Consider the following 72,089-nt stretch of genomic DNA (forward strand, 5'->3'; position numbering starts at 1 on the left):
ACAAAAACTCTTAAAATTTCTATGGTGACACAAAAGACTCAGAATAGCCAAAGCAGTCCTGAGGGAAAAAAATGGAGCTGGAGGAATCAGACTCCCTGACTTCAGACTACACCACAAAGCTACAGTAATCAAGACAATATGGTACTGGCACAAAAACAGAAACATAGATCAATGGAATGGATAGAAAGCCCAGAGATAAACCCATGCACCTATGGTCAACTAATCTATGACAAAGGAGGCAAGGATATACAATGGAGAAAAGACAGTCTCTTCAATAAGTGGTGCTGGGAAAACTGGACAGATACATGTAAAAGAATGAAATTAGAACACTCCCTAACACCATACACAAAAATAAACTCAAAATGGATTACAGACCTAAATGTAAGACCGGACTCTATAGAACTGTTAGAGGAAAACATAGGAAGAACACTCTTTGACGTAAATCACAGCAAGATCTTTTTTGATCCACCTCCTAGAGTAATGGAAATAAAAACAAAAACAAACAAATGGGACCTGTTGAAACTTAAAAGCTTTTGCAAAGCAAAGGAAACTACAAACAAGACAAAAAGACAACCCTCAGAATGGGAGAAAATATTTGCTAACGAATCAACCAACAAAGGATTAATCTCCAAAATATATAACTAGCTCATGCAGCTCAATATTAAAAAAACAAACAACCCAATCAAAAATTAGGCAGAAGACCTAAACAGACATTTCTCCAAAGAAAACATACAGATGGCCAAGAAGCACGTGAAAAGATGCTCAACATCACTAATCATTAGAGAAATGCAAATCAAAACTACAATGATGTATCACCTCACACCAGTTAGAATGGGCATCATCAGAAAATCTGCAAACAACAAATGCTGGAGAGGGTGTGGAGAAAAGGGAACCCTCTTGCACTGTTGGTGGGAATGTAAATTGATACAGCCACTATGGGGAACAGTATGGAGGTTCCTTAAAAAACTAAAAATAGAATTACCATATGACCCAGCAATCCCACTACTGGGCATATACCCAGAGAAACCATAATTCAAAAAGACACATGCACCCCAATATTCATTGCAGCACTATTTACAATAGCCAGGTCATGGAAGCAACCTAAATGCCCATCAACAGATGAATGGATAAAGAAGATGTGGTACATATACACAATGGAATATTACTCAGCCATAAAAAGGTACAAAATTGGGTCATTTGTAGAGACATGGATGGATCTAGAGACTGTCATACAGAGTGAAGTAAGTCAGAAAGAGAAAAAAAATATTGTGTATTAACGCATATATGTGGAACCTAGAAAAATGGTACAGATGAACCAGGGCAGAAATAGAGACACAGATGTAGAGAACAAACATATGGACGCCAAGCGGGGAAAGCAGGGGTGGTGCTGGTGGTGTGATAAATTGGGAGATTGGGATTGACATATATACACTAATATGTATAAAATGGATAACTAACAAGAACCTGCTGTATAGAGAAAGAAATAAAATAAAATTCACACACAAAAAAAACACAACAGCTTTTGTCATTTGGTTCAAAGTCCCAGTGGCCCCTACACATGGGAGGAGAAGACAAAGACTCGGGGCTGCTTTCTGATGAATTGTCCTTATTCTTATATCTGTCCACCTAAAATCATTAGCTAGTTATCCTAAACCCAACAAAGCCTAGATTATTAAAATAGTTAGAATAAATGCAAACACAATCCAGTTGTGCTTCGTAAATTAGCCTTACCTAGAAATTCCTTGTTTCTGCATGGGTGTATTCTGCCACTCAATTCCAGGCCCTTGCTAGCACACTCCCTCTCCACCTAGTTCCCTTAAGAATTCTGTCTACTTTCTGTTCAACACGACTTCTCTCACCACCACTGCCATGTACAGGAGCTCGTGTAGTAGATCTCATTAGAACTCAGTTCTTTAACCTTTCCATTCAGTTAATATTTATTGAGCACCTATTAAGTGCCAGACACTCTGCTAGTGCTAAGATAAAGCAATGACAAAAAAAAAAAAGGTGCCTTCCCAGAGTCTAGATGGCTTTATTGTTTTCCCACTATGATTCTCTCAGTTCAGGGCAAGATCAGTTTCCAGCAGTCATGAGAGAAAACTGTTTGTTCTAACACTTCACTGACTGTTGACCACCTTAGGGCAATTCATACAGTATTCCTAAGCCTCAGTTTCTTTATTTATCAAATGTTGATATTATTAACATCTAGTCTCATCTATTTCAGGATCTTGCTGTAAATCTCAAGTGAAATCTCATTTGTGAATGCCAAGGGCTACAGAAATGAGACCACTATATTCTTATTCCACAAGGACTGTATTCCTTATGATTTAGAGATTATTTCTTTGATGCTTCTCAGATGAAGAAAGAATATCCCAAGTCCAGGCTACCATATTTGTGACCTTAAGCCTTCAATTTGTCCTTTTAGTCCAGCTCACCTATTAATCTTGACAGTCACAGAAGCAGTAACTTTCTCCTGATACCCAAATTTTCCTTACTTCTCTCTAATATCTCTCTTCTAGTAGAAGAAAATCAACCAGAGAACCATTAGTATAAACCTTTATTCTTAAATGTTGGTCAGGAGAGGTTCTGAAGGGGCCCTTTAATCTGGAGGAAAAGGGGAGATTCTTTTATAGGACTTTAGCAAGAGAGATGTGCTAAAGTTCCGCTAGTTTTTTGAGTAGTTGGTTAGGGATGGTTCTGGGAAGGGGGGCCTGTTCTTGTGCATTAGCATCAATTGTTTGGACAAGGTGAATTTTATCAAGATGGGATGGGGAAGAATAATTAGGGGCTAGGGTTATGTGCCAATGGGGTGGGAAGGAAAGGACAGATGAAGGTCCTAGTGGAACATTCTCAATCCTTCAATATCGCTCACATTCTCTTTCATTTTTCACCCTCCATTTCTCTTATGATCAAGATTCCTTAAGCCACCCTGCACCAAACACTTCTTAATAATTGATGGTACAAGGTAAAGGACTTTTTTGAGATACAAAAAAATTCCACATTGCTAGGTCATGATTTAGAGAAATAAGCCTGAGAATATTTAATTTAATGGCACTGACCTATCCTTAACGACTTCACACAAAACAGTTTTGCCTTGAGAAAATCTTCATTATAGTGTTTTGTACAGTCAGCAAACTCATGGAGAGGAGGCGTCATATTGTATCCTTGTTAATATCCCTGAAAGAATTCATCCCTCCCAATAGTCAATAAGTAGAAGTTCAAAGAGCAATGGAGGAATGAACAGTTTTCCACACCAGCACATCACGGGGCGCTGCTGTAATTTGTCAATGTCTGTTTGGGGTGTCATCAAGTGCTATCACAGCCAGAGTGACTAGATGTCTGCCTGAGACAGACAGTCCTGGTTTATGCCTGTTGTTACCACAGCATTACTAGGAGTGCCCCCACTCATTCACAAAAAGGGTCCTGATTCAAGTGATAATGGTTACTGTGCTGGACATGGGGTGTGCTGCTCAGATCCGTCTCATGAACAACTTGTCACTGCTTGTTGTGTGCAGATGACCTTCAGCTTTCTGCTCCTTCAGGGAATGCCCTCAGCTGCAGAGACCCACCACACTCAAAGTCACACTCCCTTCCAGGAGTAGCCCACATCCAGTGACTTTCAGGAATCATAATGGCTTGGCTGTCTCAGCCCATCTGAAAGACAACAGAGTTCTGGCTCTAGAATCCCCTGTGGGATTCTGTGGGGTCCTCTGAGAGCCTCTATTGCCCCTCACCTTCTCCCTCATCCCACTCCTGAGTCCTTCCACTCCCTTTCTCAGATACTGATCCCCAGTGCATTCCCAAGTAAACACCCAAACTGCATTTTAGAATCTGCTTCCTAGGGAACCTAACCCACAACAGCTGGTAAGAGAAGCAGGCTTTGGGAGCTGGGCCAATTTGTAGCAGTAAAAGAAATCAAGGATGGATGATCAAGAAGCTGATGGGAATCACTCCAATTAAAAGCTATGATCCGCTATCTGGTCTCCAAACTTGAGTCCCGTTTCTCACCAGGAAGCCCCCTACTGAAGAAGAGACTGGGACTGAAGGCCATTTGGTTGGATAACTATGAACTAGGGAGAAGGGAATGAATGCATCAACATCCAGAGGACTGTTGGACATAGAATGCAAATTGACAGTGATACCCAGAAATTCAAAGCATCATCTTAACACCCCCGTTACTTCAGGTGCATACAGAGGCCAGGTTAATGCATTCCTGGTGGAGCTGCAGGTCACAGTTGGTCCATTAAGTCTATGAAACCACCCAGTAGTCATCTCATTGATCTGTGCTTGTATACCTTAAATACACAGAAGTGGTAGCTTGTACAACCTTCTCATTTAGTTCTTGGACTGTGGAGTAAGAGCTGTCATGGAGGGAGGCCATGTGGTGGCTTCTAAAACAGCAGGCAACACAGAAGGGGTTGGGCATTGATGCTGAGAGTGCCAATACCCCAAATCTAGCACAATATTGCAGTAAGATGTCAAAATATTCCCTCCTCCATTCTGTCTTTTGCCACCAAACCCAGCAAAATGGAATTGGAAGAAACATACACAGGCTGAGCAGGTCAGCATGGCCGAGGGGATCTGCTTTGGGAAATGACTGATGTGCTCTTCCAGATATCGACTTATTGCTGAGAAACAACTATTTACTTTAGCAGAGCTACTTTTTATTAGAGTAAAACATCCTAGTCAGCTTCTTGGCCTCTACTTTTAATAGCTGTCCTCGAGGTAATCAATGACTTTTAACAGCTAGGCTCAGTAATCAATGTACAAGAGTAAGTTTATTGATTTGACAGATACTTTTCTTCACTGGACACCAATTACTGCAATCTGAATTGTGCCACATTAGGCTAGAAACACCATGTAATCTTGCTAGTTACTTAATCCATTCCGGTGATTGACTTCAAGAAGCTTTATAATCACACTGTTGATTTGTGAGTTAACAATACTTTAAATTCCACTGACAGCTAAGAAGCAGAGTCTCCTTATAAAAGGTTAATAGAATAAGACATTCAATCTATCTCATTTTTGTGAGGGTAAATGAATGGAAATTGTACAAGGGTATGCAAATCTTACACACATTTGGTGTTCTACTGAAAACTAGTGTATTTCTAAAATTTAAAAAAAATCACCCAGTTTTGATACCTGTAGCTCTATTTAAAATTCAGACTGATTTCATAAACACTCCTAAAATTAGAAATGATTAAAACTATTAAAAAGACATGTCTCCATTTCTGATTAAAAATGGAGAAAAATCAAGACGCAGAATGTCATTAATACTATTAACCCAGGAACTAACCTAGCTGCTTAAATGAAAAACAACAATATGAAAAAATGCAGTGAGGGCTCCAGCCAGCCAGAGCAGCCTCAGGCTGGGCAGAGTTTATATGAGGTCTGTGTAATGACATGTTCTTACGTCCCAGAATTTAGTCCCTGGAGACATTTGACATTCCCTTGTTCTGCTGTTTGTATGACAGACTCAGTATGAGTGCTACAATTAAGACCCACATTCTTTTAAGTCTGAATCTTTCTTCCTACCCCATTCATTAATTCTTTCTATCACTTATTCAACAAATAATTACTGTGTTCCTACAATGTGCCTTTCCACAAATCGGAACCCAGTGATTCAGTGCTGGATGATATAATGATGGAAAAGAAATTATTTCCTTCTTTTATCCAGTTCTATCATTCACAGTGTTTTTCAGACAAAATAACTTGATTGCTGTTACAGGGAAATGATTATGAATTCCAAGTGTACCTTGAGTATCAATAACAATGGATATTGGGGGCCAAATTCTTACAAGTTTTATTTTTTTAAACATCTTTATTGGAGTATAATTGCTTTACCATGGTGTGTTAGTTCCTGCTGTACAACAAAGTGGATCAGCTATACATATACATACATCCCCATATCTCCTCGCTCTTGTGTCTCCCTCCCACCTTCCCTATCCCACCCCACTAAGTGGATGCAAAGAACTGAACTGATCTCCCTGTGCTATGCGGCTGCTTTCCACTAGCTATCTACTTTACATCTGGTAGTGGATATAAGTCCATGCCACTCTCTCACTTCGTCCCAGCTTACACTTCCCCCTCCCCGTGTCCTCAAGTCCATTCTCTACATCTGCGTGTTTATTCCTGTTCTGTCCCTAGGTTCTTCAAAACCTTTTTTTTTTTATAAATTCCATATATATGTGTTAGCATACAGTATATGTTTTTCTCTTTCTGAGTTACTTCACTCTGTATAACAGGCTCTAGGTCCATCTACCTCACTACAAATAACTCAGTTTCATTTCTTTTCATGGCTGACTAATGTTCCATTGTATATATGTACCACATATTCTTTATCCATTCATCTGTCAATGGGGACTTAGGTTGCTTCCATGTCCTGGCTATTGTAAACAGTGCTGCAATGAATATTGTGGTACATGACTCTTTTTGAATTATGGTTCTCTCAGGGTATATGCCAGTAGTGGGACTGCTGGGTCATACGGTAGTTCTATTTTTAGTTTTTTAAGGAACCTCCATACTGTTCTCCATAGCGGCTGTATCAATTTACATTCCCACCAACAGTGCAAGAGGGTTCCCTTTCCTCCGCATCCTCTCCAGCATTTATTGTTTGTATATTTTTTGATGATGGCCATTCTAACTGGTGTGAGGTGATACCTCATTGTAGTTTTGATTTGCATTTCTCTAATGATTAGCAATGTTGAGCATCCTTCCGTGTGTTTGTTGGCAATCTGTATATCTTTGGAGAAGTGTCTATTTAGGTCTTCTGCCCATTTTTGGATTGAGTTGTTTGTTTTTTTGATATTGAGCTGCATGAGCTACTTGTTAATTTTGGAGATTAATCCTTTGTCACTTGCTTCATTTGCAAATATTTTCTCCCATTATAAGGGTTGTCTTTTCATCTTGTTTATGGTTTCCTATGCTGTGCAAAAGCTTTTATGTTTCATGAGGTCCCATTTGGTTACTTTTGTTTTTATTTTCATTTTACTCTAGGAGGTGGGTCAAAAAGGATTTTGCTGTGATTTATGTCATAGAGTGTTCTGCCTATGTTTTCCTCTAAGGGTTTTATAGTGTTTGGAATTACATATAGGTCTTTAATCCATTTTGAGTTTATTTTTCTGTATGGTGTTAGGGAGTGTTCTAATTTCATTCTTTTACATGTAGCTGTCCAGTTTTCCCAGCCCCACTTATTGAAGACACTGTCTTTCCTCCATTTTATATTCTTGCTTTCTTTATCAAAGATAAGGTGACCATATGTGTGTGGGTTTATCTCTGGGCTTTCTATCCTGTTGCATTGATCTATATTTATGTTTTTGTGCCAGTACCATACTGTCTTGATTACTGTAGCTATGTAGTATAGTCTGAAGTCTGGGAGCATGATTCCTCCAGCTCCGTTTTTCTTTCTCAAGATTGCTTTGGCTATTTGGGGTCTTTTTTGTTTCCATACAAATTGTGAAGTTTTTTGACCTAGTTCTCTGAAAAATGCCACTGGTGGTTTCATAGGGATTGCACTGAATCTGTAGATTGCTTTGGGTAGTATAGTCATTTTCACAATGTTGATTCTTCCTATCCAAGAACATGGTATATCTCTCCATCTGTTTGTATCATCTTTAATTTCTTTCATCACTTGCCAGTTTCATAGTTTTCTGCATACAGGTCTTTTGTCTCATTAGGTAGGTTTATTCCTAGGTATTTTATTCTTTTTGTTGCAATGGTAAATGGGAGTGTTTCCTTAATTTCTCTTTCAAATTTTTCTTCATTAGTGTATAGGAATGCAATAGATTTCTGTGCATTAATTTTTCATCCTGCTACTTTACCAAATCCATTGATTACCTCTAGTAGTTTTCTGGTAGCATATTTAGGGTTCTCTATGTATAGTGTCATGTTCTCTGCAAACAGTGAGAACTTTACTTCTTTATTTCTGATTTGGATTCCTTTTATTTCTTTTTCTTCTCTGAATGCTGTGGCTAAAATTTCCAAAACTATGTTGAATAATAATTGTGAGAGTGGGCAACCATGTCTTGTTCCTGATCTTAGTGGAAATGGTTTCAGTTTTTCACCATTCAGAATGATGTTGGCTGTGGGTTTGTCATATATGGACTTCATTATATTGAGGTAAGTTCCCTGTATGCCTATTTTCTGGAGGGTTTTTACCATAAATGGGGGCTGAATTTTGTTAAAAGCTTTTTCTGCATCTTTGAGATGATCATATGTTTTTTCTCCTTCAATTTGTTAATATGGTTTAACACACTGATTGATTTGCATATATTGAAGAATCCTTGCTTTCCTGGGATAAACCCCACTTGATCATAATGTATGATCCTTTTAATGTGCAGTTGGATTCTGTTTGCTAGTATTTTGTTGAGGATTTTTGCATCTATGTTCATCAGTAATATTGGCCTGTAGTTTTCTTTCTTTGTGACATCTTTGTCTGGTTTTGGTATCAGGGTGGTGGTGGCTTTGTAGAATGAGTTTGGGAGTGTTCCTTCTTCTGATCTATTTTGGAAGAGAGGTAGGTGTTACCTGTTCTCTATATTTGATAGAATTTGCCTGTGAAGCCATCTGGTCCTGGGCTTTTGTTTGTTGGAAGATTTTTAATCACAGTTTCAATTTCAATGCTTGTGATTGGTCTGTTTATATTTTCCTTTTCTTCCTGGTTCAGTCTCAGAAGGTTGTGCTTTTCTAAGAATTTGTCCATTTCTTCCAGGTTGTCCATTTTATTGGCATAGAGTTGCTTGTAGTAATGTCTCATGATCCTTTGTATTTCTGCAGTGTCAGTTGTTACTTCTCCTTTTTCATTTCTAATTCTATTGATTTGAGTCTTCTCCCTTTTTTTCTTGATGAGTCTGGCTAATGGTTTATCAATTTTGTTTATCTTCTCAAAGAACCAGCTTTTAGTTTTATTGATATTTGCTCTTGTTTCCTTCATTTCTTTTTCATTTATTTCTGATCTGATCTTTATGATTTCTTTCCTTCTGCTAACTTTGGGGTTTTTGTTCTCCTCTAATTGCTTTAGCTGTAAGGTTAGGTTGTTTATTTGAGATGTTTCTTGTTTCTGGAGGTAGGATTGTATTGCTATAAACTTCCCTCTTAGAACTGCTTTTGCTGCATCCCATAGGTTTTGGGTCGTCGTGTTTTCATTGTCATTTGTTTCTAGGTATCTTTCGATTTCCTCTTTGATTTCTTCAGTGATCTCTTGGTTATTTAGTAATATATTATTTAGCTTCCATGTGTTTGTATTTTTTACAGATTTTTTCGTGTAACTGATATCTAGTCTCACAGCGTTGTGGTCAGAAAAGATACTTGATATGATTTCAATTTTCTTAAATTTACCAAGGCTTGATCTGTGACCCACGATATGATCTATCCTGGAGAATGTTCCATGGGCACTTGAGAAGACAGTGTATTCTGTTGTTTTTGGATGGAATGTCCTATAAATATCAATTAAGTCCATGTTGTTTAATGTATCATTTAAAGCTTGTGTTTCCTTATTTATTTTCATTTTGGATGATCTGTCCATTGGTGAAAGTGGGGTGTTAAATTCCCCTACTATGATTGTGTTACTGTTGATTTCCCCTTTTATGGCTGTTAGCATTTGCCTTATGTATTGAGGTGCTCCTATGTTGGGTGCATAAATATCTCCAATTGTTATATCTTTTTCATGGATTGATCCCTTATTCATTATGTAGTGTCCTCTTTTGTCTCTTGTAATAGTCTTAATTTTAAAGTCTATTTTGTCTGATATGGGAATTGCTACTCCAGGTTTCTTTTGATTTCTATTTGCTTGGAATAAGTTTTTCCATCCCCTCACTTTCAGTCTGTATGTGGCCTTAGGTCTGAAGTGGCTCTCTTGTAGACAGCATATATATGGGTCTTTTTTTGGTATCCATTCAGCCAGTCTATGTCTTTTGGTTGGAGCATTTAATCCATTTACATTTAAGGTAGTTATTGATATGTATGTTCCTATTACCATTTTTTAAATTATTTTGGTTTTATTATTGTAGGTCTTTTCCTTCTCTTGTGTTTCCTGCCTAGAGAAGTTCTTTTAGCATTTGTTGTAAAGCTGGTTTGGTGGTGCTGGATTGTCTTAACTTTTTCTTATTTGTAAAGTTTTTAATTTCCCCGTCTAATCTTAGTGAGATCCTTGCTGGGTAGAGTAATCGTGGTTGTAGGTTTTTCCCTTTCATCACTTTAAATATGTCCTGCCAGTCCCTTCTGGCCTGCAGAGTTTCTGCTGAAAGATCAGCTGTTAACTTTATGGGGATTCCCTTGGATGTTATTTGTTGCTTTTCCTTTGCTTTTAATACTTTTTCCTTGTATTTGATTTTTGATAGTTTGATTCATATGTGTCTTGGCATGTTTCTCCTTGGATTTATCCTGTATGGGACTCTCTGCCCTTCTTGTAGTTGATTAACTATTTCCATTCCTATATTTGGGAAGTTTTCAATGATAATATGGCAAATTTTTTTTTAGTTCCTTTTTTTTTCTCTTCTTCTTCTGGGACCCCTATAATTTGAATGTTGGTGCGTTGAATGTTGTCCCAGAGGTCTCTGAGACTGTCCTCAATTCTTTTGATTCTTTTTTCTTCATTCTTCTCTGTGGTAGTTATTTCCACTATTTTATCTTCCAGGTCACTTACCCGTTCTTCTGCCTTAGTTATTCTGCTACTGATTCTTCTAGAGAATTTTTAATTTCATATATTGTGGTGTTCGTCATTGTTTGTTTGCTATTTAGCTCTTATACGTCCTTGTTAAATATTTCTCGTATTTTCTCCATTCTATTTCCAAGATTAGGGATCATTGGTACTATCATTACTCTGAATTCTTTTTCAGGTAGACTGCCTATTTCCTCTTCATTTGTTAGGTCTGGTGAGTTTTTACCTTGCCCCTTCATCTGCTGAATATTTCTCTGTCTTCCTTTCGCTTAACTTACTGTGTTTGGGGTCTACTTTTCCCAGGCTGCAGCTTCGTAGTTCCTGTTGTTTTTTGTGTCTGCCTCCACTGGGTAAGGTTGATTCAGTGGGTTGTGTAGGCTTTCTGGTGGAGGGGACTGGTGCCTGTGTTCTGGTGGATGAGGCTGGATCTTTTCTTTGTGGTGGGCAGGACCACATCTGGTGGTGTGTTTTGGGGTGTCTGTGAACTTAATATGATTTTAGACAGCCTCTCTGCTAATGGGTGTGGTTGTGTTCCTGTCTTTCTAGTTGTTTGGCATAGGGTGTCCAGCACTGTAGCTTGCTGGTCGTTGAGTGGAGCTGGGTCTTAGCATTGTGATAGAGATCTCTGGGAGAGCTTTAGCCGTTTGATATTATGTAGGGCCCGAAGGTCTCTGGTGGACCTATGTCCTAAACTTGGCTCTCCCACCTCAGAGGCTTACGCCTGACACCCAGCTGGAGCCCCAAGACCCTGTCAGCCACCCTGCTCAGAAGAAAATGGAAAGAAAGAAAGAAAGAAAGAAAGAAAGGAAGGAAGGAAGGAAGGAAGGAAGGAAGGAAGGAAGGAAGGAAGAAAGGAAGAAAGAAAGAAAGGAAGAAAGAAAGAAAGAGAAAGGAAGAAAGGAAGGAAGGAAGGAAGAAAGAAAGAAAGAGAAAAGAAAGAAAAGAAGGAAGAAAGATAAAATAAAGTTATTAGAATAAAATATTTTTTAAAATATTATTAAAAATAAATAAAGTAATAAAAAAAAGAAAGAAGAAGAGAGCAACCAAATCAAAACACAAATCCACCAATGATCACAAGCACTAAAAACTATACTAAAAAACAAAAAATCCAAAAAAATGGACAGAGAGAACCCTAGGAGAAATGGTAAAAGCACAGGTGTACAGACAAAATCACACGAAGAAGCATACACACACACACTCACAAAAAGAGAAAAAGGAAAAGATACACACACATATATATATATATTAAAAAAAGAAGAGAGCAATCAAATCAATAAATAAATCTACCAGTGATAACAACCTCTAAATACTAAACTAAGATAAACATAAAACCAGAAACAAATTAGATGCAGGAAGCAAACACCAAGTCTCCAGCTGCTCCCAACATCCACCGCCTCAGTTTTGGGCTGATTCACTGTCTATTCAGGTATTCCAGAGATGCAGGGTACATCAAGTTGATTGTAGAGATTTAATCCACTGCTCCTGAGGCTGCTGGGAGAGATTTCCCTTTCTCTTCTTTGTTCACACAGCTCCTGGGGTTCAGCTTTGGATTTGGCCCTGCCTCTGCATCTAGGTCACCTGAGGGCGTCTGCTCCCCGCTCAGACAGGAGGTGGTTAAAGCAGCAACTGATTAGGGGGCTCTGGCTGTGGGGAGGTAGTGGCATGCAATGTGGGGCAAACCTGTGCTGGCAGAGGCTGGCATGCTGTTGCAACAGCCTGAGGCATGACGTGTGTTCTCCTGGGGAAGTTGTCCCTGGATTATAGGACCCTGGCAGTGGCAGGCTGCACAGGCTCCAGGTAGGGGAGGTGTGGATAGTGACCTGTGCTTGCCTTAGCATTTCATGCCCGTCTCTGGGGTCCACTCTGATAGCCGCAGCTCGCGCCCGTCCAGGATCTCATTTAGGTGGTGGTGCTCTGAATCCCCTTTCCTCGCGCACCCCAAAACAATGGTCTCTTGCCTCTTGGGCAGGTCCAGACTTTACCCCGGACTCCTGGCTAGCTGTGGCGCACTAACCCCCTTCAGGCTGTGTTCATGCAGCCAACACCAGTCCTCTTCCTGGGATCCGACCCCTGAGGCCTGAGCCTCAGCTCCCAGCCCCGCCCGCCCCGGCGGGTGAGCAGACAAGCCTTTGGGGCTGGTGAGTGCTGGTCCGCACCGATCCTCTGTGTGGGAATCTCTCCACTTTGTCCTCCGCACCCCTGTTGCTGTGCTCTCCTCTGCAGCTCCGAAGCTTCCCCGCTCCGCCACCCGCAGTCTCCGCCCGTGAAGGGGCTTCCTAGTGTGTGGAAACCTTTCCTCCTTCACAGCTCCCTCCCACTGGTGCAGGTCCTGTCCCTATTCTTTTGTCTCTGTTTTTACTTTTTTCTTTTGCCCTACCCAGGTTCGTGGGGAGTTTCTTGCCTTTTGGGAGGTCTGAGGTCTTCTGCCAGCGTTCAGTAGGTGTTCTGTAGGAGTTGTTCCACATGTAGATGTATTTGTGGGGAGGAAAGTGATCTCCACGTCTTAGTCTTCTGCCATCTTGAAGGTCCCCTCTCTATTATTTTTTAAATCTTATTTGTCCAACTACTGAAATATTAGAATTTCACACCTGAATTAATAGTTAAATGACACTGTAAAGTTTAGGATGTTTGGAAAGAGAAATATTTAGTTAATATAACATTTTATCAGGAGAATATGCTTAGTTTTAGGGCACTAGGGTCTTCATTAAAATGTTAAGTAGCATATTGCCAGTCCGAAATCCACATGCAACAATATCTAGGTGACTTAATGAACTTGGGACTTTATGAGAATGAGAGAAGTATGGACTGTAAGTTACTGTTGCCAAACTATGGAATGTGGACTATACACATTTTATTATATTTCGTTTAGGTAAAAATCTATATAAAACTCCTTAAATAGACAGTGGGATTCTAATCCAAGTTATGGTTTCTTTTTATTAAGAAATCAACAAAAGCATTATTTGCTGATCTGTTCTGTGCAATAATCTCTGCTCTGGTTCCATCTGGATTCTTCTTCCAGGTTCTGTTGATGAAATATAGCTCATATTTCATCACATAACATCTCCACTGGGATAGGTCACCTCTTGCTATCAGAGCCCTTATTTATTTCTGTTTGCAGAAAAATCTGTTTTGCTTCTTCAAATGTTCAAAGTACATGGTGAATATCTTATCTTTGTTCATGGCTTTCTAAGGAGATCTACAAAGGGCTACCTGTCCACTCTACTTGCTAATCCTGAAAAGAGTTCTGTGGATCTGCTGGCTTCTGAGCACTTAGTCCTGCATCCATATTCTTTATTCTAATCACCATCTATGTTTTGTGGCTCTGGTAATACACCTGGAATTATTTTTAACAACTTTTACCTAGTGATTAGCTTTATGGAATATAGATGAATTACCAGATTCCCCACTTTTTCTCCTGGAAATATTTGTCATATAGGACAGAACTTGAACCACACAGTAATGTAAGAAAGTTTGTGTTAGTTAGGTTAGACTAAGCTATTTTAACAGTGGCAACAAGACAAATTTAAGAATATGTGATGGCTCAAGTACAATGAGACTCTATTCCTTGTAACCTAAAGGTCCAAAGCAGGTATTCCTAGTTGTTGATGTTGTTTGTCCCGTGGTTGTTCCACATGGTCCTGAAGGAGATGCAGAGTCACCACCCACAAAAGGAACACACAGGTCTGAACAAGGGGCACAAAGAGCAGCTTCCACATGACTAAGGACCTCTGACTTGTTCTAATTACACGGAAAGTGTGGCCCTTAAGGCTCCAGTACAACCCCAGCTCCTAAAACGTGACTGATACTGGACATTTTGCTAACCTTGGTGTGTGATGCCCAGAGCCCGATTTTGTTTGATTTAGAAAAACAAAGAAAACTTTGAGTTTTGTGGTCCAATCCCTGCTACACTTATATAAACCCTGGTTTATTCCATTGCTACAATATGAAGCTACCAATTCAGATTTTCTAAGTTTCTGTGAGCTCCCTTTTTGTCTCTAATGATACGTGGGTCTTTCTGAAGGATATTGGTGGTCTTGTAACACCTGCACACTCTCAGGGATACTGAAGAGTGGTCCTCTCCATTTCCCCTTTACCTGTTACAGGTGCAGTCACATGCCTCATCACGGGCCACTTCTACTATGGGCAACCCTGCACTATCTTCTCCCTCCTCACTCACTGCTCTACTCTTTGGTTCTGCCAAAATTCTCTCTTAGTAACTATGTCATTACCTATTGCCCTTTACCCACAGGGGGGAACTCCAACTTAGCCATTCACAGGCAATATTGTGCGGGCTTTCATAATATTATTGAACATTAGGGAGCTTCATGGTAAAGACTCATGAGGCAAACTTCAGGTCACAGAAACCAACAGCTCAAGACTTGTTTTCCTTCATGTATGGTGTGCTTTGGAGAAGAGCATACCATACATAAGCACTTTTATGTCTGTAATGGTCATTTGGAAAAGTCATTTCTTGATTTTTCTTTGAACTAGATCCAAGAAGTCTTTGCTCTATTATATTTTCCAGAAATAGTTTAATTTTACTATGTTCAGGCCAAAACATACATCACAGACAACAAGGTACTTTTCATGATAAGTATTTTTGACTTATCTTTGAACTTTATAAGAATTTCTGATTTTTCAGTCATAATCATTTAGTGTCTCACAAACAAAGGAACAAACGCCAACCCTGGGCAGGGGGACATAATAAATGCTCATAAAACTACCAGAACAATTCTATAAGAATACTGTTTTAAAAGAATCAGAGCTTGTATAAATGGTTGCTAGTAAAAACAGAGTATTTGTGATTTAATAGCAGCAGCTACTATTAATAGAGCATTTATGTATCAAGCCCTATATTCTACACATTATATGCATTATTTTATTCAAATCCCCACCAAAATTCTGTACAAATTAGCTCCAGTCTACAGATGGAGAAATTGTGGTTCACAGAGGTGAAATGACTTTCCCACCATCACACACCTAGGGAAGGCTAAGCTGGGATTCAACTCAAGGTCTTTTACTCAAAATGTTAGTGCTGCATCACTTCACCATTCCATGAACTTCATGTGACTACTGGTGACAGTCTACTCTTTTGCAGTTGCATGTTGGATATCTGTTCATGAGTAGTCTAATTTTATTAACTGCTTGGCTATTGTCTTCTCCCTCTGTACTATCTTTTCTAATTATTCATAGTGAGTGATTGGGGGATGGTGTATAAGCTTTAAATTTTTTTTTTAATTTAAAGAAATTAAAAGTAATTTTGAGGGTTTGTTTATCAAGATGGTAGAATAGGAGGGCGTGGAACTTGCGTCTCCTCATGAACACATCAAAAATATATCTACACGGGGAAGAATTCTCACTGAAAACTAAAGAGACTGGCAAAAAGACCCCGTACAGACAAGGCTGAAAGAAAGATCCACATAGAATCGGGTAGGAAGGGTAGAGAAGCAATCAGGTCAGGACCTGTGCCCCTGGGAGGGGACTCAGAGGAAAACGGAGATTACACCATTGGAGATCTTCCATGAGGAGTGAGTGGTCCGAGCCACATATTGGGTGCCCCAGCTCTGTGGTCCCAAACAGGGGAAATCAGCCCTCTTGGCTGGTTGGAGGGCTGGTGGGACTAACAGGAGTGTTGTGGGAAGCCTAGAGTCCACTTGTGAGGAGCATGTGCACTCTTGCTTGCTCCTGAAGCAGAGTGGAGAGGGTGGAATGAAAACTGCACAAGTGGCTGGTCAGTTTTCTACAACCACCACCACCGTGTGCACCCCAGCCTGAGTCAAGCAAATGTTCCAGCTCCACTTGGGAGCTTGGCTGTAAGACACAGATGTGGCTTAGACCCAACGTGGTGAAGTGGTGTCTGAGCAGGGTGGGGATAGCCAATATTGGCGCTTATAACAGGCAGCTTATCAGAAGCAACCCCACCTCTCTGGAGCCAGACTGCCACAGTCTGCATCCTAACACACACCGAGAGCCCACACAGGCCTCACCTGCCCTATGATGCAGCTCCATACGAGGCTGAGGGTGGCAGAGACCAACGGGACAGCCCAGCTGTGAGGGACAAATGAGGCTCAAACTTCAAGCAGCATGTGAACAGGGTGGGGGCAGCCATTACTTGTGCTTACACAGACAGTGCATCAGAAGCAGTACAGATCTCTGACCTTGGGCAGACAGCCAAAGCCGATGCCCTGACACATGCCGAGTGCCCACATCAGCCCCTATTTCTCCAGCACTGTTCCCCTCTGGGACGAGGGTGCCAGTGCTAGGAAGGGGGAGAGCACACACTTAAAGGGAACACAGTCAGCTCACAATGGAACCTCAGGGCTTCCGCTTCAGCAACTTGAGCCCCAACCCTGCATGTGATAGGGCAGTGACAGCCACTGAGAAGAGGGGAAGGCCTGGCTTTCACCTGACTCTGGCCCTAGCCCCACCATCTCCTACCAAGGTGAGAGCTGCCAGCACACCCTGGGGAAAGACATGAGTCGTGTTCATGTCAGAACCATCTCTCCCACTAAAGCCACTGGGCACGTGCTGACTATACTGGGATGCTCCCACACAAGGGCACCACTTGAAGACTGAAATAGGTAACTGTTTTACTTAAAATTCACAGAGACAGTTAAAGTTAAGCAAAGTGAGAAGACATAAGATTTTGCCTTAATTTAAAGAACAAGAGAAAATACCTGAAAAAACAACTAATGAGACAAACAATTGACCAGGTAAAGAATTCAAAGCACTAGCTGAACACCACAGAAATATAAAGGATCATAAGAGACTACTATAAGCAACTATACGCCAATAAAATGGACAACCTAGAAGAAATGGACAAATTCTTAGAAAGGCACAATCACCCAAGACTGAACCAGGAAGAAATAGAAAATATGAACAGACCAATTATCAGTACTGAAATTGAATCAGTAATTTAAAAACTCCTGAAAAGCAAAAGTCCAGGACCAGATAGCTTCACAGATGAATTCTACCAAACATTTAGAGAAGAATTAACACCTATCCTTCTGAAACTATTCCAAAAAATTGTGGAGGAAGGAACACTTCCAAACTCATTTTATGAGGCCACCATCATTCCAATACCAAAATCAGACAAAGATACTATAAAACAAGAAAATTACAGGTCAATATCACTGAACATAGACACAAAAATCCTCAACAAAATACTAGCAAACTGAATCCAACAATACATTAAAAGGATCACACATCATGATCAAGTGGGATTTATCTTATGGATGCAAGGGTTTTTCAGTATCTGCAAATCAGTCAATGTGATACACCACATTAACAGACTGAAGAATTAAAAACCATATGATTGGGCTTCCCTGGTGGCGCAGTGGTTGAGAGTCTGTCTGCCAATGCAGGGGACATGGGTTTGTGCCCCGGTCTGGGAAGATCCCACATGCTGCGGAGTGGCTGGGCCCATGAGCCATGGCCACTGAGCCTGCACGTCCAGAGCCTGTGCTCTGCAGCAGGAGAGGCCACAACAGTGAGAGGCCCGCGTATGGCAAAAAAAAAAAAAAAAAAAAAAAAAGGTCATCTCAATAGATGCAGAAAAAGCTTTGATAAAATTCAACATCCATTTATGACAAAAACTCTTCAGAAAGTAGGCATAGAGGGAACGTGCCTCAACATAATAAAGACCATATATGACAAACCAACAACTAACATCACACTCAATGTTGAAAAGCTAAAAGCATTTCCTCTAAGATCAGGAACAAGACAAGGATGCCCACTCTTTGACACTTTTATTCAACATAGTTTTGGAAGTCTTAGCCATGCAACCAGAGAAGAAAAAGAAATAAAAGGAATCCAAATTGGAAAAGAAGTAAGACTGTCACTGTTCGCAGATGACGTTGATTCTATACATAGAAAATCCTAAAGATGCTACCAGAAAACTACTAGAGCACATCGATGAATTTGGTAAACTTGCTGGTTACAGAATTAATATACAGAAATTTGTTCCACTTCTACACACTAACAACAAAATATCAGAAAGTGAAATTAAGGAAATGATACCATTTACCATGGCATCAAAAAGAATAAAATACCTAGGAATAAATCTACCTAAGGAGGCAAAAGACCTGTACTCTGAAAACTATAAGATGCTGATGAAAGAAATTGAAGATGATACAAACAGATGGAAAGATATAGTGTGTTCCTGGATTGGAAGAATCAATATTGTTAAAATGACCATACTGCTCAAGGCAATACACAGACTCATTGCAATCCCTATCAAATTACCAAAGGCATTTTCCACAGAACTAGAACAATAACTTTTAAAATGTGTATGGAAATGTAAAAGACCCTGAATAGCTAAAACAATCTTGAGAAAGGAGAACAGAGCTAGAGGAATCAGGTTCCCTGACCTCAGACTATAGTACAAAGCTATAGTCATCAAAACAGTATGATACTGGCACAAAAGCAGAAATATAGATCAATGCAACCAGATAGAAAGCCCAGAAACCAAACCCACACCCCTATGGTCAATTAATGTATAACCAAGAAAGGCAGAATACACAACAAAGAAAAGATAGTCTCTCCAATAAGTGGTGCTGGGAAAACTGGACAGCTACATGTAAAGAAATGAAATTAGAAAATTTTATCACACATATACAAAAATAAACTCAAAATGGATCAAAGACCTAAATTTAAGACTGAAACTATAAAACTCCTAGAAGAGAACATAGGCAGAACACTCTTTAACATAAATCATAGCAACAGTTTTTTGAATCTGTCTCCTAAGTCAAAAGAAATAAAAGCAAAAATAAACAAATGGGACCTAATTTAACTTAAAAGTATCAACGAAAAGAAAAGATAACCTGAATGGGAGAAAATATTTGCAAATTATATGACTGATAAGGGGTTAATATTTAAAATATATAAGCAGCTCATACATTTCAATATTTTAAAAAAACAGTTAAAAAATGAGAAGACCTGAATAGACATTTCTCCAAAGAAGACATACAGATGGTCAACAGGCATGTGAAAAGTTGCCCAACATCACTAATAATCTGAGAAAGGAAAATCAAAACCATAGTGAGATATAACCTTATACCTGTCAGAAAGGCTAACATCAAAAAGTCTAAAAATAACAAATGTTGGGGAGGATGTGGAGAAAAGGGAACTCTTGCACACCATGCATGGAAATGTAAACTGGTGCAGCCACTATGGAAAACAATATGGAGGTTCCTCAAAAAATTAAAAATAGAACTACCACATGACCAGCAAGTCTACTCCTGGGTATATATCCAAAGAAACTGAAAACACTAATTCTAAAAGATATGTATACTCCAATATTCATAGCAGCATTATTTACAATAGCCAAGATATGGAAGCAACCCAAGTGTCCATCAACAGATGAATGGATAAAGAAGATGTGGTATATATGGAATATTACTCAGCCATAAAAAAAAGAATGAAATTCTGCCATTTGCAATGTGGTTGTACCTAGAGGTTGTTATTCTTAGTGAAATATGTCAGAGAGAGAAAGACAAAATACTTTATATTATCACTTATATGTGGGATCTCAAAATAAAACAAGTGAATGTACATAACAAAACAGAAACAGACTCACAAATATAGAGAACAAACTAGTGGTTACTAGGGGGGAGAGGGAAGGGGGAATGAGCAAGATAGGGGTATGGGATTAAGAGATATGAAATATAATGTATAAAATAAATAAGCAACAAGGATATATTGTACAACACAGAGAAATGTAGCCATTAGTTTGTAATAACTTTAAATGGAGTATAATCTATGAAAATATTGAATTACTTTGTTGTACACCTGAAACTAATATAATGTTGTAAATCAACTATACTTCAATAAAAAATAAATAAATCCATATTACCAAAGTTAAAAAAAAGTAATTTTGAAAATTCAGAGCATTTCCTAAAAAAACATAGACTATATTATGATGTTAGATTTTCACTGGGAAACTTTCTTGTTGTGTATGAAGTTCTAAAGAGATGATAGCAGTCTCTGGCAGGAGTTAATGGTTAATGATTATGGGCATTTACTTAATGCTAAATGAATCAACTCCAGTGGAATTTGGTTGCATTCTAATAGGGCTTTGGGTGGTCCCTCAGTAGAGAAGTGGTACTCTCTCATTTATCCAGAAGTAACCCAAATTACGCCTACTGTCCCTGCTTAAATATTAACAGTGCCTCTTTCTCTCTCAACATATTTTTGTTTGAATGATAATTTTACCAACATCCTTGCCAGGAACAATCCCTCCCTGGATAAACAAAGATCATCATTCTTTGGAGTCTGGCACCCAAATGTGAAACGTGAACTTTGCATTTCATTGGAAATCAAAGTCTGGTGCAGACACCAGGAGGAATCTGCGGAGTTGTCAACTGCTTGCACCTCTGATGAGTTTGGGAAAACAGATCAGTTCAAAATCACTAGCCTTTCAGAGAAAACTGCAGGATGATCAATTCCAAATTCCACATATCTCAATGAGCAGACGTTATCTACACATTTGTTTCTTCACTTCCGCTTCTCCACATGTTCCCATCTCCTCACTCAAATAGCTATTAACAATAACTCCAAGAAGCAGTGGGAACTAATGACAAGCTTCATCCTCTCAGTTTAATAACACAGTCCTAATTCTCATGTATTCGATATCCCCTGGCACCAAACCATTTCCATTTGCACACCAAAGCAATCCTCCATATCTTTAGTGTTGATGTCAGCTTGATCTGCACTGATCATCTTCATTAAGAATACACATTTACTGAGTAATGTGATCCAAAAACAGATGCTTCCCAAATAAAGCACTCATTGTATTGATGAAAAGACAACAGTGTGAAGGTCAAAAGCCCTTGAGTTTTCCCATTCACCAAAGGAAAATGTAGATAAAGAATGACTAGCTCATGAATTTTGTTATTCATTCAACAAACACCCCAGCTATGTTTTAGACACTCTGATCACTGGTAGGACACAAAGATGAATAACAAAACATGGAACAGATTCTTGAAGAGGCAGATGTCCAATGAGGAAGAGTGTCAGAATCCCATATCTGGAAAGGAGGGGATCCAGGACATTGTGCCCTGATTGGGGTCCCAGGAGACTTGGTTTATACTACACTGGCTACAGAGCACAGAAGAGAAGCAGATCTGAGAGACAAAGAAGGTAGAGTTAAGAGCTAAGTGCACAGTACAATGAAGCAATAATCGCAAGAGGCTTGTATTAGTTTGCTAGGGCTGCTATAACCAAGTACCACAAACTGAGAGGTTTAATAACAGAGACCTATTGTCTCATAGTTCTGGAGTCTAGAAGTCTAAAATCAAGGTGTTCTTAGGATTGGTTCCTTCTGAGAGCTGTGAGGAAGAATCTGTTTCGTGCCTCTCGCCTAGCTTTTGGTGGTTTGCTAGCTATCTCTGACATAGAAGCTTGACCCCAATCTCTGTCATCATCTTCACATGCTGTTCTCCCTGTATGCACGTCTCTGTGTCTAAATTTCCCTTTTTCATAAGGATACCGGTCATATTAGATTACAACCCACCCTAATGACCTCATCTTAATTGAACTTATTGCATCTGCAATGACCTCATTATTTTCAAATAAGGCCACATTCTGAGGCATCGCGGCTAGGACAGAGGGCAGTTACAACTTCAATATATGAGTTCTTGGGGGACACAGTTCAGCTTATAACAGAGCTGCGCAAAGAGGCAGAAATAAAGTAGCTAATAGGGCAGGAATTGGATATACCAAGATGAAGCAGGAGACTGACAGAATCTGGGCAGAGTCCCTGAAGCACTGGCATGTAGGGTTTTTGCTTGTCTTTTAACTGCACTCCTCAAGCTCATGTGCGAGGAGAGAGCTGCCAAGCTGAGGAGTCCATGCTAGGAGACAGAGAGACACATCATGGGATGCTTGAGCAGAACTAAATTGGGTGGGGGAGTAGCTGGTTCTCTGAGAACCCTGAAAGGAATTACACTAGGTCACACCCAAGGCCTGTATACCCTGTTCCCCTTTTTCATCTGATACCCCAAAAGTCTGACAATGAAAAAGCACAGATACCTTCCCTTGTTCAGTCTTAACTACTCACAGACTGTAAAACTTGAGGAGTTGCCTTGGTCCTATAATACACGATTTCTTCAAACACTTTGGGAAACCATTTGCTTTTACCTGTTTCTGTGTGTGTGTGTGTGTGCGCGTGTGCGTGAGTGCGTGTGTGTGTGTGTGTGAGTGCGTGTGTGTGTGGCAGGGAAGGGGGGTGTAAATGATGTCTATGCTTCTATTGTCTATTGTCTGAAAGGTGTTCCTTTTGTTTGCTGCTTTGTTTTAAACCTCATTTAAGTTTCATATGATCAAAATTCCTTTTCCTAGTATTTCCCTTATTCAGGTTTCATAGGGATACTCCTTGTCCTAATATTTTTTAGTATTGCCACATGAGCCTGTCTTCCTAATCTTATCTCCAAATTATATTGCAAATCAGTATGCTTTGTTCCAACTTCATTACCACCTCTACTCCATAGGAGAAGACACTGGTTTTCAGAGTGTGGTCTCACAGGGAACGTGTTAGAAATGCAAATTTCTGACCCCACCTGCATCACTACTGGACCTACAGAATCAGAAGTTCTAGGGGTGCAGACCAGGAGTCTGTGCTTAACAGCCCTCCAGATGATTCTGGTCGCTAGGCCGATATCATTTCTCAGCTGGTTCATGCACAGCCTCCTAACTGGTATCCCCGCTTATACACTGTCCACTCTCTGCAGAACTGCCAGTGTGACCTCCTCAAAACGTCAATCAGTTGGTTTAATTCCCCTGATTAAAACTTTTACAGCAAAGCACTTATAATAAAGCATTGCACTTGTAATAAAAGTGAAGTTCTCACACTAATTTGCAAAGCCTTGGGTGATTTGTCCCCTGTCTGCTCTTCTACTTCTTACTGTGCCACTTTCCCCCTTGCTCATCACACTCTAGGAATACTGGCATTTTAGTTGACAGGACATGGTAAGTCAGCCTCATTCACCCTTATATCCTTGGTACCTGGTGCATAAGAGACATTTACTAAGTAATTATTGAATAAATTGTTTAATTGGGAAAATGTACCTTGTTTATGATTTCATTGAATCTAAATTTGTTTCTTGTTAGGTTTTGTCTGTTTATACTCTCAAGAGTCCTATTCTTTTATCTGTTCTCTCCTGATGCCTCCATTCCTTAGGTCATTTTGTTAACTATTAGTAAGCTCTACAAAATATTAATTAATGAAGCACCTACTAGCACAGTTAAACATGGGCTCATCTCCACAAGTTCATATGCCAGTAGAAAAGCAGATATGTAAACGCCTTCTTAAAAAAATAACTTTATTGCAGTTGCCACAATACATGGTAATGAAGGTAGTATTTGAACCAGGCCTGAAAGGAAAAGAAAGAATTCTCCAAGCAGAGAGGATATTCCTGGCAGAGGAACAGCACGTGCAAAGGCACTGAGCTATGAAGAAAAGATGATAAGTTCAGAGTGGTTTGCTCTTGGGTAAGAGAAACTGCACATGAGGCTGAGGAGTTAGAGTATATCCTGCTTATAATAAAGGATGCTATAAGCAAGGGAGTTGAGATTTCACCTTGTGGAAAACGAGACGCTGAATATTGTTTTCCACAGTGGCCATACCATTTTGCATTCCCATCAATAGAGTAAAAGGACTATTTTTCTCCACATCCTTGCCAACACTTGTTTTCTTTTGTGTTTTGATAAGAGCCACCCTAACAGATATGAGGTAAGATCTCATTGTACTTTTGGTTTGCATTTCCTGATGATCAGTGACATTGAGCATCTTTTCTTGAAACAAATCAGAGATTTTAAATCTGGACAGGGGGAAGACCATATATGAGTTTAGGGTCCCTCTGGTGGTAATATGGGGGATGGACTAGAGAAGGAGACAGGAGCCAAGAAGCCCATTCAGAGGCTGTAATTTCTGAACCTTCTCTGCTTCTCTCCCTTCTTACTTATGTTGAGGATACCTGGGTCAGTCCTCATAACTTTAGACAAGGCAATGGTGAACAATATTCCCTCCGGTTGCTCTGGGTTTAATTCAAAGTCTTGCCAGTTTTGGAACTATACGGGCTCTCTGTGAAGTAACATTCCCTTGAGCCCAATGTGTTCTGTTACCCAGTGAATCTCCTTTGGGGTCCCTTTCCCCATGCTCCCACTCTTTTGGTGGCCTCATTGACTACAGCATCACATACTCACTTCTCCTGCTCTCTAAGACTCTGGCCATCCTGCCTATCCATACCTATTTCCTGTACTCATGAAACCCCAATCTTTTATGGCCTGGAAGGGGAACTGACAAGTATCTAATTTATTCTGAAGATATGGAAATTAGTACTTAAATAAATGAATGATTTGTCCCAAGTTACACACCTGGTTGGTGTCAGACTCTTGACTCTTACCACCACAATTATTCCCACATTGTTCCCACAATGGAATCCTTGTGATATATGCACACATGGGGTGAACAATGATAATTATAATAATAACCCTGTAGCAGTATGCATGGTGATTTTGTTTATAAAGTATTATACCCACTATGTTATTTACATTAAACTACATGAGGTAAGTACTCTAATCATTCCCATTTTATTGACCAATACCCCTGAATTTAGAGAGATTGCGGAGATGCCCATGGTCTGTGTTGGCTGAGAGGACCTCCAAAGCCAGGCACTCTGATTCCTTATCTATACCCTTTCTGTCACACTCTGTGGCCTGCATACCAGGCTATAAATGAGCCTTCCCATCTCTCTGACATGGCCTTTAGGTATCCTGGGTTTTGTGTATCTCGACACTGTCTATGGGACAAGGATTTGAAACTGTCCTTCCACTGGTTTATTTAAGATAGGTAGATGAACAACATCTTGATTAAGAAGAATTTGAGGGCTTCCCTGGTGGCGCAGTGGTTGAGAGTCCGCCTGCCGATGCAGGGGACGCGGGTTTGTGCCCCGGTCCGGGAAGACCCCACATGCCGCGGAGCGGCTGGGCCCGTGAACCATGGCCGCTGAGCCTGCGCGTCCGGAGCCTGTGCTCCGCAACGGGAGAGGCCAGAACAGTGAGAGGCTCGCGTACCGCAAAAAAAAAAAAAAAAAAAAAAAAAAGCATTTGAAATCAGAGGCTTTAGATAAGTAAGATCTTGATAAATTATAATGAACCCATACACTAAACAGTAAAGGAAACCAGACGAGAATAAGAAAAAGAAAAATGAAATTCCAAAATATTAGGTAAACGGAAGTTGCACAAATACAGTGGAAATTCCAGGGAATATCCCCACTGCCCCCAGTGCAACAAGAAAACAGCCAACAAAAATACTAAAGCCGATGGCTCTGGTGTTTACACAGAGCCAAAACAGAGACATTCACATCAGTACCATCTCCTGAGCCCAGGCAAGGGAAAGTGTCTCTCAGAATTTCAACACTGCCTTATATCTGAAATTACATTACACCTCTACAAAGTTTGCTAACTCCCTGAACAAAGGGCTCTATTTTTTCTAATGATAAACTTATTACTAATAAGAACACCTATTTAACGAATGCTTAACTATCAATGTGCGGGAACTGCAACGTGTCCTTTACATGCATTATCTCACTTGTACCCACAGTCATTATTAATGCTTCCATTTCTTAGGTGAAGAAATTTGAAGCTGAGAGAGGTTAAGTAACTTGCTTGAGGTCACAGTTAATGGGTGATACAGCCAAGGATTTGAACCCAGAACTATCTGGTTCCCAAATCTAGACTTTTAGTCACTAAAATTTGGGGGCAGTAGGTTTGCAGAAGAACTGGTATATGCATTTTACTTGTAAATCAATCTTCTTTCAGTCATTTTCTCTGCAGCGGCAGCAGCTACATGACAGAGTCTGGTTCCCTCTTATATTCGACCAACAGGTGTGTGGAAAACTAAGGGTCGAATTCCTGAAGCAAAGTGTTGTGTTCTAATTGACTTAAAAAATATTATTGTTACTTGTATTTGCTTACATCAAACTACTGACTGTATTTTTCTGTGTATATTTTTGTGTAGCAAAATTATCATCAAAGGGATGTATTTTACAGTAAACATCAACAATATATTAAAAATCTAAACATCAATTTTTAAAGTATAGAAGCAGATGTATTTGTTTCTCATGCATGTCTCAAATAGTACCAGAATTTTGGATGCATATTCTGCTTGACCCATGCATATGGTCTGGCATGTATTTCATATTATCAGGAATTCTTGCTTTGTGAAATGAATGAATGTCACAGGAATAAATGAGAATGATGATTATGGGCTACTGATTCTTAGAAGTATCTAAGATGATTCACCATAAATCATGAATTATATTTTATTCTTCCATTTTAATATTTTAATCATAACTCTCTAGTCCTAAGGTGGTGTATCTTGCCCAAGAATTCTATAACGTTAATTCATTAAAGTGTCCTTGAAGACAGAAGGCAGATAAGACAGTAATTCACCTCTTAGGAATTGGACCAACTAAAGCACTTGTGAGTTGGCTAAGGAAATGGAGTTGAAGTTTCCAAAAAGCTGCTTCAACTCATTAGTAAGTCCCACCACCAAAACTGGCACCAGTAACCCCACGATCTGTTGTGAGAGTCCACAAACTGTGGCCTCCGGGCCACATGACCTGCCACCTGATTTTGTATGTCCTATGAGCCAAGGATGGTATTTATACTTTTAAATGGTTGAAAAAAATCAAAAGAACAGCAACATTGTTTAAAATATGAAAATTATATGAAATTCAAATTTCAGTGTCCATAAAGAAAGTTCGTTTGGAATACAGCTATGATCATTTTTTTACATATTGTCTGTGGCTGTTTTTGTACTACAGTGGCAGTTTCCACAAAGACTGTATGACCTACGAACACTAAAATAGTCACTATTTGGCCCCTTATAGAAAAAGTGTCCTGGCTCCTAATCAGGAACATGACCTTCACTTCCTCAAAGTGGTGCTGGACACAAAAATGTACATATGCCAAGACACAGCTCTCATCCTCAAACTGGAAAACCGTAATCACTCATTCTCAAGCATCTACTGAGTGTGTTCCATGACGTGGTCTCTGGGAAAAGCACGTGAGATGAAGAGCTCAGTAAGATACAGTTGCTGCTCTTAAGGTGCTTGCTGTCTAGAATACGCAAAAGCCGTAAGCCAAAACAAGAGAGGTATCAGGGAAGCCGGGTGCTTACAATGAGAATGGGTTAAAAGCCTCAGTGAGAAAGTCTTTGACATGATAATTCAAAGAAATAAAAGGTAGGAGTCAAGTTAATGATCACTTCTGTGTAGCTTGGGACTTCTTTATTGAGGAAGGAGCCATTTGAGTGTTCTTCATTCTTTGGATGAAAAAGTTGGAGAATCTTGAGACTTCCTACACACAAATAAATAGAAAAATAATTCTTTACAAAGAAAAAAAAATAGTAGGGCCTAAAGGTGTAGACATTTGTCGAGAGTTGAGGGGACTCTCAGAGATGAGGTCATAGTGGCCAGTGAACTGCATTTTTTGGAATCCGTCATATTGATCTCATCGTCATAAATTGTTAGTGGTTTATTGTAATGCCATAAATCTTGTTGAACTCATTTCATATGTATAGGGTTGTCTTAAACCCTTTCTCTGGTGCTGCTGTGCATTTTCCATCATTGCCACCTCATTTCCAGAAGCAGCAATCCGAAGATGAGCCCTTCTGAAGGAAGGACTAATAATGACCTATTGGAACCAGTCAGGTTGCCCTCCACATACACGCCTCATTAACTTGCCTCCAGTAAAAATTTATTACTGGGTCTTTTATTTTCGATCATTTTGGATCTCCACTTGCTCTATTACCATTTGTCTAATAACACAGAGAGGTATTAGATAACAGCTGGTATCCCTCTTTTACAGATAACAGAAGAAGATAAACTAGAAGCAGTAACATGCCTTGTATTAGACAGAGTCAGCCATTAAAGAAACTTGAGTTCAAGCTATAGGTATCAGCTGAGATTCCAGCAAAAACTGTCTGTTTCCCTCTCCACTATATCCTGAGCTCTCAGAACTATGCTTGACATGTGTTAGATCCTCATAAGTATTTGATGACTACACAGAATCACTGCCTACCTTTTTATCAGAAAGATATTGGTCTTTCTCTTACTGTTTTTCCATAGATGCCTTTTTAAGACTCAGTATGACCATGCTCAGAAACAAATATTTATTAAGCAATGACCACATGCCCTATACTATTAGCTATTACAAAAGATCAAAGAGAATATCATACTGCCCTCATTCTTGGTGAATGTGTCATCTTATGCAGAAGTCAAAGAACCATTTAAGAAATAATCTGAAAAAAACTCAAATTAAGTCAATCAATTTTAAAATTCTCTCTAAGCATATTGTCTGATAAGTATATAAAAGGTTGACATTGGATTCTAAGGAGAGAATTTTCTTTGTGGCTAGGGATTGTCCTTCAGAAACCCTAAGTCCTGCTGTACTTCTTCAAAGAGCCTAAGAGACAATGGGAAATAAAGGAAAAAAAGATGGAGTGAGGACACATCAGTTCTAGTCCCACCTATGCCATGGATTCATTCTGAACACATCAGACAGCTCACTGAGCCTCACTTCCCTCATCTGGAAAACAGAGGGTGTAGCAGAAATAATGCTCTGGGTTCCTCCTGCATCTTTACTGGAAGATTACAGCACCAGTGCCCTGCACCCCCCTTCCCCACCACCTTGAATCTAGATGACACCATGTGACTGAGTTCTGGCCAATGGAATGTGGGCCATTTTTGGTCATGGCCATAAAATGTCCCATGTGTGATCTCCCACCTTCTACAAAGTATTCTGAAGACTCTGAGATGGTGAAGCCTCACACTGGAAGGAACCTGGATCCCTAAGTTCACTGTATAAAGGAGATTTGCCAACTGGGCACATACAGATCAGACTTTGGATGAGAACAAATCCTTATTTTGTTGAGCCACTGAGATTTTGAAATTGTTAGCGCAATTAGTCTATCCTGATGAGAACAGATATGTTGGTCTGAAGTTATCTTTAAGGACATTTCTAACACGAGAAGTTATATTCTTTTGTAACTCTCCTACATTCTTTTCTTTTGTAAAATATGAGTGGGCAATATTTGGACTACAGTTTCCATTGTCTCCTCTTAAATAAAATACAAGCAAAACATCGCTCTTCCTGTGAGCTTTAGGGATCAGACTCACCTCTGCTTTGTGGAACCAACCACAAATGTGTTTGGTTCAGTATCTGTTATGGACTGAATATGTCCCCTCAAAATTCACATGTTGAAGCCCTAACCTCTAATGTGATAGTGTCTGGAGGTAGGGCCTTTGGGAGGTAATTAGGTTTAGGTGAGGTCATGGGTCATGAGGGTGGAGGCCATCATGATGGGATTAGTGCCCTTTTAAGAAGAGGAAGAGACATCAGATCTGCCTCTTCTTGTCATGTGAGGATACAGCAAGAAGACAGCCATCTGCAAGACAGAAGAGGCTTCTCAAAGGACAACAAAACTGCCAGGACCATGATCTCAGACTTCCTAGCTTCCAGACTGTGAGAAATAAATGTCTGTTATTTAAGCCACCCATCTATGACATTTTGCTACAGCAGCCTGAGCTGACTAAAAGAGTATTTAACTCAAGGAGTGATTCTTTTTCAATTACAATATCACTACAAAACAACTGAATAGAATTCTCAGGTTGTTTTTCTTTTTTATTTTTTTCCATTTCTGCAAGGAAATTTAAAAAAAATATGAGGTTGTGAAAATTCTACCAGGCCTGCAAAATTTGCATCAGTGCCAATCTCAAAGCCCAAGCCACTCTCCTAAATTCTTCCCTTGCTCCCTTTATCAGAAGAACCCTGGACTCTCAAGATGGGCATGGGCTTATTTACAGGCCCACAGAGTCTGAGGGTCCTGAGAGCCAGAGGGGTTAGACATCTTGGTATAAACTCAATCTAATTTTCTGGAACTCCAAAGGAGAGGCTACACGTTTGCAATGCTTCATTCCCTTGATGATTCCCTTCCTCTCTCCTTCTTTCCCTTTATTTTTTCCCCCTTCCTCCCTTTCTTTCAGATCTTGATCCTCTGGGCCAGTGCTTACTTATGTGGTTGTATTTTATAGACCAAAAATGAAAAACATAATAAAGGAAAAGGGAAAGTGAGATTTGATAAGATGCAGCAATTGTCTGCCTTCCTGACAGATGATGCTTGCAGTCTACGATCATTAACTGTACACAGAAATAGCTGTGTTTTCCTAAATAAGTCATCCTCGATGTGCAAGTCTGTGGCTGTTTGATTTATCATGATACAATATTGTGTGGCACACCTGTGTGAGTACACACTTCTGGATATCGCTGTGCATAAATACAGCTAGCTGGATCCCAGTCTGTGCAGACCTGGCAGTAGTCCAGAGAGGAAATTGTCATTGATCTTCCAGCTTAATTATATCTGTGGTGATATCTACTACCTTGTATCATCATGCGGGCTCGTTAGGCACCTGTTCTCTCTCCACTTGCAAGGAAAATGTTTCAATTAGAATAAAAAAATGATAAAAGATCTTTCCTCTTCATTTCTTGCCCTAGGTAACTGGGAGGAAATTGACATGAATATGCAGCTATTCAGGCAGAGAGTGGTCAAATCACAGACGGGAACTTATTAGCTCTGTTCCATTTCCCCCAATGCACTCTCTCCTTTCTAACCCATGCACGCAAATCAAGCCTTCATTGTATGGGTGTCACGTACATATGTATATATTTTTTACTCAAATGAAGCCTCCACAAAACATCATGTCAAATTGTTGCATTATTTCTTTTGTCCTGAAAAGTCTGACACAGGGTGGCTCTAAAATCTGGTGTTTTAGAGCTTCAGATGTAGCTGCTAATGGTCAAATTTCCTCGGACGTAAAGAGAGAGGGAAACCTATAAATACTGTGCCAGGCTCTGTATTAGGTAACTTGACTTAGTGTATCCCAGTTAATCTTCACACAAACACTGCAAGATAGGTGCTACTAGTTTCACTTCTCTGATGAGAAAACTGAGGCCAACCAATATGCACAGTTAGGTTGGTCTGGATTCAATGTCTAACCCCAACACATAAGCATAAATGCTGATTGTTCTGAGCCTCTGAGACTTTGTGGTTGTTATGCAACAAACTAATATAGGCAGTAGATAGATGCCATTAATCCTACTCTCTCATATTGGAGAAAGTTGATGATAGCCAGGAAACAGACAGAAGGTGTCAGTACACTTTATTCTCAGTAAGAAGTCTCTTAGTTCCAGTTTGGATAAGGAATAAATATGATAACTAAGTCATTATGATGGGTGGTCTGCTATATATCAGCTGTTTTTTAGTCCTTTAAGAGTCATATCAGGACTATGGTGGGTAATGAATTAGAGAGATAGAGAGTTCTGGCAACTAAGACTTGGAAGCTTAAGAATATATGAAATCAGGACTTTTACTTAAAGTGAACAATCAGTAATTCAGAGAGCAGTAAGCTCTGTAAGGGTGGGTGGACTAGTCTACTTCTTCATCTTTGTACCCTCTTAAGACAACTAAAAGAGTACCTGCATGGTACTCACCCACTGTGAGTACAAGTTTCTTCACTAAAGCGAAGGATAACTACTTAACTCACCTGGATAGAGATGACTGACTGTAATAACAAGTGCCCAGGATGTAACCCAGGGTCTGACCCACATTAAGAACTCAGAAAATGTGAGTTTATGTGAATAAATAAATATCTGTTTTAGTGACTGGAATTGAAACCAGAAGCCAGGGTCAGGGCAGACCACTAGGTTGGAACCAGGTGAAAACCAGAACCTGACAACTCTCTGGTGATCACACGTTGGGACCAATCATTGCTTAGGAATGAAGTAGAGGTTACCCTCCTTCATTGTCCACCTCCATGGGCAGAGGACGCTTCCCTGCACCTTGACTTTGAGGCACGCTTGTGGCTCATTTTTGCCAACTGAGTGTTAGAGGGTGGAATGTAACTGAAGGCTTGACAAGTACTTGCACAATTGGGCTTGCTCTCCAGTGCTCTACAAGTTCCAGAAGAAAAACATGCCCAGGTGAGCCTTCTGGCCAAGAAGGAGGATGAGAGGCATGTGAGGCAGAGTCATTTCAGTTGGGCTACCCCAGCCAGGCCCAGGCCGGATCAGCCAACACTCACCAAACCCTAGATGTAGGCTAAATAAATGCTGGATACGGTGTGCCCTGAAGCCTTGTAGTTGTCTGTTATGCAGAAAATAAACACAGACAGTAAACGGATGTCATTAATTTCATCCTCTCCTGTTGGTGGCCGAGATGGGGAAAGCTGACAATAGCCAGCAAACAGAGACAGCACCAGCACACTGCAGCCTCAGTAAGAAGCCACTTAGTTCCTTCCAGGTCAGATATGAGCCCATGAATAAAAAGAGTAAACATGGCACTGCAGCCTGGAAGAACAGTTAGCAATGGTTACATTTGACAAATGAGAAATCTAAAGTGACATGGCTGGTCCAATGACACCCAGATGGTGGGCTTGTAGTTTTGTTTGTAGTTCCTGGGTGTTCAGAGTATGACCGTTATTAAGAAAGCGAACAAGCCCAGCAGAAATGGGAAGTGTTGGATCAGAGATATCAGATGAAGAAAGATGAAGTTCCGCTCAGGTGAAACCACTGACAGAATGAGGTCCATGTCTCTGCTTGCAAGGATGTGCTCAGTGCTGTTGTGGGCCTAACTACGTACCGGGCGGGGAAGTGGTGCTGTAACATCTTAATTGTATACTTTATCCGGAGCCCATCAGAGTGGCAGGTTTGTGCCTCATGACCTTCATATTGTGATTTTCCTCCTCCACTGAGTTTTTTTTTTATGCCTTTGGACTAGATGCCCTCTCTCTAACTCAGGAGAGGAGATGGCTAAGCTGCTTGGTATCTATTTAGTAGCAGCTGTTTCTGTGGTGTTGCCCCCTACACGGTTGTTAGTGGCCTTCCCCCAGCAGTGAGCCTCAGAAACAAAGCCACCCCCATGTACCTAGGGAGTCTAAATGTTCAGAAATGAGCTTGTTGTACATTCATCACTGGCATTTCCCATATCCCTTCACTAAGTTCTGGAGCTAAACTGTATATGTACAAACTGGGAAAGGAATGTAAGCCACAGATAGCTTCCTGGGCTAAGATGCAACCTATTCCTATTTTGTAGATTCTCCAGTGCCATCTATTGTAGGGTGCACCATAATTTAATCATAGATTTTCAGAGGTAGAGGGGAGCAACACCACATTGTGTGTACAATTGGCAGTAAGACGCATACCAATTTCACTGCTATTAAAATGTGAAAAAATAATGCAATTCAGAACTGAGAAAATACACATTCCCTAATGGACACAGACACCTCATCCCTGGCAGTCCCTTTTTTTGTCTCACCGTCATGGTAGTTTGATTCTTTTCCATTATCTCAACTTTGGAGCCGTGACATTTTACCCAGGTGTCTTAACCGGGTTTCTTTTGTCCTTCATTTTTCTAACACAAAAGGATCCTTTCCAAAGGAAGCCTTTTGTACTCTCATTTTTATCTCAAGTCTGTGATTCTATCGACTTGTCCTTAGGAACGTACTTCAATGCCATTTCTTCTGGGCAAGGCAGCTGGCAGCATGTCATAGAAGTTAAAAATCTCATATGCCACCTCGAACAAGAGCTATAGGTAAGAGAAGGGACAGAGATTTTCTCTTAACTTCAGAGACATCAGTTCCCTGGGGATCAGGAACTCACTGTTTATAGCAGTTACAATCCTTAGTTAACCACTTCTGGCTGACAAAAGAATAGGAATTTACTGCAATGATTTTAGAGCACCCAGAGTCACTAGGAAGGCTGGAGAACCAAGTTCATAAAACTGGCAGGAAAAAGGGAGACCAGGCAGTAGCTGGAATGAGAGCCCACATCACATCACAGAACCATCTGGTGAGGACACCACTGCTGAAGCTGCCACTTGCTGTGGCAGAACATAGCCCCTGGCACGAGAATTGCTGGTGCCCCTGGATACTGCTGCTATAATCACCATCTAATGTTTCCTCTGCTTGGAACACTCCCGTCAGATATCCACCTGGTATTCTTCCCACCTGCTTTAGGTCTTTGCTCAAATGTTACCCTTTCAGTGAGGCCTTCAACAGTCACAGTCTTTAAAATTGTACCTTCCATATCTGCCCTTCCTCCAGCATGTTTTATTCCATGATACTTGCTTTCATTTTTCTTTTAATATCAGTTATCAGCATCTGGCAAACCATACAGTTCACTCATTTACTTGCTTATTTTCTTCCCCTATAGAATGTAAGCTCTACGGGGGTGGGAATTTTTGTCTGCCTTGTTCTCTGCTATACGTCTAGTATCTTGAAAGGTGAAACAGAGTAAATGTTAAATGTATGTTTTTTGAATGAATGAATGAATGAACAAACTGCTTCTCAATTGTTCCTGCTTCTTTGGGGCATTAGTTCTCAATTCAAAGTCTGGTGGGGGAGGGGGGAACAGGTAGTTGACTGGTTGAGTCCAGGTCACATGCTTAGACCCCAGCTACAAGGAAGGCTGGGGAAAACATTGTTTTCTATAATGACATTTATTCTTGCTTTATTTCTTACCCGGACTGGTATCAGAATTTCTTACCCATCCTATCTGTCTCAATTCTTTACCCTCCCCATCTTTTGTAAAGCTTTCACAGAGTTGTCTCTGCAGCACAGATTTAATTATGACAAAATTAATTACATCTTCTCCAGATTTAAAACCACTCAGTCCCCCCTCCCCTCTTCACCTATAGGCTAAAGATGAAAGTATTTCCCATAGCATAAAGGACCCTCAACACTTACTAGCTGGCCACCTCTCCTCCTGCTGTCTGGAATGCTCCCTCTTTCACATCTGCCTGGTGAGCACCTGCTCGTTCTCCAATACCCTACCCAGACCCAGGTCCACTCTGATTCACAACATCTGACCTCCCACTCCCACCTGTCCCCAGCCACAGGAAACTCTGACTATTGGCTCTCGCTGTAGCTTTATAAACCACTGGAACAGTCCTTGTCACCAGCTCAGTTTCTTTTTCCATCATTACTGGCAATATACACCAAGAGCCGTCTATATATGACATCCAGAGCCACGTGCTGGTGGTTCAATGATGGATGAGGCAGACCTGGCCTCCTCCCTAATGGAGCTTACACTAAGCAAACAACTATGTAAATGATTCATTACTAAGTGCCCTGAAAGCAAAATACAGAGTGCTTTGATAGCATCTAACAGGGAATGGAAACCTACACGCATAGCTTAAATCTCAGCTGAGACCTGAAGGGTGAACTGAGGCAGAGGTTTGGGAGTAGCTAATGGCAAGTGAGTCGGTGAGCAGTGAGGGAGAGAATGAGAAAATGTTTCAGGCAGGAGCTATAAATGTCAGGTCTGAAGTCCCTAAGTCAGGAAGACATCTTACATACTGGAAGCCAAAAGAAGGCCAGAGTGGAGGAAGTATGGTGATGGAGGGGGAGCCTGGTGGATGATAACAATGCTACAGAGATAGAAGAGAGCTGGGTCATCCTGGGCTTTACAGCACATACTGAGAATTTTGGTTGTTATCCTAAGAACAACAGGAAGCTACCTAAGAATGTTAAGCTAGAGAGGCCCAAGACCTGAGGTGCATGTTAAATATATCACTCTGTCTACAGTGTTAAATACGGCTGGAGAGAGAGACAAGAGTGGAGATGAGAAAGCCATTAGGAGGTGACTACTGCAGTCTGGGGGACAAGTGATTGTGATGCAGATGGACCAGGCTAGTGGCAGTGAGGATGGAGAGGGAAGGTGAACTTGGGAGGTATTTAAGAAGTGATTATTCTGATTAATGATTGGGCATGGGTATGAAGCTGAGGGAAGTGCCCAGAGGACTCACAAATTTCTCATGTAAAACTATGTCTAATTTCCCTGCCTCTTTGCTACTCATAGTGTGGCCCACGGAGTGGCAACACAGAAATGCAGACTACTGGATGAGAATCTGTCTTCAGACAATCTCCTAAGGTGATTCATAGGCACAGTCAAGTTAGAAAAGCAACGTCTTAGTAAACCTTGCCCTTGTAACATTAGCATAATGCAGGTACATAGAGCACTGCAAAAATTTGGCAAATGAATACGTGTGTGTATGTATAGGTGTATGTATATGTATGTCTACACACACACGCATTAAGTCCCATGCAAATAAAATAAGCAATAGGCACATATTCCTAAAGACTGAAGCACTGTAAATTGCCATAGAAGAAAATTTGCAATTTTCCTGTTTTGAAAAAACTACTGTCCACAAGATCTACAGGGAAGGCACTGTTTTTCCAGACAACCATAACCAGAATAACACAGAAATAGCAAAAATACAATATTAAATCAGGTGATTTTGTGGGTAGGAATATTTACATGTGACAGTTATGAGTTTGTCTGTGGACCTATGGCCACATGAAGCTTCTGAGTTGACCAACAAAGAAAACTGGGTTCACTTTGCTGGTACCCTTAGAATATTCCTGCCTTGCCGGATAAAGGACTGTTTGAGAGAAATGAAGTACAGAAACAGGGTGGCCACATGTAATTTATTAATAGCAGCATAGTCTGCTGACTGGCCTTTCCTGCCATTCAGTTTTTTTTGACTGGAAAATGAGTTAACTAGCAGGTTAATTGAATGCTATCTGGTAAGCATGCACACATCCACAAATGTGTGTGTGTGTGTGTGTGAGTGTGCTGTGTATTTTAAGCTGATCACACCTCAGGAGCTCTTGTGTTCTGGGGAAGGAGAGCTGGTGGGGGGCTGTTAAAACCACTCTCCCACTGGTTTCTGGGTCCCCCCTGGACACGCTGGAACCCTGCCCATCCTAACTTGCTGAGATGTGTCTGTCATTTTTGACTGGGTGTGATTATATCAGCCCAGTGACTTGTCAGGTCCCAAAGAAATTAAAAAAGGAAAAGTCCAGATGGTGACATTTGTGGTGAAAAAGAAAAGTGTCTTTTTCAGTCAAGCTGCCTTCCAATTATTTAAATTTATACAGATTTTATTTATTTATTTGCCATTTTCTCCTCTAAGAGGAGAAAGTTCTAGGCCTGGAAGGGGGGTTGCCTCTTGCCCGTGGCATAGCTGCCCTTCAGGTGCTCATGGCTGGTTTAACATGGAGGAAGAGGAAGGCATGGACCTCAGCCAGGAAGCAGCCCCTTGGCACTGGGGAATGACTGTGTCCTGTTCTACTTCGATTTAGGAGAGCTTCCAAGCCCTCCTTGTAAAGGTTTAATTCTTTAATGGAAGAAAATTCAATGTTATGAATGCTTGGAGAATTTAAGGGGAAATGTACACTTCTTTGCTTCTTTATTGAGTTTGGTACCACGAGAAGCCCATACATGCTATGATTAATATCAAGTAACATTTAAAGAAAGCTTAAATATATCACTTATAAATGTTCTCAGCACTGTTTTAAATGCTTTACATACATTATTTCATTTAAGCCTCCTAACAACCTGATGAGATATGTATGCATTAAGTTTTTCCGTTTTGTTATGTTTTTAGATTTTTTTTTTTTGATGTGGACCATTTTTAAAGTCTTTAGTGAATTTGTTACACTATTGCTTCTGTTTTACGCTTTGGCTTTTTGGCCACAAGGCATGTGGGATCTTAGCTCCCTGACCGGAGATCAAACCCTGCATTGGAAGGCAAAGTCTTAACTCCTGGACCACCAGGGAAGTCCCTCATTCATTTTTTTTTTTTTTTTTTCAGATAATAAGATGAGGAAATGAAGCTTCAGGAGGTTACGTAAATAGCTCAGGGTAACATACTAGCAGGCGGCACAGTCAGAGTAAGAACCAGGTCTGATTCCACGGTAACCACCAAACTTTATGGTACAACAAATTCCACAACATATGAAATCGGACTGAAAAATTAAAGCTGGGTGCTCCGGGGCATAGAGGAGAGTGGAGGTGGTCATGCTGACGATATTAGGGGAGATGAGTTTGAAGGTATGTGTAGGCATTAACCAAATGAAGAAAGGATGTAAGGGCAGGAAGTACACATAAATAAAGAAAAGAGGCCTGAATATTCTGTAATTTGGGAAGTACTTATGATTGGAGCATAGGATACACATGAAAGATGAGTTTAAAGAGGTCAGAAGGCAATGCCATGTTGTGAAGGCCTTTTTCAAAGCCATATTATTTATGTGTTCACAGTCTATTATTCACAGTTTAAATGATGAACAAGATATTCAAAAAATAGGAGGTTTATTTAAAGCAATACCTCTCACCATAACATCCCCTATGCTATGGCATGGGGCTTGACCCACATTCCAGAGACTTTGGGAATACGAAGCATAAGGATTTTCCCTGGAGCACATGGGGGTCATGTGGAAGAAATAAAACTGTTCTGCAGCTGTCTGAAATCCTGCCCAAGTGGGTCAATTGAAGGGACAATTGAACCTTCAAAAGAGAACATCTGGGACTTCCCTGGCAGGCCAGTGGTAAAGAATCCGCCTTCCAATTCAGGGGACGCCAGTCCGATCCATGGTCAGGGAACTAAGATCCCACATGCCATGGGACAACTAAGCCCGTGCACCACAAGTACTGAGCTCGCACGCCTCAACTAGAGAGGCTGCGTGCCTCAAACCACAGAGCCCATGAGCTCTGGAACCCGCACGCCACAACTACAGAGCCCACGTACCCTGGAGCCTACGTACCACAACTAGAGAGAAGCCCGTGTGCCGCAATGAAGAGCCCACGCACCGCAATGAAAAATCTCACGTGCCTCAACGAAGATCTCGCATGTGCAACTAAGACCTGACTCAGCCAAAAAAATAAAGAAAATAAATTATTATCGAAAGAGAACATCTGAGTGTGGTGTGGCTGCCTAAAAAAAACAAGGGATGGGAGGAGACAAAAGGAAGATACATCACCTGGAAAGTGCAACTGACGTTTCCAGTAGGGCCTGTTAAGAATCTCAAAAATATCCAAGAGAGAAAGTGTCCATTTTAAACGTTTCTCAGGACAGAGAGCATAAAGCAGTCTTAGCTGGCTAACCACCAACTAAAAATATTCTGCCCTTGTTCTCTTCCTTCGCTTGTTTTAGCTCTGATGGTGTTAGAACGATGATACTAGATGAGGGAGAAGAGGGGAATTCATAAAGTACAAAAAAAGAGAAGAAGGAAGGACCATGTCCCTCCTCCCTGTCTGTGGCTTGCCAAAACCCCTAGCCTTGGAAGAGAAAATACTTGCTGCTTGAGTGAAATTTAATGTTAATTAATATATGGTATTGGACACCTCCCTAAACTTAATCCTAAAGATCCTAGCAACACAGATTGAGGAAAGAGTAGCAAGTCCATAATGGAGCCAGTGAATTTAGACCATTGTACATATATAAATAAAAGTTACAGTTGTAGTTATAAAGAGTTCTATAGGTTAGTGGGAGCTGGTTGGTTTGTTTCTAAAGGTGTGAAAGACTTGAGCAGTTCACTTACTCATAGGGAAAAGTCAGTAGAGAGGGAGCTATCTCAGACTCAAGAGTGGAGATAACTGATAATACAAGTCCTTAAAGAGGCTGGAAGGGAGGAGATCTTTAGGTGAAGAAATTAGTTTTGGAAATGAGGAAGATATTGTCCTCTGAAACTGGAGATAAATAGCTAAGGATACATGAGAAAATAATGTAGTTAAGTCCAGAGTTTGATTATAAAAATTGAAAGAGGTACATAGTGAGACAGCATTATCATCTAGTTTTGTTGGAGAATTCTCAGTGTCAGTAGTTAGGGAATGGGTCTGGAACTGTGGTATCTAAGGAAAGAATCAGGACAATTCATGGAGACATCTTTTTCAGCATTCCTGGTTCATCTTTCCTAGCTCACATATACCAGGTCCCCTGGTGGCATCTTTCTCCACACTTTTTATCATAGCTATGAGACTAAGTGAATGGGGATCCAAGAAAGTTTACTAAGGTGAAAGTGTCCGAAGAAACACAACAGCAAGAACTGAGTTCTGTGGTGTCATGCTCATGTGTTGAGAAGCTTGAGGTTCACCTTGTTTAACAGGTGCTATGGGGGAGAGTCAGGATCACAAACCACACTAGTGGCCAATTGTACACTAAGGTTGAGAACTGCCCAGTTTGAGACAGATTAATCTGCCTTTTCTATGTCACTCCAGGTTTTCAAAGTCCACCTTACAGACAGTGGCAGGAACAGGGAGACCAGTTGTTTGACTGGATCTAGCAAATCACTTACTCATTTTTCCGTCATATACTTGGGGTCATGGATGTTAAGTCAACCGTTCTTGCCAAATGGCATGGCTCCCCAATACCAACTAACTTATGTACTTCAACCTATTCCTCTATGACCGAATGTAGTCATAGCTGGTAGCCTCCACAGGAGCAATATGGCAAAATGTGCTGTTGCAATTAGGATGGTCATATTTAATATCTTATTAGTCTTTCTTTCTCTGCCTCTTTGTCCATATTTGGTGTCTACTCTTTTGAGTTAATTTAGAGGGCTGACTCTGGAGACACATGGATTTGAGTTGTAGCTTCTTGATTTTCAAGTCATGAGGGACATTCATAAATAGGTTTTACATGTTAAGTCTGCTGGAGCTGACTTAAATTAATCCAATCTTTTCTGAGTTCCTGCTGTATGAAAAACTGAGTGTTAGGTACTGAGAGACAGAAGATGGAATGGACTAATGTCTGCTCCCCAGGAACTCACAATATCTCACTGGGGAGGCCAGCACAAACGTAGTTGATGGAGGTAGATAAGAAGTGCTATATTAGAGGGAGAGTCCTCCCTCATGGATTCAAGCCCACCTGTTTAATTTTTCATATTTGTTTTCCTAAAAGCAGGAGACATATTTAAAAGTCTTAGAATTCCGTTTTTAAAATCATAAACTTTGAAGATAAGAGGGATAATTCTTACAGTAATCTGACTCTTTTGCATCACCAATGTTCTTTTCAAATGGAAGAGTCATATCCTTCATTACTAACAAACTACCTTCTTAGAGATGAAAATTTGAATAAAGCAGGGCTTTACCAGAGGTTCTTTTGGTAAATCAATGTGACCATTTAGTAGATTCCTGGATAGTTGAGGGACCCCAATCTCTACGATTCCTTGGTTTGTTCCTGGTTTAAAATCTGGCTTATGATCACCAAATCATCCTCTTTGCAAGAAAAGTTGCTAATATGTAGAGCCCGCATCCAAATTGCTTTTCGTTGAGCTCCCGGTAAAATTCCCTCTATGCTTTTTGACGGTTGTCATGTTACATTCCACGTTCAAAGAACTATGGCAAGCTGAGACATGTTTATTTAAATGGATTTTGTGGAAATGTAACACTAGCTTTCTAACACCTGTTTGCATTTCCATACAGATTCAGTAGAAAGGAAGTTTTATTCTCATGCTGAACGTGCAGAATAATATCTCAAATTTTCTGTTTCTGACTGAGGTAGGAGAGGCAAATTATCTGCATCTTCTTTTTTCATTTATTCCTTTAGTTAACCGTTCATTCATCCATCATGTATTGGATACTTGCATTGTACCAGGCCCTGTGGGTAGTCACTGGTTATATAATATAACTAATCATGAGTTGGGGGCGGAGGCGGGGGGCAAAAGCACATGTTAGTGAAAGACTTTATTTCTTCCAAAACTACCAGCCATCATGTTCATTGCAGGATTCCAGCCATTTTTTTCCAAGTGACTTCTTTTGTATTGATCATTTATAGAGAAGTTGTTGTATTCTCATCATTAAGAGTATAAACTCTGGAGTAGACTGTTTAATTCAAAGCGGAATAATGTAAATCATTACTTGCGCCACCTTAGTAAAGTGGCTAAGTTTTCTTATCTATAAAATGGGGACAATAATAATTATACCTCCTGAAAGGATTTTTGAGAAGACCATGCCTGGTAGATAGCAAGCAATGAAGAAACATGAGCTGGCTTTGTTTTTCCTTGCAGAAGTGCTATAGATTTTTTGTGTGTATTTGTCATATTCTGTGTATTCCTTGGCGATGGTCAGAATGAGACAGTTAATCCACTCTCCTTGCCACCCTCATTTTGAGTGACTCTAGGCAGATTCTAGGAAGAATCTTAAATTGGAGATGAAGAGAGGGGAACCAGGGTAGTTGCAAGAAGTCCTAGGTGGGAGCTAGCAAGGCAACTGGAATCACAGGACATAAGGTGTTGGTATATGTCAAAATATCCCATAAGATCCTCTAACATAAAACCCTCCTTTTTCAGATGATGAAACATAACTGGAGAGAATGAGACTTGCACATAACTCCCCATATAATGAATGATAGAGATGGGACTCCTAGTTCATTCCACAAATTGAAGATTCAGAGTTGCATAATGATGTGGTAGAGACATGGTACTAGAGAAAAGGATTAGAAGCTTATTTTTTCCCTTTTCTTTGCGCTGGCCTACTTGCTTTGCGTTTCCCTACTCTTCCTTCATCTGTGGCTCATGTAACACCTCTGGAGGCCCCCAATTGGACTCACATTTTGGTTTTGGTCAATGTGCAGCTGTCTAGTTGATATGACCCCTGGTTTACCTTTCTGAGTAACTGACAAATCCTGCTCAGGGCAGTCAAATCACTTTGGCTAAAATATAAACCTTAGATAAAAAAGAAAACTAATAGTGCCAGAAACTTAACTTATACATTTTCATTTAATCCTTAAAAAAAACCCTATGAAGTAGGTGTTATTATTACTATTAGGAAGCTGTGGGCACCAAGGCATAGAAAAGTCAGGTGACCTGTTCAATGTCCCCATGGCTCAGTAAATCAGTTCTAGAATTTAAAATTAAATCTGACCCTGAGAAAATGTTCTTGGTAAGTGAAAAAAAAAAAAATCAAATTACCAAACAGAATAATCTCAACTTTACTTAAATAAAATACCTTATATGTAAAAGCATAGGGAAAAAAATCTACCAAGTGTTTATCTGGAGGCAGCAGAAATATATCTTTCTCTGTTGTAAAAAAAAATTTCTAAATGATCTGCAATGAAATACTTGCTTTTATAATAAAATGGCACAACAAATGCTATCTTGAAAAAGAAATTCGATCTGTGAAAGTGGCACTGAAATAGGGGTTCAACAGCAGGAATATAGAGGTTAACTAGTCTTAACTCTCCTTGGGATCAAAGTGCCCCCATTTACAATCAAAGAATTTTAATGGTGTCTAAGAGCCCTTGTACCTTTCAGTTAGCTTCAAAAAACAAAAGACAGGAAAGTTCTCAGCTAAATTATAATTCAATCCATGTGTCCCTAAAATTTTATCTGCCCCATATTTATACTACATCCAGTCACTAAGCCCCATTCAATCTAAGTGGAAACATTTAACATCAGTACAAAGGAACTTGTTCCCCGCTTCATTTCCCCACCCTAATTTTCACAAATGACTCTTCCTTGATTATAATGAAACATAATTTAATGTAAATGGAAGGATTATGCTGATCATTCAACAATAACTATAAACTTACTACATTTTAAAAAATCACTTATGAGTTCTGTTTCTACTTCTTCCAGATACCAGTCATATGACCTTGGCATAGCAATATAACCTCTCTGAGCTTCAATTACCTGACTGGAAAAATCAGGAAGTTAGACTAGACTTGCACTGTCTAAATTGGCTACTGAAATTGAAATTAATTAGAAGTATATACAATTAAACTTCAGTTCCACAGTCACACAAGTCACATTTCAAGTGCCCAATATCCACATGTAGCTAGTGGTTAGTGGCTACCACATTGGATGGCACAGATATACAACATTTTCATCATCACAGGACATGCTTTTAGATAGTATAAGACTGACAACTTAATTTATGGAGCATTTTAGGTGCATATATAAATCTCCTTTGATTTCCTTTAGTATCTGAAGGAAAGCAGAAGCTGATAATCCTATTTTAGAGATGAGAACTAAAGCCCAGCGAGGTAAAAACAACTTCCCAAGATGACACAGAGCTCAAACCAAGGTCTTCTTCCAATTCCAAATCTTTCCTGTACTTTCCACTCCATCATGCTGCCTTCTAAAATTAAATATCCCCAGCTGTTTAGAGAGGCCACCGATACTCACTGACACTTATGAATTCTGAGAAGCCCCAGGAAGGGTTGCCAAATTTGATCAGTAGCAAACAATAGCTATCTTGTTTGTGCCTGGCATGGTACTATAAACACCATGAGAGAGAAGTCACCACTTAAGGTCCTTGTACCCCAGGAGCTTGCAATGTGGTTGAGAGCACGTTTCACGAATTAAAAAATAGTTTTTAATCTAGACTTGAACATGACATGCTACTAAATATCAAAAGAAACGGGGAAAATAAACGAAAGTGGATTCTTTTGGTGATCAGGTATCAAGACCTGATACCTGGGAGGCTGGGCAGGGAACTGCTGTTTTTCAGTAATTATTATTTGCCTTTTTAAACTAAGTACACATATTGCTTTAAGAGAAAAAAATATATGAAAGAAGAAAATCATTGGGGCTTTTATGAATTATGTGTTAGACTTCCCCTCTGTAAATCAAATAATTACAGTTCTAAAACCTTTCCTTTTGAATCAGTCACTTTCCAATTTTTATTCTTCGATGTGATTGATACTTCCTTGTACATTCCCTAAGAAAATCTCAATCTAAAATACTTCCCACCAGGACCCTCAAATATATATTATATGTACATTTTAATTTTTATCTTTATCACATCTTTCTCGGTATTTACCACTAACGTCTAATTTAGATGCATAAAGTCAGGGGCTATACATAATACAGAGTAGGCACTTGAACATTATTTGTTAAAGATATGTAAATATGTACTCACACTAACAAAGTACTAGGCAATGAAGAGGTATTTTGAATAATGAAGAGAATGAATGAAACCCAGAAAAAAGGTAAGGAAAAAGACTGATGGAACTAGGTAGGAGAGCTTGAAATCTTGCTGACAAAACAAGTTTTGTAAGTAAAAAATAGACAGGCAAAACAATTTTTAATTCAAACTTGAATATGATACAATAGGAACCTATGAATTTTTTGCCCTATCACATGCTTATTTCTCTCACCTGTACTTCTTTCTTTAGTCTAATCCTCTGATTTTACAAAAGTTGAAGTCGCTTGCCTCAGATGCCCTTTCCTTTAAGCCAAAGATTTTCTTCCCTATGTCAAGATATTTCACATTAGAATGTAAGATACTATGCTACTTTCATTGGGGGAAACAAAGAAGCAAATATCTGGTCCCTGATTTTAAGGGGCTTGCAATCTAATTGCAGTGACAGGACATGAAAACACTAAACAGTAGTACTAGAAGCACCAAATAAATCATGTAGCTGCTGCCTTCTCCAGTCTTACAATCTTATACTTGACCAACAAAATCTAAGCATTGTGTCTGTGTGTTTATGCATATGGAAGAAGCCTTCTTTTCATTGACTGCATCCTCAAATTTCAATGTTTATTACATGATCAATCAAAATCTCTTCTTTCCTCACTTAAGAGTAAAGAAACTTGAGATAGGGTCAAGTTGCCTTTTCCCACTAAGAAGATAAGCACAAGTTGCCCCAATCCTTGAATAAATGTGATATGATCCTGTTCAAAGCTGAATCCGGCCTGTCTTATAACAGATTTGAAATATTATTTTCTCCAAGAATCTCCATCACAAATTTTCCCCATCCTGTCACAGGGCTGGGTGAAATGTAAAACCATGTTGGTCAAAATGCCTATTTCAAATAAAAAAGGCACAGAGCTCAAAATATGGAAAGCTAGCACTGGGATAACTACATTTGTAGAAGTTGCTTTTCCATGGCAATCTTAAGAAAAAGAATTTTTTCTTAGTAACTAGCATTCTCAAATACCTTGGGTTCCAAATAACTGTTTGGCCTCAGAAACTCCATTTGCCTGATGTCAAGTCTCTGTGACTTAAGCCTCTAAACTCCCTGGAATCTATAGCTAAGGCAGTTGCTTTTCAATCTTTCTACATGCCCATATGTCCTGGCATGTGCGTATTAGTAATGATGAACCAACAGTGTTTATGTACATCTCTGTAATCCTTCAGTGTAATGGGAAAACCAATCTGAGCCCTGTACTCTAAATCATATTCTGAATATTAACATTTACTTGGTTAATCTTGTTTCTTCCTTCAATCTTTTCCTTATGGAGAAAAGTAAGCTACCTAACTCAATAATAAATCACTGCATTGTGTAAATACTTTGGAAGTATTATGAACTAGCTAATATTGACTGGTTCTACCAGAAGAGCAAGTAAATTTTACAACAATAATAACAAAACAACTGAGTCCATCGGAGGCCTGTTTAAAAAATATTCTTTAAGACCAAAACTTTATAGATTTTACTAACGGTGAAAACTTTCTTGATTTCATACCACTTCACCCAACAAAATTTGTTTTTGCGATTTTTAGGGTGGGTGAGGCATCTGCACTAGAGAACTTGGTGACAGCTGATGGGTATAACTCTTAGAGAATGGCTATATATTCTAATACCTGAAAACACAGCCAGCCCTTTAAAAAACACACATCACTTGATCAAGAATGATTTTGTTTTGTTTTATGTGACTCTAAACATAGAAGGTCAACAAAATCCCAATCTGCAGAAGCTCAAGGCATTGATCTAGGTGAAGGTCGTGAAGATCTAAATTACTCTGCTGACTTGCTATGTGCTTAGGGACTGGCTATAAAATATAAAACCAAACAACTAGTAGTGTTCTAAAACCACAGAAATGATCAGATGTTATAGTTGGCAGGGCCACTCAGAGATCATCAGGTTAATTCTCTTTTCAGACAAAAACAAACAAACAAAAAAAAGAATCTTTTTAATTTAAGATGACATTGAACTAAAAAAAAAAACTTGATAAATGTTAGTGATTTAGGCCAATGAAAGGGATCCTTTAATTTTGCAGTAACAAAGCATTCCAGTAATTAGCAAATTTCTAAGAAATTTTTATATTCATTCATTCACTCAGAATTTTTAAGGACCTACTATGTGCCCAGCATTGATATAGGTACTATTTAATTATTTGACCCTTGTTTTATCCATAGTAGAAAATTTTAAAAAGCTTGTCATTTTCTTTGAACGAGTTTCTCACTTAAAGTATACTCTGTTTAAGTATAAAGTATACTCTAATTAACTCTGAATAGCTGAATTAGAAATCGAAGAGAGCTGAAAACTACACCCATAGTGATGGAGACCCAGAAGCCAGCAACTGCGCTGAAGAATCTGGAAAGACCCAGGAAGTGGAAATACCAGGGAACTATGAAATGTTTCCCTGGTGTGGAGATGTAAATTGACTTGAAAATAGAAAGATTAATTTAAAGTCTACATAAGAATCAAGTCCGCCCCCAAGATCTTCCCTCCAACCCACAAAGCTAGGGAACTGCCCCTCGCAACCCCTGAAGAAGACTCCAGATTAAGGCTTTGAATGGGTTGGAACCCAGGGGATTCTTGATTTGTAAATGACTGGCATAGCAAAATGTAGGAGTAAGGCAAGAAGTTAAAAAAGGAGTATTAAACAAAACTTGATAACCACTAGCCTTCTTCCCTTCTTTACTCCCCGCTGCACTGGCAGCTGAGCAGGAAAATACAGGATACTTTTCTAGAGAAATGGACTGGAGTAAGAGATCCTAACTTTCAGTGGTCACCCAACAAAACAGCAGGGTTCTTACCTGATAACTCTAAAGTTAAGCTCATCAATCCATATGTCCATATATGAAGACAGAGCTTCCAGTCAGGTATTTAGTGCCTTACTCTTGAATATGAATGACCAGTCAAAGATCATTAGGCGGGGACTTCCCTGGTGGCGCAGTGTTTGAGAGTCCGCCTGCCAATGCAGGGGATGCGGGTTTGTGCCCCGGTCTGGGAAGATCCCACATGCCGTGGAGTGGCTGGGCCCGTGAGCCATGGCCGCTGAGCCTGCGCGTCTGGAGCCTGTGCTCCGCAACGGGAGAGGCCACAACGGTGAGAGGCCCGCGTACCGCAAAAAAAAAAAAAAAAAAAAAATCACTAGTCATCTGAGGAAAGCATCTGACATAAACGAGAGAAAACAAAATAGGTAAACATAACAGAAAAAACTTGAAGGAAACAGACAATATGAGAAAATAAAAGTACAAAAAAATGTAATTACTACTTTTGATTGTTAAAAGAAGATGGAACAAGGAAGGCACAAAAGGAGAAATCAACAAAAATTTTAAAAATAAATTTTAGAATTTTATCATAAAATATGTAGCAGAAGGGAAAAAAATCCAATAAATATTTAGAATATAAACTTGAGGGAATCTCTCAGAAATCAGAGGGGAAAAGTCAAAGAGATAGTGAAGAGAAGAGAAAATATAAGAAAACAAGAGGGCTATGTAATGTGTGAATCGTAAAATTCCCAGAAAGTGAAAATAAAGGAAATGAAGAAAATAAATTGATTACAGAAACAAATAAGGAATTTTTTCTAGAATTGAAGAATATGAGATACCAGAATCAAAGGGCACACTGAGTGAACATCACAATGGACACTTACCAAGGTAGAAGATTGAAATTTCAATAATGGGGGCCAGAATACTGAGAACAAGGGAACATTTCTTTAAATTTCACTGGAGAAATAAGCAATTAGAATGTCAGTGGACTTTTCAACCACTGCACTGAAGAAAATAAAAAAGTAACATTTCCTAAATTCTAGCTTCCAACAAATATTTCCATAATCAGACAAATGATTGATCAAGATCAAGTATGAGGACTGAAAAAAGATTTTCAGATATGCTAAGTCTCAGAAATATTACATCTCATGCCCCTTCTCAGGAGCTACTGGAGAAGGTGTTGGACCAAAGAGTGCAGTGAACTAAAAGATGGAAAGCCACAGGATCCAGAAACCAGAGGATCTAACAAAAGACCAAAGTTAAATCCTAAGAATAATGGTAAAGGAGAGTTGACAAGAGCTATAGAACAAGGCTAAAGAGAGACTAGTCTATGGATGTAAAAGGAATATCTCAAAAACAAACAAGAGTCACGTTTAAGAGAAAATTTATCTTGTTTTTAAATTGTGGTGAATACACACAACATAAAATTTACCATCACAACTATTTTAAAATGTACAGTGCAGTAGTATACACTCATATTATTGTTCAACCAATCTCCAGAACATTTTTGTCTTGTAAAACTGAAACATAAACCCATTAAGCAATAATTTCCCATTTGCCCCTTTCCACCAGCCTCTGGCAACTACCTTTCTACTTTGTGTTTCTATGAATTTGACTACTCTAGATACTTGATGTAAAAGGAACAATACCGTATTTGCCTTTTTGTGACTGGCTTATTTCACTTAGCAAAGAGTCTTCAAAACTGTGGCATGTGTCAAAATTTTCTTCCTTTCTAAGGCTAATATTCCTTTCCTTGTAATATACCACATTCTGTTTACCTATTCGTCAGTTGACGGACATTTTGTTGCTTTCACCTTTTGCTATTTCGAGTAATGTTGCTATGAACATGGTGTACAAATCTCTCTCTGAGACTCTGCTTTCAATTCTTTGATATAAATTCAGAAGTACCATTGATGGATCGTATGGCAATTCCATTTTAATATTTTGAGAAACCACCACACAGTTTTCTATTATGGCTGCACTTTCTACATTCCCACTAACAGTGCACATAGATTCCAATTTCTCCACATCCTCACCAAAACTTACTTTCTGTTTTTATGATAGTCACTCCAATGAGTGTGAGGTGATATCTTGTGGTTTTGATTTGCATTACCCTAATAATTAGTGATGTTGAGTATCTTTCTCTATGCTTGTTGGCCAATTGTATACCTTCTTTGGAAAAAATGTCTATTCAAGTCATTTGCCCATTTTTTTTTTTTTTCAATACGCAGGCCTCTCACTGTGTGGCCCCTCCCGTTGCGGAGCACAGGCTCCGGACGCGCAGACTCAGCAGCCATGACTCACGGGCCCAGCCGCTCCGCGGCATGTGGGATCCTCCCGGACCGGGGCACGAACCTGTGTCCCCTGCATCGGCAGGCAGACTCTCAACCACTGCGCCACCAGGGAAGCCCATTTGCCCATTTTTAATTAGGTTTTTTTTTGGGGGGTGTTGTTGTAGAAGTTGTTAAGTTGTAAAAGTTCTTTATATATTCTGGATATTAATCAGCAATATGATTTGCAAATATTTTCTTCTATTCCATGGATTGCTTTTTCACTCTGCTGATTGAGTGCTTTGATGCACAGAAGTTTTCAACTTTGATAGAGTCCAAGTTATCTATTTTTTCTTTTGTTACCTATGTTTTTGGTGTCATATCGAAGCAATCACTGAAAAATCTAATGTCATGAAGATTTTACCCTATGTTTTCTTCTAAGAGTTTTATACGTTTTGCTCTTACGTTTAGGTTTCTGATCCATTTTGAGGTAACTTTTGCATATGGTGTAAGGAAAGGGACAAACTTCATTCTTTTGCATGTGGATTTCAGTTTCTCCCATACCATTTGTTGAAAGAATGTTCTTTTTCATTGAATGGCCTTGGCACCCTTGTCAAAATCACTTGCCCGCAAATGCAAATTTGGTTTTTGTTCCAGGCTTCCAATGCTATTCCATTTCTCTGTATGTCTGTTTTCATGCAGTACAACAGTTTTAATTACTGTAGCTTTGTAAAAAGTTTTAAGATCTGTAAATGTGAGACTTCCAACTTTGTTCCTTTTTTTTTTTCTTTAAAGATTCTTTGGCTATTCAGAACCCCCTTGAAATTCCACATGAATTTTAAGATAGATTTTTCTATTTCTGCAAAAGATTGCTCTTAGGATTTTGAAAGTGATTGCATGAAATCTGTAGATCACTTTGGTAGTATTGTCATCTTAACAATATTAAGGATTCCGACTCATGAATAGGAGATCTCTTTCCAGTCATTTGTGTCTTCTTCAATTTTCCTCAGCAATGTTTTATAGTTTTCAGTGTACAAGTCTTGCTACATGGATAAGTTTATTCATAATTATTTTTTAATGCTATCATAAGAGGAACTGTGTTCTTAATTCCCTTTTAGGATTCTCCATTTGGATTTAGTTTGTTCTTTTTTTTCTAGCTCCTTAAGGAATAAATTTAGGTTGCTGATTCAAGATCTTTCTTCATTTGTAGTGTAAACATTTATAGCTGTAAATTTCCCTTTTAACACTGTATCCTCTTCATCCTACAAGTTTTGGTATGTTGTGTTTTCATTTTCATTTGTCTCAAGAAAATTTATAATTTCCCTTGTGACTTCTTTGATCCATTGGTTGTTTAAGTGTATGCTGCTTAATTTCCACATATCTACAGATTTTCTAGTTTGCTTCTGCTTTAATTATTAGTTTCATTCCATTGTGATCAGAAAAGATACTTTGTATGATTGCAATCTTTTAAATTTCATTAAGACTTGTTTTCTACCTTACATATGGTCTATGCTAGAGAATGTTCCATGTGTACTTGAGAAAAATGTTTATTCTTATTTTGGGGGGTTAGAGTATTCTGTATATGTCTATTAGGAACCAAATCATCTACAGTGTTGTTGATGTCCTCTCTATTCTTATTGATCTTCTCTCTGGATGTTCTATTCTTTATGGAAATTGAGTACCGAAGTCTCTTACTGTTATTGTAGAACTGTCTAGTTCTCCCTTCGGTTTTGTCCATGTTTGCTTTATACACTTAGGAGCTCTGAAGCTGGGTGCATATGTATATTTATTATTGTAAAATCTTCTAAGTTTACCCTTGTGTCATTCTATAATGTCCTTTTTTTTACTTTTTGTAACAGTTTTAACTTAAAGTCTATTTTTTCTGATATTAGTATAACCACCCCTTCTTTCTTTTGGTTACTGTTTGCACAGAATACCTGTTTTGACCTTTTCACTTTTAACCCGTGTGTGTCCTTAGCTCTAAAGTGAGCAAGTTGTTGGATCCTGTTTTTTTTTTTTTTTTTTTAAATTTTTATCCATTCAGCCCATCTGTATCTTTTGAATTAGGGAGGTAAATCCATTTACATTTAAAGTAATCACTGATAGGGAAGGACTTAATATTACCATTTTTTCATTGTTTTTTGGATGTCTTATAGATTTTTGTCTCTCATTTCCTCTCTTACTACCTTTTTTGCATCTAGTTGAGTTTTATAGTGACATGCTTTGATTATTTTTTTCATTTCTTTTTGTGTATATTCTGTAAATGTTTTCTTTGTGGTTACCATGGGAATTACACACAGCATCTTAAAGTTATAACAATCAATTTTAAGCTAACAACTTAATTTCAATCACACACAAAATGCCTCTACTCTTTTACTTCTCCACTCCCTCTCCATTTATGTTACTGATGTCACAAATTACGTCTCTCTATATGTAGTATGTGCTTGTTAACATAGATATGTCATTTTTAATGCTTTTGTCTTTTGAATTCTATAAAAGATTAAAACTTAATGTAACACATGCAGGATATACAGTGATGGTGGCATGAAGTAGTTGACCTCCAGCAAACAATTTTTGAAGCTCGATAAAATTATAAATAAAGTTATCACCTGAAATCTCTAGGAAATGACCAGTGGCAGGCAGAGACTTGAGGGGAGTATATTCTTGATAGAGTGTTGTTGCTTTGGGTGAGAATTGTGATTATGTGGCTTTTATACCTAATTATATCCCAAACTCCCACCCCAGGTCTGGTGAAAGAAAATTGCAGCCTTGTCAGCTCAAGGTGACAAACAACAGAGTTCAGATTATCAGAGCAGCTGGAAATGTAAGGGGACAATTTTTGGAAGAGAGAGAGGATCAGAAAGGATGATATCTAAAATCTGAGTATAAACACTGCCCAAATTCCTGGCTGACTGCTAAACCACACATGCATACAAGAAACCCAGGGGTCTCATCAAAAAGGCAGGCAGAAACTAGAGGATAGTCTACACTTGAAAAACTCTATGGTTCCTAACGAGATTTGTGAATTTTATACACTTCTGGCTGAGTGTACTACCTACCACATATAGTTCAAGTGGCAAAAAGTGGAAGACTTACTGACTTAAGATGTCAGAGGAAGAACTTGGAGCTGAAGTAACTGGAAATTTATTTGGAACCACAGAGCAAATGGACCATGGAGAGAATGGACCCTGTAATCTTAGTATAAATTTGCTCAAATTCTCGACTGACTACTCAGTTATGCAGGCACAAGGGAGATACCCAGAGGTCCATATTTAAAAAGCAGCAGCTGGAAGCTGAACAAAGTAAGGTGTTGAACAACCTGAGAAGTCAGATTTCGTGGTTTCAATTCAGACGAGATGACTGTATGTTAGAGCAAAAACAAACAAACAAACAAAACCAATAAATTTCAGAAGAACCATTCAGAATCCAGAGTCACTACAGCATACTATCCAGTTATCAACCCAAGATTCCTAGAAATGCAAAGAAACAGGAAAGAGTGATACACTCAATGATAAAAGGTAATCAAAAGAAACATATATCAAGTGTACCTAGGCACTGTATTTAGCTGAAAAGTCCTTAAAGATTATAAATGTATAAGTAGTATAAATATGTCAAAAGATGAAAAGACAATATGCTCAAAGGATTAAAAGAAAATATAGCATTAACGAGTGCAAAGATAGGAAATATCAAGAGAGAAATGGAAAATATAAAAAAGAACCAAGTAGAAATTCTGGAGCCAAAAAGTACAACTGAAATTAAAAATTCACTATGGTGAGTGAAATGTTATCAACAGCAGATTTGTGATTTTAAAAAGTATCCATGAACTTGAAGATTCGTCAATAAAATGATCCAATCTGAAGAACAGAGAAGATAAAAAAATTGAAGAAAAATGAACAAGGCATTAGAGAACTGTGGGGAAGTAAAATGCTGTCCAGCATGCATGTAATTAGAATTCTAAATGGAGAGGAATGGAATATAAGGCAGAGAAATATTTTAAAAAATAATGTCTGAAAATATAAAACCTACACATAAATGTTTATAGCAGTTTTACTCATAAATACCCCAAACTGGAAGCAACAAAGATAACCTCAGTAGGCAAATGGATAAACAAACTCTAGGACATCTGTACAGTAGAGTATTATTCAGCAATTTTAAAAATGAGCTATCAATCCACAAAAAGATATGGAGGAGAGTTAAATGCACATTGCTAAGTTAAAGAAGGCAGTGTGGAAAGGCTACATATTGTATGGTTCCAACTATGAGACACTGTGGAAAAGGTAAAACTCTAGAGACAATAAAAGGATCAGTGGTTGCCAGGGATTTGAGGGTGGGTGGAGGGATAAACAGATGAAGCACAGGAGATTTTTAGGGCAGTGAAACTCTTTTGTTTGATACTGTAATGATGAATATATGACATTATGCACTTTTTAAACTCATAGAACTGTACAACACAAAAAGTGAAACAATGTAAATTACGGACTTTAGTTAATAATAGATCAATATTGGTTCATTCATTATAACAAATAAACCACACTAAGATAAGTTGTTAATCATATGAGAAATTGTGTAAGGGAGAGAGGCTTATATGGAATTCTCCGAATGATCTGCTCAATTTTTCTGTAAATCTAAAACTGCTCTAAAAAATAAAGTCTACCAATTCAAAAAGCTTCCTAAATTTGATAAAGAGGAACATAAATTATTTAATGATGTAAAATGTTGCTCAGTTGCCAAGTGCAATTGTTGTGCATACTGTGCAAATTTGTGATTACTCATGGTGTATGAATTAGAAACTAGAAAATGGACATTAGGAATTCCTGGGAGATGAGTCTTTATTCAAAGAAGATTCATTCAAATCCTTCCTGAGAGGAAGGATTTGACAAGTTAATTAATTTGTTCTCTCTCTCTCCTAAAAGCTTTTGCCACTCAAATCATTGCCACGCTATGAAATAATTTCTGTGTATCCACAGCATCACAACCATAAAATGTCAGGCTTTTGATTTTAGGACACAGGGAAAGAAATGGAGAAAAGTGCTTCCCTAGGACCTGAGTAGTATGGGTCACAAGTGCCAACGTTTAGGACAGTAGTTTGTGCTGTGTGAGTCCCGAGCAACAGGTCCTGAGTAACAGAGGTGTCTGAGTGTTTTATAATAGATTATTTTTGTGTCTCTGTGACATGTGGGGCGCTCTATAGTATAAGGCTCCTCTGCTAGGGTTTAAAGGAAAAACCAAGGAATAACATAAGAGTGTTATTTAGAAATATCACACTAAATTTCAAAAGAAACAGGTAAAATAAGCAAAAGTCAATGCTTTGGAGATCAGATGTCAAGACACTAAGGACAGTGGGCAGGGAATTGCTATTTCTTTCTTTCTTTTTCTTTTTCTTTTTTTTTTTTGTGGTACGCGGGCCCCTCACTGCTGTGGCCTCTCCCGTTGCGGAGCACAGGCTCCGGGCGCGCAGGCTCAGCGGCCATGGCTCACGGGCCCAGCTGCTCCGCGGCATGTGGGATCCTCCCGGACCGGGGCACGAACCCGCGTCCCCTGCATCGGCAGGCGGACTCTCAACCACTGCGCCACCAGGGAAGCCCCGGAATTGCTATTTATTGATAATTAATATTTCACGTCAAAACTGAGCACATGTACTGTTTTGATTAGAAGAGAAATTTTTAAAAAGAAGAAAATTACTGGGGCTTTTATAACTTTATGACACTATACTTTGGCTTTGCCTTCTATAGGTTGAACAGTCCCAGTTCTAAAACCATTCCTTTTAAATAGGTCACCGTCCAATTTTATTCTTTAATGTAACCCTCCCTGTTTATTCCCCCAAGAAAATCTCAGTCCAAATAAAATGATTTCTAATAAGACCTCAAATACATATGACCCGGTATATACATCTGTCTTCTTAACTTTTATCTTTATCACATCTCTCTTGATATTGACCACTAATATCCAATTAAGACCCATGAAGTAAGGGACCATGCATAGCATACAATAGGCACTTGAAAAGTATATGTTAAATGAACGTGTAAATATGTAATTAAACTGACAATGCTCCTAGGCAATGAGGGGGCATTTTGGTAAGTAATGAAGACAATTAATAAAGCCCAGAAAAAGTGGGAGAACAAGATGATGGAGCTAGATAGAATTACATATATTTGTAAAAGATGGGCAACAGGATGGAGGCTCAGAAGATCTACAGCACACTGTTTCTGTGCTCCGTCATCCCCATACCTGTCCCCACAGCCTCGGAGAATACACCTCAAGTATATAGAGTGTCAACGCTACAGGGGTCTAGGACACAGAATAGTGTTTTGCAACTTTGGTACTATTGGTGTTACTGGCCAAATATTTCTTTGTTGGTGGGAAGCTGTCCTGTGCATTTTGGATGTTTAGTGAGTAGAGGCCAAGAATCCTTGGCCTCTACTCACTAGACACCAGGCGCATCCTTCCTTCAAAGGTTGTCCTTTGACTGTGACAAACAAAATGTTGCCAAATGTCCTCTGGGTGGCAAAATCTCCCTTGGTTGAAAACCATAGACCTAGAGTGAAATAAATGTGTTACACTCACTCCACTGGCTTCAATGTAATAATGTGGAAAATACTCACAGCATATCATAATATCTATTAATATATTATCTATCAGGGTACCTATTATAGGTATCATAGTAATTTGTAGATTACTTATATTTATTTTAAAATTGTTCAACACAATGAAAAATTCTCTTGTATATAAACTATCTGATATATCTAAATTTTTGTTTAAAACCTTCCTATTAACTCACCTCCCCTCCATTTTATTGTGGTAGGGGTAGAAGGCAACAGTACCTTAGCAGCTAGGAGGGTGTCTGTGATGGTCCATTAATCACCATGTAAATATGTATTGACCCTCTCCACTGGTCACTGTGGACTGGATGTAGTATAAGTGGTCTTGTCAGAGTGAAGTCCAGTGTCTCTAACCACAGACTTTACCTTGTAGTTATTAGGATAACAGTAGGACAGCTTGTACCTCTGTAGCAAGAGCATGTGTCATCTACCTGTGAAAGCTCAAGGGGTTCAAAGTTAGTAAAGCCATATATGTTGCTCCTATATGTCATTAGAGCACATACTGGCTTCTTGACCACCACCCATCTGGTTGCAGGTTTCCTGTATATGCAAATCAGGCAACACAAATATGTTTATACTGATAAGATATGGTATCTTTCACTGGGCAAAGGCAGGTCTTACGATATGGTGCTGTGGTCAGAATTTGGATTTGAGTCATCATTAACCGAAACAAACATTCTACACAGAGAAATGGAATAAATTGTCAAGGAATTCTAATCCTCGAAACTGTTAATTCCTTTACTTTTGGTGCGCTGGGGCAAAGTTGTGAGACAAGTTGATAACTTAAAACTTTTAAAATTTATTGTGATCTCTGTGCTGCTGAGAAATGCATAATTTGGGGATTTAACTCCTGATTAGCTATTAAATGGCTGTCAGGAGAGAATTCTGCAGTAATCGGTTTAGCTTTTAGCCCCTAATTATCACTTCACAGTGGATTTGGGGTGAGATAATTGAGAACTGCAACACTTAAAGGACTCCAGTTGGGCATTTTTAATACAATGAAGTGAATTATTTCTCTATGAGGACTGCATTTAACAGGTATTGGTAACAAGGAAGGAGATGTGATAGTGTATGGGGTTTTGTAAAGTGATTTAAAGTAGTTGATTCATTCATTATGCAATTAAGTGGAGCTCAGCTGTGTATAACTTGTCTGGTGTATAACTTGTCTGGTGTATAACTTGTCTGGTGTATAACTTGACTGGTGTCTAGGTCAAAGAATGTCTTTCAAAACTCCCTAAAATTCATTGTAAGGATTTCATTTTAATGGAGGGTTGGAGAGTTGGGGTTGCTGTCTAGACTATTTAATAGATTCTATCTTAGATCCTGTGACCTTGGGCTGGTTCCTTTCTTATTTCTTTTGTTTTCTTTTCTGCCAAGTGAAATGCTTTTCATTCCATACCTTATTTGTATAAAAACTCTTAAATGCTCAGCCCTGGCAGGTAGTTCCTCATTTGTTACTAACACGGACTTGCCATCATAGTGAGGTTGTTGCCTACTGTCCAGCCCTCACACACCCTACACTCACAATTGTTCACTCCTAGCATGCACACACACACAAACACACCCCCCATCATGATATTAATTAACAGTTATACTCTTCTCAAGAATTATCCAAATCCTCTTCAATCTTTAAAGTTCTCTTCAAATCAACAAGTGGCAGCTGAATGCCTTCTGTATGACAACACATTAACTGCAACGATGATAGGACACAATCTCTACCCTCATTGATGCTTGTAGCACACACAGGTAGACATGTTACTCAGGAAGGGAAATGCAAAGACCAATTTCACAAACTTACCTTTTGCTCTCCACCCAACCAGAGCAAAATGACTATCTTGTCATTAATTCATTACTTAGTCATTCAAGGAGCAGGGCACTGACTACCTACTATATTCCTTTTCCTGTATTCCCATCTCTTTGAACCACAGTGAAACAGGATGTGAGTTTCCATCTAAAGGCCATTCCACACCTTGATAATAGAACACTGATTTGGAATGGGGTGGCAAACTGCCCAGTCCCAGAAAATAAACCATAATGAGTATAAACCAATAATGGAAATTTCACTTCCCTTTGCAAGATACTTTTCTAGACTCCCTCATAACCAGAAGTGAACATGTGACCTAGTTATTGTATCTGATGTATAGAAAAAAGCATGCTTGGAGGTTTCTGAGTATGATTTTTCTTGAAGGAGAAGGAGGAGTCTTTTCTATCCATCTCATCTTTGAGTGCTAGGATACTTGTATAAGTAGTGTCTCAGGTTGCAACCAGGAGACAAAAAGCACAAAGGTGAAGAGTCCTCATCCTGAGACTGACAGAGAAGTATGTAAAGGGCCTGGAAGAACTTCCACTTCTGAATGGTTGGAATCACTCGTGTCAGACCAATGTTCCTACTGATGAAGCTAAAAATGGCAGAGAAAATACAGCAATCATCTGGCTAAAAGCACTGGAAAGCTGTTGAGGCTATGAGAACTGTATGGGCTAAAACTCTGGGGAGGTGAATTCCTCAGGGAGGTGAGATGAATTCTACAGCCATTTTTACTCTGGGAGCATTTAGTGATAGTGGGCTTGGGCAAGAGGTTTAGATTCTGGAATTTGTACCAACTGCTGCTAAGGAATAGAGAAACTGGCAGAGTTTTTGGCTGAGACTGGGATAGGATTAGCATGTAGCTAGTTTTCCTTTAAGGACGTTTGCTGAATTCTAGGGCTGAGTAGGAAGGAAGGCTGGAAACCTAAGCAGAACATTTCTGGGAAGCGGAGCAGAGCATTCAAGAGTTTCATGAGACAAACACTGGAATTCAGTGCCCACAAAAAGGAGGGGTCTTGAAGAACACACTGGGCTCTTAGTGGAAAATCTTGGGGAACCAGGGTGAGCTAGAGATAGACTGGGACTTACTAGGGATACTAACCTTGATTCAGTCCTGTCCCTGAATAGACTGAGGTAAGTGATCAGTTACCGCTCTTTCTGCCCGGCAATGGGAAGAGTAAATCCCTTCTAGAGGAAGATAAAACGATTTGGAACTTATATATATTATAATACACAATGCTTGGCATTCAACCTAAGATCACCTGGCCTGACAAAAGACAGAAGCACATGATTGAATACCAGGAGCAAAACTCCCACACTTGCATGCATGCACACACACTAAAAATAAAACCACAGATAATTTAAACATTATAGTTAACTGAAAAGAACCTTAACATAATTGTGGTTAATATAATTAAATATACAACATGAAAAGAGGCAGAAGATAGATAAAAGGCTCGCAATTTCACCAGAGAACAGAGTCTATAAAAAAAGAAACAAATGGAAATTTCAGAACTAAATATACAGAGTCTGAAATTAAGAATCCATTACATGGGTTAGATGAGACATAGCAAAGCCTAAGAGGAGACAGGATTAGTGACCCGAAAGGCAGGTCAACAAAAGTATAAACCTAAACCACACCTACATCATAGAAAGAAATAAAGAGAAATATCACAGAAGCAGTCAGGAAACAAGACACACTACCTTCAAAAAAGTAATGATAAAACTTAAAGATTATGTCTCAACCGAAACAGTGAAAGCCAGGAAACAAGGCAAAGACATCTCTAAAATGCTGAAAGAAAATATTGACAGTCTAGAATTCTATCCTTCAAAACTGAAAGTGAAACACAGACAGTTTAAGACAAACATAAAGTAGGATAATTCACCACCAGCAAATCTCTATGTGCTGCAAAACCCAGTCATATATGCCTTAAATATAAATACCCAAAAAGATTTAGAATAAAAAGATATATCATACAAACTCTAGCAAAAGAAAAAAAAAGCCACCGTAACTACTAATATCAGAGCAATTATTCTCTAAGGCAAGGATAGATATAGAACTAGATACACATGTAAGGCAAAAACGAGAGGGGAATTTCATAATAATACAGGGATCAATCCACCAGGTAGATACCACCCAAAACATAGCTTCACATATGAAGATAATGCTTTGAATTGTGATGATAAAGTTGATTCAAAAAACAAACCTTACCTTCCAAAACCACCACACGTCATGTTTTATCACAGCTTCGATTTCATCACGGCTGAAATCACTGTTAGTTTGGCTTCCATCACCTGCAACTGGAAATACGTATACTGTTCACCTGGTCACCAGGCTAGACATCAGCAGTCATCATTACTGAGACAAAAGTTTGCAGTTGAATAAACGATATCTACAAAATGATGCCGATCAGAATCTGCTGTGGTGGAAAGCGATCTTGCAGACCACCTGCAATCTGTTCCTCTTGCCAATGCAAAAGCAGGGAACCAAGGGGGACAATGGCTCGGCTAACATCACACACTGGTGTGGTGGTTGAGTCCTTAGGTCCTGACTTCCAGTCCATGGCCACCCAACATGCCAGGTGCTGCTAAGCCTCTCTCTGATCTGTTTTACTGTGTTACTACAGTATAACTTAGCTTTACCTTCCACAGTGCCTGCGCCAAGCCAAAATGCTTTACGAGAAAACAGTACAATTTCACAGCTAAATAAGAGAGGAGAAAAATTAAATATTGGAGACACAGACAGAAAAACATGAAACCAAACTCAGTTTGGAAGGGCTACTTTAGAGTCATTACCCACAGACACACACATACCCCACAGCTCTGTGTACCACACCGCTTGCATTCTTTCCAGGCAGGATTATTTTGTCTCTATATTAAGAGAGCCAGAACCGGGAACAGTGTACAGTGTAGTAGAGGGCCTTGGCTGGGGCAAAACTCCTCCCTTTTCCATGCATCTGAGTCTCATTGAAATCATGATAGCAAAACCTCACTTCCACGTGGCTCCTTATTGATAGCTGATAACTTGTGTTGAAATTGAGTTTCTTGTTCTGCTGTTTCCCATACGAATGCTGGCAAGAGGAATTGAGGTCACAGCACACCAGAGTACCCCAGGGTCCCCGCTGAGTACATATGAGTATCTAGACACACTCAGTTTCAGGCTGTGTGCTTGCAGCAGCCAAAAAACCAGATGAGGGATTTTTAAACAAGTTGGTGATTTTCAGATGAAGGATACCAGCCACAGAAATTTAAAGTGCTTCTGTGCATCTTGGGCTGCCGGTGAAATTCCAATTTCTCTTTTTTTTAGAACAATTATTTCTTTTATTTTTCCCCAGACAAACCCTCAGACATTCTTCTCCTCCCTTCTGAGGCTTCTCTTTGAAAGAGCCAGTGCAGTAGATCATGCTGGGTTACTCCCCAGATAGAACTGCCAAACACAGGTGCATTCTGGGGCTTTGGCATCTGGCTTAGCCTCTGATTTGTTGCAGGAAAAATACTTGCTGTAGTTTCCCAATTCCCAAATGTGGATACTTTGAAGATGGATATGATGTATTAATTTTGTGTTTTTACAGATTTATGCTCTGCAGACGTAGCTACATTTTTCCAAGAAAGGAAGCGAGAACTGACTTCAGATTCTGTACCTTAGGAATGGTGTGACAGTATTTGTGGGTCTTCTTGTCTCTTAAAGGAGGCAGCAGAGATTCGTGAAATGGAAATAAAGAGCCTCCTGTTTGACCTGGAGCTTAGAAGACCTCACTTTCATATTTCATGTGGCTGATGTATAAAAGCAACATGTAACTCACCATACCTAGTGTTCAGCAAATAGAAATAATTAAGTAAATAATAATCCTTTCCTTCTCTCCACATTTGGTCCCTCATCTTCATCACCAAATATCAGATTTTTGTTACTGACAGTTTGGTAATAATAGTGAAATCTAAAGAGAGTTTTCTGATCTTCAAAGTAGCTTTAAAAAGATCTGGTATCTTTGATTAGCGTGATTATGAAGAGCAGAATACCCCATGGGTCAACCTAAGAAACTAGGCAGCTTTGTAACAGAAGATTATCAGGAGAAATTTGTTTTTACCCAATATTTCTTGATGTTAAATAACCTTGAAAGTTAGAAATGATAATACTTCCTAGTATTTGTAAAGTGGTTTAGAGTTCACAAAGCCTTTTCCTTTATCCATTATCCCTTTTGACCCCTTTAACAATCATGGGAAGTAGGTAAGGGAGGGACTGTCACTCCCATTTAATATATGAGAAACCAAGATGGCAAAGACTCAATATGGCAAGAGAATAAGTTAGTAATAAGCCTGGGAAGTGAGATGAGAGATGTGGGAGAAGTAGGGGTAATAATATTTTCTGTGGTGAATGCTGGGGTGTGCTCCCCGGACCCCTCCCCCTTCACTAAAAAATGTGTTGCCCTAGCTGTGGAGACTGGTACCAGCAGAAAGCCTCCAGCCATCAGCCCCTTCAGAGACTGCTTCGGCTGTAAAGCTTCCTCACCTCAGATCCTGTCCCTTGCTAGGGCAACAACCCACATCCAATAACTGACTGATGTGGTTTTAAGAGCCCAGCCTTTCAGTCAAACTCGATTTAGCTCTAATAAGTCTTTTTAGCTCCAGAATGTCTTATAGCTTTGGTGACATCACAACTTGTCTTTCTACCTAATTATATTCTCTTCCCCTCTCTTCCAGTGATATGAGTCCGAGGGCACCCCTAATAAATACTTTGTACATTAAACTTTGACTCACAGATGCTTCCTGGAGAATCCAGCATGGGTCCATCAGTTCCAGGACTGGCTGGAGAAAGAAGATGGCGAGATGAGGCTTTGGAGATGGATCACACACTCATCACCAGGCTGTCAGTGAAGACCCAATTACTGTTAGTCAGTAAAGCTCTGAGTCTTTGGCACAAGGTGACTGTCCAATTGTTAAATGGACACCTGAAGGTGAGCTGATATGGTATACAGGTATACAGGTAGAAAGGAGTACATCAACTGGTACTCTATATCAGGCTTCTAAAAAATGTGGGAGGAAAGAAACTGAGTACTATAGATTCTAATGGTTAATGCTATGCTTGAATGACATTCTAGAAAAAGATAATAAAAGTCTGAGAGCAATTAACAGGTAATTGAAAGCCAATTATGAAAATGAGAGATGGTACAGAAAGGCAACTCATTTCCTGAAATGGAAGGGCAGAGAAAGCTTAGGACCAGGGTCAGAGTTTCATCATAAGAGTAGCCAAACTGTCTTAGTCTGTAGGGGCTGTTTTAATAAAAATACCATAGACTGGGTGGTTTATAAACAACAAACACTTATTTCTCATATTTTGGAATCTGAGAAGTCCAAGGTCAAGGCACAGGCATATTTTGTGCCTGGTGAGGCCCACCTCCTCGTTTAAAGACAGCCTTCTTATCCTCGTGTCCTCACGTGGCAGAAGGGACAAGGGAACTCTTCCTGGGACCTCTTTTAAAAGGGCACTAATCCCATTTATGAGGGCTTCATCCTCATGTCCTAATAACTTCCCAAAGATGCCCACCTCCAAATACCATCACACTGGAGATTAGGTGTCAACATGTGAATTTTGAGGGGACACACATATTCTGTCTATACCATCATTCTCCAAAGAAGGTTAAATTCTGAGCCAAGGAAGTTCTGCTATTTCAAGGACAGGGCTCTGGCAAAATCTGGGACCCTGACATATGGGACAGAAACGTCTGGGTTGGTAACCCAAAATCCTTGAATCCTTAGGCTTCCCTGAACTTCCTGAGTCTGAATTAGTGGACTACTACTCCCCAGTAAGAGCTAATACTACCTCCTTGCTTGAAGACCATGAAGAGGCCTCTCTCCTGCAAGATGGCATGTCCCCTCTCCCAGGAGCTGCCTCTACCTTCCCTTTTGGACTCTGGAGTTAACTCACAGCAAAACTTAGCCGGGGACATTCTGGGCCTTGGGATAAAAGTGACTATATCCTAAAGGAGCTATAAAACCTAGCCTCCGGGTATGGCGGAAGTTAAAAGAGATATATTTGATCAAGAGGGTAAGAACATCAAATCGGATAAAGAAGAGTTTAACAAAACGAGAGTACTCTCCTGAGAATAGGATTTGATACCTTGGCAAAGACCCCAGGAGATAATGTGGACTTGCTATAAGGATGACTCCTAGAAACCTGAAAAAAGTGATGGTCCGCACTGAATGAGGTTCAAATATCACAATTCTCATGGCAGTTGATGAAGGAAGGGAATAAAAGAATTAGGGAAGTGGGCATGCTGAAGTGGATACACTATGTAAGGCCAGAAAACCCACCAGGTAATCATGTTCCAGGGGAAAGCCAGAAGGATGAACCAATTGTTAAGGCCATAAAGAATGGTCTTGTGAAAGGGCACCAGCACCACAAAAATGTTCAGTGGTGCTCTTGTCTACAGACCAGAGCTGTTTGTAGGTACAGTCATTACAGAACTAGGCTCACTGATAGCAGTGGGGATGATGGGACTTCAGAACAATGGAAACCAGGTAGCAGTGCTTGCAGTTGAAAGACAAGTGAATGTGATTATTCTAATGAGCAGCAAGGTCAGCGGCGTAACCAAGGGGGCCTGACCTTCAGACAGTTATTGAGATGGTTTAAAGAATGCAGCATCCCCAGGGGCAAAATTGCTGGGCAACCAACAGGGCACTGTTTAGCTTGTCCCACCAGAGGAAATTGGGAAGGACGATCAGAAGTCTGAACGCAGTTACCTCAACAAAATATCACAATCCCTTGCCCAATTTCTGGACCTGATCCAGTGTTTGGATCTAGAATCCATTGATTGAAGAGATAACTAAGTCCCCAGGAGTAAGGACCCTGCTACATGATGACAAAGATACATATTAATTATTGTCTCAGTCTTTCCCAAGAGAAACCTGTCATTTACTCAGGAAACTGAACACTGAAGGCAGGGAGATTTCCAAATACTTTAATTAATTAATTTTTTTCAGCTTTGTTGAGGTATGATTGAAAAATAAAATTATAATATATTTAAAGTGTATGTGGTGATTCGATATACATATACATTGTGAAAGGAGTTCCACCATTAAGTTAATTAACACATCTATCACCCCACATATATACCTTTCTGTGTGTGTGAGAGCACTTAAGTTCTACCCTCTTAGCAAAGTAATTACACAATACAGTTTCTTCAACTATAATCATCATATTATTCATTAAATCCTCAGATCTTATTCATTTCATAACTGAAAATTTGTGCCCTTTTACCAGCTTCTCCCTACTGTTTCCCCCACCCTACAGTCCCAGGCAACCACCACTCTATTCTCTGCTTCTGTGAATTCAACTTCTTTTTGTTTTGTTTTAGATTCTACATATAGGTGATACCATACAGTATTTGTCTTTCTTTGTCTGGCTTATTTCGTTTAGCATAATGCTCTACAGCTTCATCCATGTTGTTGCAAATGAAAGGATTTCCTTCTTTTTTAGGCTGAATAAATATTCAGTACATACACACACACACACATATACATATTCATTTTCTTTATCCATTCATCTGTCAATGGACACTTAGGTTGTTTCCATACCTTGGCTATTGTGAATAATGTTGCAATGAATATGAGAGTACAGGTATCTCTTCAAGATAGCAATTTCATTTCCTTTGGATATATACCCAGTCAGAGTGGGATTTATGGATCATATGGTAGTTCTTTTAAAAATTTTCTTGAGGAATCCCCATACTGTTTTCCATAATGGCTGTACCAGTTTACATACCCACTAACAGTGCACAAGGGTTATCTTTTCTCCATATCCTTGTCAGCATTTTTATCTCTTGTCTTTTTGGTAACAGACATCCTAACAGGTGTGAGGTAATATCTCACTGTGGTCTGTGATTTGCATTTCTCTGATGATTAGTGAGGTTGAGCACCACTGCATGTACCTCTGAGCCATTTGTATTTCTTCTTTGGATAATGTCTCTTCAGGTCTCTTGCCCATTTTTAATTAGATTTTTTTGTGTCTTATTTTGTTTTCTTCTAGTTTCAGTTCCTTGTATATTTTGGAAAAGTATCTCTCATTCACTTCTGAAAGACAACTTTACCAAATAAATTTTTTTCTTTCAGCACTTTGAATATATCTTCCTACTCCCTCCTGGCCTGCAAGGTTTCTGATGAAAACTCTTGTAATCTTATGAAAGTCTCCTTGTACGTAACTAATTGCTTTCCACTTATTGCTTTAAAATTTTTCACTTTGTCTTTAACGTAACTGTACTATATATAACTTTAATTACACTGTATCATGGTATATGTCTCTTTATCATCTTATTTGGAACTCATTGGGATTCCTGGATCTGGACATCTCTTTCTTTCCTAAGTTAGGGAAGCTTTTAGGTGTTATTTCTTTGAGTAAGCTTTCTGCCCCTTTCTCTCTCTCTTCTCCTTCTGGGACCCCTATAACGCTTATGGTGGTCCTGTTGATGGTATCCCATAAGTCCCTTAAGCTATCTTTGCTCTTTTTCATTCTCTTTTCTTTATGCTCCTTTGACTGGTTAAATTTCAGTGCCCTGTCTTCGAGTTCTCTGATCCTTTTTCCCACTTGATCTAGCCTCCTGTTGTACCCCTCTATTGAAAATTTCAGTTCAATTACTGTATTCTTCAGCTTTTTCATTTCTCTTTGGTTCTTCTTATATTTTCCACCTCTGTTGAAATACTCACTTTGTTCATGCATTGCTCCCCTGACCTCAGTGAGCTACTTTATGACTGATATTTTGAACTCTCTAGCGGTAAACCACTTATCTCTATTTCATTAAGATCAGTTTCTGGAGATTTATCTTGTTCTTTCATTTGGAATATAGTCCCTTGGTTTTTTATTTTGCTACAGTGTCTATGTTGGTGGGAACCTTAAAATTTTGGACCCTAGGTGTTCAATCCAAACCCTTCCCTCCTCATGGAGAAGCTGGGAGTTGGGATTCCCTCCTTATTGTATGCTGCTGTGTCAGGGAGTGGGGTTTATGTTGAGAGTGTGTCTCAGCCTTTCCTATCAATTTCAATGTGGGTGTTTTCTCAGTAGCCAGATGTGTAGGAGTCACTCAGCTAGTTTTTGGATTTCTCTCAGAAGGAATTGTTCCATGTGCAACTCTACCTTCAGTATGTCTGTAGGAGGAGGGATATTCAGGAACTCTATGACACCATCTTGGTCCTGAGTCTCTTATCCAAACATTTTTAGAACTGCTAGAGTGGCTAGAGACATAAAATACCGACATGTTCCCTTTGTTAGAGGGGCCACTTAATAAATTGAATACTGGCCAAAGTTCAACTCACAGTGGGTCCATTAGGTTCTCAAACCTACCAGTTTAGGCTTTCCACCACTCTCCAAGTATATATTTAGGATACATATAGCTTATGGTCGGCATAACACCCAGAGTGGGTCCTTTGACTTGTGGGGCAAGGGCTATTTTAGTGCAAAGGCTAAAACTGCTCCCTTCTCCCTTCTCCTAGAGAAGATAAAATTTTAAAGATTGCATACTTGGGATACCAGAAATTAGACCATCCATGAGATCTAAAGGATGCGGGAAAGTTGGTGCCCATTATAGCCTCATTTAATTTATCACTTTGGTCCCTGAAAACAAACAAACAAACAAAACAGATGCATTCTAAAGGATGGCAAGAGACTTTTGCAAATACAACTAACTAGGATCTCCAATTGCAACTGCTGAACCAGATGTGGTATCTTTTCTAGGGCAGATTAATATGGCCCCAGGAACATAGTATACAGCCACTGATTTCACAAGTGCATTCTTTTCTTTCCCTATTGAATAAGGAACCAGTAACAGTCTGAATTCATATGGAATGAACATCAATATACATTCATACTTTTGCCTCAGGGCTATGTTAACTTTTCCTGTCCTGTGTCATAATATAGTTTGAAAAGATCCTAACCATCTGGACATTCCACAGAATATTGCATTATTCCATACTTTGATAAGGTCACGTTTATTGGTATAGATGAACAAGAAGCAGCTAGCACAGCGGAGGCCTTGGTAAGATGCATGTACTTTGGCATTTAGATACGTCTTACAGAGATCAAGAAGCCTGCCACCTGAGTAAAATTTTGAGAGGTCCAAGTGCTTAGAGGCATGCTGGGAGACCCCATCCAAAGTAAAGATCGAATTATTTCATCACGTTTCTCGTACCCCAAAGAATGAATCACAGTGCCTGTCAGGCCTCTTCATGTTTTGAAGGCAGCATATTCTATACCTGGGAATGTTGCTTCAGCCCATATAAAGAAGGCTGCCAGGTCGTAGAGAGCCCAAAGTAGAAAAGGGACTTGCACATCAGGTTCAGGATGCAGTGCAAATAACCTGAAAATGTTATGGCATTAGAGATACCATTTGTAGGAAAAGATGTCGTATGGAGTTTATGGTAAGCCCCAATGGGAGAATAACAATATTGATCCCTGAGCTTCTGGAGCAAGGCCATATCATTTGCACTGGAGAATCACATACTTTTTGGAAAACCACAATTGGCTTGGTTATTGATATCTGATAGATACAGAGCATTTGCCCATGGGACATCAAGGGAACACGCATCCAGAATGACCTATCATGAACTGGGTCCTGTCCAATTCACTAAGTCATAAGATCAAGCAGGCCCAGCAGCAATACGTTGCAAGATTAAAGTGGTATATCTAGAATAAATCACAAACGGGGACAAAGGGGAAGAGCAAGCCAGCTGCATGGAGCCCAGATTCCAGTGTCATCTCCCACTGTTGTACCAGCACTCCTCTCTCGGATCACACCCACAGTTGCATGGGGTAGGGAGGAAAGGTTCCTTATGACCAACTGACTGAGGAGAAAAGAATCTATGCAATACAGATGAGTGGGTTGGCTCATTCTGTGTGTCAAAGCTGAAAATATATGGTTATACTACATCCTCTACTAGGGTTGGCCTTGAAAGACAGTTATAAGTGAAATTATTCCTAATGGGCATAGTTTTTGGAAATGTACCTGATCATCTACTCTTCTCTGGCCTGAGAAGAGCTCCAAGATCAGGTGTTTAGACCATTCATGCTTAAGTGTCTGGGTCACCAAAGCAGGGAAGCGACCAAGACCAGCTGAGGAGCCGGCTGAGGTGAGGGAAATATGAAATGGATATGAAAGCAAGGAGAGGAAGAACGTGGAAAGATAAATGGCCTGAGATCTGAATATATACAGACTCACAGAGAGTGATGAATGACTTGGATGGCTGGCCATGGACTTGGAAGGAGAAAGATTAGAAGATGACCAACAAGGTATTTGCAGGGCAGGGAGTGGTGGCAGTAGAACACACATGTGCGAGGGAGGAGATTCAGTGTGTGAAGATCTTTGTATTGCATGTTAATACCCACCAGAGAGTTTCTGTGGCAACAGAGAGAGCAAACACCAATCAGACAAAATGACTTGGCCAGTTGATGTCAGCCAGCCTCTGTGTATTGGCTACCCTCGTTTTAGCATTACGGGCAGTTGAACAAAGTGGCCACCATCACAGGGATGGAGATTGCTCATGTTCCAAAAGCACAGACTCCCACTCACTAAAGGTAACCTAGAAACTGTTGCCACTTAATATCCAGTCTATCAGAAACAGAGACCAATGCTGAGTTCCCAATATCCAATTGGCCACTTGGTGGCAAGCTGACTGCACTAGACCTTTTCAGTCCAGAAAATGGCACATATTCATTCTGACAAAAATAGGCTAGTTTTCAGGTATGAGTTGTGCCTTTCTTGCCCACGGAAAAGCAGCAAAAGCACTGTCCAAGGACCCATAGAGTGTCTGATTCACCACCATAGAGTTCTACATATCTTAGGATCAGCTTATGGGACCCTACAAAGCAAAGGCTATGAGAGAGTATAGCCTGTGAGATCCACTGGTCATACAACATATCTCACCATCCAGACACTGCTGGCATGAGAGTATGTTGGAATGGCTTGCAGAAGTCATGGCTGAAATACCTACTCAGAAGCAATACTTTATTTTAAGGATGGTGTGTCAACCTCTAGGACACAGTATAAACCCTGAACCAAAGATCTGTGTAAGGGGCTCTGTCTCCAATAGTTAGAACATGTGAGCCTGTGAATCAAGGTGTAGAGGCAGAAGTGGTCCACTTACTATGGTCTAACACTCTCAATGGCCCAATTAGGAAATTTATGCTTTCCATCCTCACAACTTTGTCCTCTGTGGGTTTAGTGGTCCTGGTCACCCAAGGAGGAGCATTTCAGCCAAGGAACACAGATAGAGTAATTAAATTGTAAGTTAGGGCTGTTATCTGCTGTTGCTTGGATTCTTGTGTCTGAGGACCAGCAGATAGGAAGAGGAGACGCCACCTTTGCAGAGGTAACTGGCCCTCCTCAGAGGGCTACTTTGGCATCATGGGGGCAGGCAAAACTATGTCTGGCACCCAGAAGGTCTTTCTGGATGTCTCTTTGTATTCTATTACCTAATGATGAATGTAAAAAGACAACTAAAGCAAGCCTGGCCTGAGAAGGGTACGAGGATCAGGTGTCCAAACTCATCAATCTCAAGGGTCTGGATCATCATACCAGACCAGCAACCAAGATGGGCAGAAGTTACCAGCAGAGGTGAGGTGAATCTGAAATGCTTAATGGGGGAGGCGAGGAAAAGTATCTGTTATGGTCCCGAGACCAGCTGCAGCAGTAGGGATTATATTTTGTCCCACTTACATTCCCTTTTCAAGTTACCCCAAGGGAAAAAATGCTCATTGGAATCTTGGAAGGGCTAATTCCCAAATGTATATGAGGAAGTGGATATGGGATGGAAACTGTGTTGTGCCAACAAGATTCCTTCTTTAAAGAAAGAATTTTCACACAGGCAGAACATTCTCTGACATAAATCGTACCAGTGTTTTCTTAGGTCAGTCTCCCAAGGCAATAGAAATAAAACAAAAATAAACAAATGGGACCTAGTCAAACTTACAAGCTTTTGCACAGCAAAGGAAACCATAAACAAAATGAAAATACAACCTACAGACTGGGAGAAAATATTTGCAAATGATGAGACAAGGGCTTAATTTCCAAAACATACAAACAGCTCATACAACTCGACAACAACAAACAACAACAACAAATCGAAAAATGGGCAGAAGACCTAAATAGACATTCCTCCAAAAAAGACATACAGATGGCCAATAGGCACATGAAAAGATGCTCCACATCAAT

Source organism: Orcinus orca, chromosome 6, assembly GCF_937001465.1.
Source record: "Orcinus orca chromosome 6, mOrcOrc1.1, whole genome shotgun sequence".
Taxonomy (NCBI): domain Eukaryota; kingdom Metazoa; phylum Chordata; class Mammalia; order Artiodactyla; family Delphinidae; genus Orcinus; species Orcinus orca.